At 31.4% G+C, this 72,089-nt stretch overlaps 5 protein-coding genes across 8 annotated transcripts; 3 read left to right on the forward strand and 2 right to left on the reverse strand.

The window, feature by feature from the left end:
• The first annotated feature begins 16,055 nt into the window (after positions 1-16,055).
• LOC133689809 (E3 ubiquitin-protein ligase SINAT2) lies at positions 16,056-20,528 on the forward strand. Of its 3 annotated transcripts, XM_062109865.1 has the most exons (5): positions 16,056-16,231; positions 16,982-17,146; positions 17,562-17,860; positions 18,694-19,080; positions 19,796-20,528. In XM_062109865.1, exons 3-5 carry the CDS (start codon positions 17,645-17,647, stop codon positions 20,114-20,116), a joined length of 924 nt encoding a protein of 307 aa, XP_061965849.1. In that variant the 5' UTR covers positions 16,056-16,231; positions 16,982-17,146; positions 17,562-17,644; the 3' UTR covers positions 20,117-20,528. The 3 variants fall into 3 exon arrangements, with proteins under 3 accessions (XP_061965849.1, XP_061965847.1, XP_061965848.1); XM_062109863.1 differs by lacking the exon at positions 16,982-17,146 and having other exon boundaries at positions 16,057-16,231; XM_062109864.1 differs by lacking the exons at positions 16,056-16,231; positions 16,982-17,146 and adding an exon at positions 17,169-17,406.
• Positions 20,529-21,498: 970 nt separating this feature from the next.
• LOC133690217 (probable protein kinase At2g41970) lies at positions 21,499-24,594 on the forward strand. 2 transcript variants are annotated; one of them, XM_062110442.1, is made up of 8 exons: positions 21,499-21,742; positions 22,130-22,258; positions 22,490-22,746; positions 22,832-22,958; positions 23,036-23,309; positions 23,655-23,787; positions 23,873-23,959; positions 24,165-24,594. In XM_062110442.1, exons 2-8 carry the CDS (start codon positions 22,165-22,167, stop codon positions 24,300-24,302), a joined length of 1,110 nt encoding a protein of 369 aa, XP_061966426.1. In that variant the 5' UTR covers positions 21,499-21,742; positions 22,130-22,164; the 3' UTR covers positions 24,303-24,594. The 2 variants fall into 2 exon arrangements, with proteins under 2 accessions (XP_061966426.1, XP_061966427.1); XM_062110443.1 differs by lacking the exon at positions 21,499-21,742 and having other exon boundaries at positions 22,053-22,258.
• A 7,143-nt stretch (positions 24,595-31,737) lies between these two features.
• Positions 31,738-35,137, forward strand: LOC133689388 (protein trichome birefringence-like). Its single transcript, XM_062109237.1, has 5 exons — positions 31,738-32,965; positions 33,322-33,514; positions 33,618-33,811; positions 33,900-34,058; positions 34,370-35,137. Exons 1-5 carry the CDS (start codon positions 31,959-31,961, stop codon positions 34,725-34,727), a joined length of 1,911 nt encoding a protein of 636 aa, XP_061965221.1. The 5' UTR covers positions 31,738-31,958; the 3' UTR covers positions 34,728-35,137.
• Positions 35,138-40,506: 5,369 nt separating this feature from the next.
• On the reverse strand, positions 40,507-42,673 carry LOC133689811 (F-box/kelch-repeat protein At1g30090). The gene is made up of 2 exons (XM_062109868.1): positions 42,510-42,673; positions 40,507-41,878 (listed from the first exon to the last, which is right to left on the reverse strand). Exon 2 carries the CDS (start codon positions 41,836-41,838, stop codon positions 40,627-40,629), a length of 1,212 nt encoding a protein of 403 aa, XP_061965852.1. The 5' UTR covers positions 41,839-41,878; positions 42,510-42,673; the 3' UTR covers positions 40,507-40,626.
• Positions 42,674-52,121: 9,448 nt separating this feature from the next.
• On the reverse strand, positions 52,122-53,927 carry LOC133689105 (homeobox-leucine zipper protein HAT14-like). Its single transcript, XM_062108846.1, has 4 exons — positions 53,420-53,927; positions 53,004-53,302; positions 52,774-52,853; positions 52,122-52,668 (listed from the first exon to the last, which is right to left on the reverse strand). Exons 1-4 carry the CDS (start codon positions 53,706-53,708, stop codon positions 52,356-52,358), a joined length of 981 nt encoding a protein of 326 aa, XP_061964830.1. The 5' UTR covers positions 53,709-53,927; the 3' UTR covers positions 52,122-52,355.
• Between the last annotated feature and the right edge of the window lie 18,162 nt (positions 53,928-72,089).

Genomic DNA, 72,089 nt, shown 5'->3' on the forward strand with positions numbered 1-72,089 from the left:
AAAGAAATAACTAATGTTGGTTGAATTGCAGCACTAAGTTGAGCTTAAAGATTTGGTTTATATGGCCATAAAAATAAAGAGGCGGATGAAGAGAAAGGGCATTAGACATCAATGAGGTAATTCAGGTTCCCTTTTTTGCTTCGAGGTTGAATTATAGAAGAAAAGAAGTTGCCACATCAAAGCTAAATATTATAGGCAACAAAGCCACATCATCTAAGACTTGGAGTAAAGATTCAACCATTAAATAAATGATAAAATCGAGATCCCGTCTAATCATAACTGTGATATGAAGTGTTCCAGGTGTTTGAAAAGTGTACACATAGCTTTACAATATCCAAACAAAAGGATTATGGTTATAAATGAGCATAAAGATATTGAATCTAAAAGTGACAAATCCGAAGAGGATAAGATGTCACAACTTAAGGATTGTAGTGATGTTGAGTATCTAATTGATGAAAAGACTTTGGTTATTAGGAATTCACTTAATGTTCAGATTAACAAGGATGATATAAAGCAACAAAAAGAGAACATATTCCATATAAATAATGAGGTGTCATGACGTGCACGACATCGAATGATGAAGTTGCCTCCTAGATTGAAAGTGTTTTAAGATTAATCATAAAGTTATAATTAGAGGAAGTCGCCACCTAGTATCATGGTCACTAGAAAACTTATAGTCTGCGAGAGCCTAGGTAAAGGGACTAGTTGTGCAAAGAAAAGACGCATTACTTCCAGCACATCTTACTTATGGTAAACTATATTGTTTATTGATTGTTATTCCAAGTTATTTTTCTATTTGTTGGTCTCATCTAATGGTTCAATATAGATCTCCCTTCATGAAGAAGTTTTTACCTTATCAAGTTAAAATCCTAATCGTTATGAGGTCCACATTCTAGCATCACATTTATTTTTTATTTTCTATCTTTAATACCTAAGGTTATATTTTACAGTATAATTGTATACCTTTAAATATTAACATTTACAGTTAAATCCTAACACTCTGAATTTTAATTAAACAATTAATTGTTGCGGGATTTTTGATATTCTGGATAAACCCTAATGGATAATCATAAACTGGTTATGATATTCATTTTGTATTTTTAAAACATGATAAAAATATGATTTTGTATTTTTAGAAGATATGTATGGAAAAACTGTTAGGATTTGACCATGTGCAATTTAAACATTTGGTTAATTAAATTTTTTTTATCTTCTCCATTTTTAACCATTTATTTAACACAAAATAAAAAAAGTATTAAAAAGAAAATGCAACGTATACACATTCTCTTTTTTTGCTATATTTTTACTCATATGCTCCATAATTATATGTTTGTAAACAACAAAAATTTAAAATTTAACAATAATTTAAAATACACACTAAAAATTTAAAAATTTACAACATGGTTCTTCTAGAGGTTGGAAACAGGTTGGAGAGATTGTTGGGAACTCAAGAAGCACAATGAAAGATTTTAGGACCGTTGGAGTAGTGGTAATGCGTACAGGTGACGCTCCGGTGTATAAGGAGGCATGTGATGGCATGGATCAAATAGTTTTTCCTCCCCTCTCCACTCCTATACTAGCTGTGTCACAAAAAAGGAACTTGTAAAAGAAAAACAAAACACAACAAACTTTGGTTCTTTCTTTCTTTTATTTTTTTAGATCTACTTCTCTTTATCTCTATAAAGCCTTAGCTACAGCTACCACAAGTGGAGAGTCATTCGAGGAGAAGGCCAGTTCGGTGGTTGTTGATGGGTTGTTAGTTCATGGCTGGAAAGAGAGGAAAACCGTGTGTGACAGCTAGCAGTTGGTAGAGTTTGTGGTCGTTAATGGTGGTGATGTAAATTGATGTATCAACCATAGACGGGTGAGGGCCTATCACGATTCTTTCCTTCAGACTCGATAATGTTTATTATGGGTTGGAAAAGTAGTGATGGTGGTTGCGGAGTGATAGTTCAATGGTGAAAAGGGTTAGCAGACATTTAATGAGTTGATTGAAAAGTGGTTTTAAGGTTGTTTCAAGGTTGTTTCTGGTCTGATTTGGAGACATTTGGAGTCGATTATGGTTGGAAAATTAGTGGAGATAGGCATTTAGCAGTGATAGTAGAAAGAGAGAGAGGAGGTTGTCTTGTGTTAATAGTGGTGTAGAGGTCGAGAGATGATGGAATCAGGTCTTTAGGTGTGTAGTGGTTGACAACTTTAAGAGCAATGTTGGGGTTTTTCGTTATTTTAGGAGAGATGTTAAAGATGATGGGTCTAAGTGATAGGGTTTTGCTATTGGTTCTTTTAGGAGAGACCTGTTGATAATGGGGGTTTGAAGATGATGGTTCTCTCCTTTTTTTTATGGACAAAGGCTAGGTTTAGGATTATTAAGGGTTAGGTTTTTTTTTTTTGGGAGATTTGAAGAGAAAAGTGTGAAAAAATTGCTTATTTTGGCTTTTTTTTTTCTTCCTTTTTTTTGTATGAGATAACCACTTATTTATAGGTGAAAAAGTTTATCTTTTTTCCCTTAATTGCTTAGTCCAACAAGCAACCTAAATTTACTTTAGTCCCTTGTTTTCTTCCTTTTCATTTTTTATCCTTTTTCCTATTTATTATATTTTTTTTATATTTTTAAAAAGGAAAATATTAATGTCGACTCGATGAGAAAAATCAACAATTTTAAAAATGGCGCGTTAAAAGTTAAATGCGTTGAGAAGTAATTTGAATTTTGAATTCTTTTTAGAAGATGCTGAAATTGCTAAAAATGATGCAAATACATCAAGAACATATTTTTTTATTTTTATTTTTGTTGTATTTTGAAAATATTTGAAAAAAACGGGGGGTCAAAATTTGAGTTATGACATAAGGTATGTTATGATTATTAATAGTGAGAGTTGTGCTAATGTTGTTAGAACTACACTTTTTTTAAAAAATTGAATATGAACATTATTGAACATGAAAAAACTAATAAACTTTGATGGTTGAATGGTTGAGGAGAAGTAAGAGTAATTAGGCAAGTTCCGATAAAAACTTATTTATACCTCAAAGAACAAGCCTAAATTTAGTTTTTTTTTTTTTGGGAATGGTCAATTTGACTTTAGTTTTTTGGATCTTTATATCCATAGGGTTCACATCAATTGGTATCAGAGCAAGGCTCTAAATCAAGTTATATCCTTTTTATTTTTAAGTTTTCACATACTCTATAATTATAGAGTTTGTTATCTTCTCTAAGAACTAGTCGTGGTATCAAGTTAAAAAAAATTATTTGTGATTTTAATTGAATAAAACCTTATAAAAAAATCACAATAATTTTTTTTAGGGTTTGCCACAAATCTTGTTTCAAAGAAACATAAATTTCATCCATTTGCTTTAAATCTAAAGAAAAACTTAATTCTTGTGGTTTCTTAAAGATAAGTCTTGATTTGGGATATTTTAGGTTTACTTGATTGAGTTTTCTTGAAAATTAAAAAAAAAAAAAAAAACAGGTAGTTTTTATGTCATTGTCTTTTATTTTTAGTTCCAACCACCATATATATATATAAATTAATAAGAGATCATGACATCTTTTATACTTCTTGTTCATATCTCGATTATAGGTGTTGGGTAAGGGCTGCTTATTTATTGTCTTGGTGCCTCGGTATATGTTATCGTTGTATCAAGCTCAATTACAAGCCTGAATTTATCTTTCTTAAGAAGGGTCAATTGTATTGTGGGTTTTTGGATCTTCATATCCACAAGGTTCGTATCAGAGAATATGTTAATTAATAAAAAAAAAACAATGTAGTAATAAAAGGGAGTGTAAAAGTAAGTAATATGATCTGTGTATATATTCATGATGCATTGAAGAATTTCATGAGTAGTCACAAAGAGTGAAAAATCATTTGGAGACGTTGGAGATATGGAGAAAAATCTTTTTTTTCTGAAAATAAAAAAATTGAGATACAATTTTTAAAAATAATCTAGAGATTATTTGATCTCAAGTAGCTCATTATGGAATATGTAAACTTGTTTCCTTTCTTGTTCTGGTCATCTTTTTTTTTTACAATTTGTTAAAAATATCTTTGGGTAATCAGTCTTTTTTTAAGGCATGACATTCTTCAATGTTGTGCCTATAATTATGGTGAAAGATATAACTTGTTAGAGTTCCTTATGTTTGGGCCTCTTTTTATACAAGATAGATATTACACAAAGTCTTTTCCCTTGATAACGATTAACATCTTAATATATATGGTTGTGAGAAGTGTGGTTAGGAACTCAAGAAACTTCAGGTGATCGTCAATGTGCCCATTGGTGTTCATTTTTTATGATATAGCATATTAGTGGTGTTGTGATGATTCTACTATTTAAAAACATAGGTGTCATTACCTAATCACACTGCTTTCTTTACTCGAATATGGTTCATCATTACTTATTTCACATTAAGAAGAGTTATTTGATAAAGAGCCCATAATAAGTAAATTTTAGACTCCACTAATTAGTGTTTCTGGTGATATGTTCAAGCAGATCCTTCATATTGAGCATTTTCTTGTTAAATCTTTAGATATGCTTTAGTTATTTCATCTCCTCGTTTGGTGATGACAAAGAGTTTTTCCATTTTTTTTTTTTACCAGGATGATAGTGCTAAAATGAGAGATGAATTTAATATAAAGGTTGTAAAGGCTAAGGACAAAGCCAACTTTAAGGCTATGATACCACACCCTAGCAGATCCACGAAAAAGTTGTTAAATAGATTTTGCACATGACATTACTTTTTTATGTCACAAGATCTAGGATGCTTATAACATTTTATATAACTCCCTATGATCTTTAAGGTCATCATAGTTATCCATATTAGGCTTTACAACGACACATTCTTTGGAAAGATGATTATATAACACCTTTGTGATAAAATGGAGAGTCCCTTTCTTAGTAGAGCTAATATTCATTCTTAGGAGTTGATCTCATCTTATATCTAAGTCTTTTTCATTAAGGAGTATGTGAGTGAAAGTCAGAAAAGGATTGACCACGTATGTAGTTAGGATTTGTGAAAGAGTGCTCTTCATAGTAAGAGCAGCTCAAAGAGTCAGAGTTTTATGCATGCTTTACATATCATTTTGTCATGTTCCTTCTTGTGCATGTAATGGACTTTGTGTTGAATTTCCTGTTGATAAAATGAAAGGGTGCAACGTTGTTCTTGTATGGTTAGAATAACATTGTTGAGCACTTGCACTTGCTAAGAGAGTTGTTAAAGAACTAGAGGGGATGAAGTTTTTGTGGTAGGGAGATCAATTATTCTCCCTTATTCTAAAGTCTTGTCAGTCATGAAAAGAGTTTTTAGAGGGGAATAAAAGAGAATGAACTAGTTTTTTGTTCAGGTCTTTAGAAATAGCACCACTAATAAAGTCATGAAAAAACTTCACATAAAAATTAAGTTTTTCACAAGCTGTGATCATGGGCTAAGATATGTGAGCTTGATTATGGGCTTGATCGTTTCTGAAAAAAATAAGTCTCTCATAGAACGAGACTCTCTGATGTTTAAGTGAATAGATATAAAGAAATAATATATGAGAAAATTGAGGAAAAAAAATGTAAGTATAAAGAAGTGTTGAGTTTGAGAGGATTGTCTATTTTTAGTTTACCTAATGATCCAATATATTTATAGACCTTAATTACGCTCGTCTCAAGATATGAAGAGTTTCATTATTGGTGGAAATGTTGGTGTTCATCATTGGTTGTATTGTCTTTCACTCTATTGGTAGAGAAGTGGGTGATTATCGGTGATATATTGGTTAAAAATAATCATTGATCAAGAAAAAAAACACTTGATTTGCATAGAAAATGATATGGGTTTGCATTGTCGGCCATTGGCTAGAAAAAATAATGTCAACTCTGCATAAAAACGGATGCTTGTAAAGAATATGTCAAAGTATGTTAGTTAATCATAAAACGTATTTTGTTTGAGCAAAGTGTGACATCGCTTTTTAACTTCTTATAACTTAATAAATAGACATGGAGGTGTGTGCCGGGAGGTAAGAATTTTTTGTTGTACTAGTTCAAGACCAAATGATTTTCAAAGTTAAAACCAAAAAAAAATAAAATTGTTGTTTGAGCCAAACACCATTAGCCTACAAGCAAATTCATAATTTTATTTGTTTTTTATACATATAATATATTAGCGAGTAGTATTTTCATAAAACTTTGTATTGATATCATGTTTATTTTCTAATATCAGCAAAAAATTATAAAAATACTAAAATTAATTCTAAATAAATAAATAAAATACTATTTAGGAATAAAATTTGAATAAAACTATATCACACATCAGATACAAATTGAATAAAAGTATTATTAAATGCCTTCACTAAATTTTTTAGTTCTTATAAATTATTTTGTTTTAAATTAATACATATTTTTTAAATATATGTGAGAAAAATATTAAATATATAGATACAAATAAAAAGTTTAATATACTTTTCAGTATTAGCAGATTTATAAATAATTATGAATTATTTTCTCTAAAATATTCATAGATAACATAAAAAGAATAACCAAGAGTCCTTTACAAAACAAACAGTAAATGTTCAATTTAAAATTTTATTAAATTTTGTTGTACTTTTATTATTATTTTTTGGATTATAACTACATGCGATATGTATAAAACTTAAAAATATAGACATAGATATAAATTGTATGAGTTGTTTTGTTTTAAGGTGTGTTTTAAATATTAGTAACGATGGTAAAAATGAATGATAAAAATTTTATGAATTTTTTTCATTTAAAGGCTTAAATGATGATGCAAAACAATAAAAGAGGATTATCATATATAAAAAAAATTAAGGATTTAATTTAATATATTTTTATATTTTAATTATTAGTTTTGTTGACCTATTTTTAGAGTTTTAATAGTCAAAATAAAGTGGTAATAAAATACTATACAATTTATTAGTTATTTAACAAGTTATTTTTATATTATTTAAGGTTTTATGCTATGTATAAACAGACATATAATGGAAAAAAAACTAAATTAACTTATTTGCTAAGAATTATATTACTGTTTTAGTCTTTTTCTTAATTAGAGATAGAAGTGAACTTATATATTAGTATTGGTATATATTTTGTACTATGATATAAAAGAAGAATAAATAATTTCCTTTTATATGGAGTAGAAGTTTTTTTTTTCTGACATGTAGAATTTTTCTAAGAAAATACTATATATTTGATATTTATCAACAAAAATCTTTTAGTATATGTGATGATTTTTATTGAACCAAACGTGTAAGATAATATATTTGATATTTATTAATAAGGTTCTTTTTTTTAATACATGATATGATTCTATAATTGAATCAAATTGTTGAAAAAAAAATTATATTTTATGAATCCGTGTGTATGCACACCCTATGCGGCCATCGTTTTGATTTCTACAGGACATGACATGCATACAGTCTCCATCATTATTTTATCTATCACTTGATATATTTATTGCTGGGTCAACTAAGCATCCGGCTTAACTAGAGATAAACATCCAACTATTTAGTAGTGTCAAAGAACCATCTCAACCCAATAACTTAAGTTATTAGATGAGGTCCCAGGATATAATTTATATTATTCTTTAATATACCTCCTCAAGTGAAAGCCTTTTGAGCTTGAAACTTGCACAGACTCACATTACCTTGTGTTTAATTTTTATCAAATAAATGGGGATGGTGATATATTTATTGCTTGGTCAACTAAGCATCCGGTTTAACTAAGGATAAAAATTCAATCATAAAGTAGGTAGTTCAATGATAAAAACTTGAAACCACGAGATTTGTTGCTCTTATAGTTTCAAATTCGAGTTCTATGATTGCTAATATGATGGCCACTGGAGACTTATATGGTCGTTAACTTCGAGGCCCGTGAGATTAGTCGAGGTGCGTGCAAGTTGGCCGGACACCCATGTTAATAAAAAAAAAATCAAAACTCAAATATGAATAATACAGGAAAGAAAAAAAAAAGAAAAAAGAAATCGAAGAAGGATAATAAATGGACGATGTCTAATCTTTCACAAATGTTATTAACATACTCTGTTATGAGCTAGGAATGTCTTTGCATGAGAAACTAAGGGATTAGATTCTAACAAATGCAAAATATTAGGTGTTAAGATAGCGATGTAAACCAAATTGCTGCCATCAGCATTATTCTTTTCTTCGCTACCCATTTCACTAAAAAATAAGTAATGAATTGTAAAGTAGCAAGTGGAATTTTCATTAAACACTTATCTATAAAATTTCAAATCACATTTATTATACTCTATAGTTGATGGCAAATCTGCATCCTCACACATATCGTATATATCATAAAACAAAACCTTTAAGTATTGATCCTCGTATAGGTGGGATGAGAATCCTCATTAATAATGTAGTGTTTGGTATGTTGAATAAAAATGAATTGCACATGATAATTTTTTTATGAAATTGTTTGTGCATCTTCAGATTGTACAAAAAATTAATTTTAGTCATGTCTAAAGCTATTCTAGAAGTGAAAATTTTTGTTTTATTAAAAAGGGTGAGATAAGCTTGTTCAATTATCTGTACAAGAGTTAATCTAGATCAATATAAGAATAAAAATAATTATTATTATAGTTTTAAAACTCGACTAGAGGGTCAATCTAGAGTAAGGCCCAGGTTATGGATCGAGTTAATAGTTTACTTGGGTCAATATAAGAATAAAAATGATTATTATCATAATTTTAAAACTCGACTCAGGGTAAGACTTAAGTCACAAGTTGAGTTGACCATTGACTCGAGTCAATATAAGGATAGAAATGATTTTTATCATATTTCAAAACCTGACTCGAAGGTTGATCCAGGACCAAGCCTGGATCAGGTTGGCCCCCGAATCAATATAAGGATAAAAATAATCATTATCATAGTTTTAAAACCTCATTCAGAGATCTACTGGGGACAAGGTCTGAGAAACGAGTTGGGTTGACCATTAACCCGAGTCAATATAAGGATAAAAATTGTTTGTAAAACCCCAATTAAAATTTCTAGAATATTAAAATATTAACCTGAAGATGAAAAGTGTTAAATTAAATCAAAGATATAGAGTTAAATGACAAGGGATAAAATTAAAAGAAACAAAAGAGTATATAACATAAGTTGTTAAAAAAGAGAAAAGATGGGGACAAAAATAAAATAATTAAACTATTAGGGTCAATGTGTAATTACCTAAAGTTTTGACTATAAAACCTTTAAAGTCTTTCTCAAATGGTCGGCAATAAAATAAAAAAGAAAAGATGAAGGATTTTCAAGCCTTTTTCATTAAAAATATTAAGAGAAAATACAACAAAATTGAAGGGGTTTGAGTAAGATTTAGCCTAAATAGTGATGGAATAATTTCTAGATAATGATTAAGGGAGAAAAAGGTGAAAGAAATTGGGGAAATTATGTGGAGAAGGGCCGGTAAAGTGGGGTGAAGAGGGAGTGTCGGAAAAGTTTTAACTGACTGAGGATCAAAGCTCACTTTATCACCAGGTAAGAGGTTGAAAACTTAACTACAAAAGTTAGATTGACTACGGTTAGAAATTGATGTGTAAATTGTAAATTTTAGGTTAGGGTTCATCGGCAAAATTAGGGGAAATGAGAAACTGGCTTTGTTTAATGTAATTGGAATGAAAATGAATGAAAACAACTCAAAATAATGAGCTATCGAGGAAAAAAATAAATCCTAAGGTTTGAAAGGGTGTTAGTGTCGACCATAAAGGGGTTAAATTGAATAAAATTCAAAATAATGCATGAATGTTGTTTGAGTATGTCTACCTTAGCATGTGTTAAATGTGAAGAATGAATGGAAATCAAATAGAAATTTTGTTTTTTGAATTTTAATGGAAAGTTGCTTATACTCTGTTTGTTAAGAACATTTCAAAGTTTTTAGGAGTAATGGAGTTTTTTATGTGATATTGAATATTTTATAAATGAAGTAATGTAAAGAAAGTAGATGTGTTGTAATAAGAGGATTTTGATTGTATATAGAAGGAAGTGAGAAAATTTATTGATTAGTAGGATGATAGGGTAAATGGTGTTATAAATTTCGTAGAAAAGAAACAATTGCATTGAATGGCGAGAAAAACAAATGAAAATACTACGTTATATGTCAAAAGAAAGAAATTGAAAAACTGAATAACTTTATCGTCTCACTTCCAGACAGATTTAGAACTCGAAAATGACAAAAAAAATTTGAATAAGTTATCATGAAAGTCGAAGTAAGGGATAATATATTTCCAACAAAACTGACATCCCTTAAATTTGAATTATAAAACTCTAGATACAAATTAAAAATCGAGAGAAGGTCGAACTAAATTTGGCCAAATAGTTTTGATGTTGCAATGAGAATAGTCTTGGATGTGTCAAGGAAAAAATTGAGTTTTCTTCCATTTAGTAAGTTGTAACCTATAATTTAGCTTTTAGAAGAAACAAACTATCCATGATACCAATTTTTTTGTTCAGTTATGTTTCAAATAAGGATTAGCATGAAGATAGGAAATTTAATTATGTTTTTACTAAGGATTAGCTTCTAGAATAAAATGATGGTCTATTGAGTTAAAATGTGAAGCAGTCGAGGATTTGAATAGTAAATGATATCATTCCTGTTGGTATAAGAGAAACTACAAGACCCACCCAGTAGCAGAGGATCGATTCACGTGCCTAGACTTTAAATAGGTGCTCGGCACCTTAAAACTAGAGCATTATTTAACTACGTTTGTAATTATTCTTTAAATGTATAACAATCTTATTTGATAAACGATAAATTATTGAAGAAAATAATTATTAAATGAAACTAGGACCTTAATTAATATGCAATTAAAAAACTAGCTATCTTGGTTAATAATACTTGTGCCCTGGTAAATGGGCAGATGAAGATATTGATTCCCTAGTTAGCGGGATTAATACCCTGGTTAATGGACAGATGAAGATTTTAATTTCCTGGTTAGTGGGATTAGTGCCCTAGTTAATGGATAGAAGGAGATTTTGGTTCCCGGTAAATGAGATAATTTCTTGATTAATGGAAAATTGAAGAACTAGTACCTGAGATTACTGGGACTAGTGTCCTAATTAATGAACAATTTGAGAGATTTGTAATTTAGAAATTGAACAACTACTAGTTTGGCAAGAGAAGTTATTACATTCTTAAATCATATGAATTGGAAATAATTATATATAAAAGTAATAATAGTAAATATTCTTTGTGTCTAAACTAATTATACCGAGTGTTATATAAATTTTAGGTATTTCATAGCATCGTGGCAAGTAGTAGATATCACATTTATAATTTTGTGAAATCAATTCATATTTTGTTATGTAATATAATTTTGTAACTAAATAGTGTATGAATTTAAATAAGTATGAATGATGCATCTTAATTATTTTCTTTGAAACCATATGACTATAATTATATAGACTAATTTTTAGGTTCAATTAGCATTAATATGAATGTGTTGTTTTTATTTTGTAACTAAGTTAATCATCTTGTTACTTTAAATATTTTAAAATAATATAATAATTGATTTGGTTGAGGAAATATAGAAGGAAAAAAAAAAGGTTGTCCTTAAATTGATGGTAATATATGATGAGAATATGTTGAAATTTTATTTGCAATTTGTGAAAATTGATTGAATTGATAATTTGATATAAATAAAATATAAAGGAAACTCAACTGGAATTTTGATAGAAAAACAAATTTATGTACTTTAAATGATAATACTATATGTTTCTATAAATATTATAAAATAAGATTTGGGGTTATTACATTGTTGTTGTTGTTGTTATTATTATAGTTTTAAAAATTAACTTGGTGATTGAATCAGGACTAGGCCCGGGTCACAGGTTAAGTTGACCATTGACCCCAATCAACATAAAAATAAAAATGATTATTATCATAGTTTTTAAATCCAATTTGAAGGTAGATTTGGGGCTATGCCTAGGTCACATGTCGGGTTGACCATTGATCTTAGTCAATTTAAGGATAAAAATGGTTATTATTATAATTTTAAAACCCAACTCGGGAGGTCAATTTAGTCAACTCAGGTTGACCCATGTTGACTTGTAGTCAACCTAGGACAAGGCCTAGGTCATAGGTTGGAAGGATCAACCCTGGTTTATAATGTATGGATAAAAGTGGTATTATCATATTTGCAAAACTTGAATCGAAGGTCAACACAAGATAAGGCCCAAGTCACGGATTGAAAGGGTCAACCCACATTGATTTAGGTCAACATAAGGATAAAAATGATTATTATCATAGTCTTAAAACCCTACTTGAGGGTCAACCTATTGCAAGGCTTAGGTCATAGGTCGGTAAGGTCAACCCGGTTTGACTCAATTCAACGTATGTATAAAAATAATAATTATTATAGTTTTAAAACTTAACTTGAGTGTCGACCTAGGCAAGACTGGGTCACAAGTCAGGAAAGTCAACACAGATTAACCCAGATTAAAAAAATAATCAAAGCAACATCATTTTGACCAAAAACAATTAAAAAAACTCAATGGATTTTTTATCCATGTTTTATCTCGAGTCGACCAAGTTGCAGGTCGACCCATGTTTTTTTACTATGTTAGGTCGGATCAATCCTTCCTCTTTTTTTCTTAAACTTGGATTAATTCAGGCCTTGGGTAGGCCGGGTCCCGTTCAATGTCTACCAAATTAAAATAAGACAAATTATCCAATTCAGTCCAAAGCATACCAAACATAAGACAAGACAATTACTTATCTAGTCTTGTTTGATCCGATCAATATTGTACAACATACAAGACACTATCTAAAAAAATATTGTAATGTGGCACCATTTTTTCAACTAAAGAATATGGAATAACCTATTTACATTTTTATTTTATTTTTTTAGAGAGAGGAAGAGAGAGTAGGACATAAGAAGTTAACTTGGTAAAGAAGACTTAATAAGTAACATGTTTTATCTTTTAATTCCCTTATTAGTTTTTTAACTAAATATGTGACTCGTGCTTTGTTACAGGTAAAATATATTTGTTTCAATACAACAACATTTTTTACTTGTTTTTTAACATAAAAATATTAATTATAAATAAAAGAGTTCATGTATGCATTTAACTAAATAAACTGATAACTATTTATGCAACCGGAAAAAAATTATAAAACTCAATTCATAACCATTTGAAGTTAAACATGTCAAACCAATGATTTGGGTCATGGACTTAATTAGGTTAAACAATTTTTTTTCCAATAAAAGTTTTTGTTTGTCTAAAATACAAACTAATAAAATTGAGAACCAACCAAATACTAAGGCAGCCAAATAAAAATATCAAATCAAAACAAATCATGTTGCTCAATTAAAAATCAATAAAATATTAAATGATGAAATAAAAAAATAAAAAAAAAATCCAATTGTGATGGGTAAGATTTGAGGAATAAAAAAAGAATAAATAGAATAAAAAGAGCCTAGGCTCTCAGGCCACAAGTAGCCCACGCGCCTGACCTTTTTTTTTGTCTTGAAGGGTGAAGAACCAACCAAATACTAAGGCAATTTTTTTTAATTCATAAAAAGAACCTTTAAATTTTCAATGCATGTTTGATTTAAATGCTTGATTGCTCTCATATTTTAAGAGAAATACTACTACAAATTATATCACATATAATTTAATAACTTTATTAAGAAATGACCTCCTTTGAGGATGTAAACGATATATAATTCAAATGATACATTAACAATTTTAACAACATTGATAAGTACCAATCTCATATCAAGGATAATTTATTTTTTATTTTTTTATATTAAATGTAAATAAACACATTTAATATAAATCTCAAATTAAAACTTGTAATACGAGTTCTTGACTGGTTTAGGTAAAAATGAACAAGTTACTAGGAAACCCACATGGATTATTTCTATGATCTTGATTATCTATAATTAGTATGTGAAATGTAATATAAGTCGGTCGTTAAATTGTAGCCAAGATTTCTTGCGGTGCCAAACCAAGAGGTGGTCCAGCAATCTTGTTGAGAAAAGGCTGTACGCATCCTCCGAATATAGCATTGGTTGGTCCATGTTTCGAATATTGTCCACTGCAAAAATTTATTCTGTTTTTAATGTTAAAGATATTCTCCATTCATTTTTTTGCTAATTATATTAACGTTTTTCTTAATAAAATCTCAATGGGATCATCCCCACTTAAATATTTTTTTTATTTATCAAAGTTTAAGTAGATTTCTTGCATCAAAAAATATTATTTAGATATATTTTCGAGAAAAAAACATTTTAAAAAACAACTGTTACTACACTCCTAAATATCTTAGTGTTTCAGTTACGATTTGATATTGTAATAATGATTATTTTTTAAAGTATTTCTTACTTAAAAATGTATCAAGATAATATTTTTTATTTTTTATTTTTATTTTTAATATTAGCATATTAAAACGATTTAAAAACACTAAAAATAATTTAAAACAAAAATAAATTAAAAATTTGTTAATTTTTTTTTAATATTTTAAAAATACAAAAACAAACACATTATTCTGAATATAGTATTGAAACATCAACGCTTATATACGTTGATGTTATGGTTATGATTATTTGCGATTTCTTCATTTTCACTTGCAAGTAGGATTCCATATCCTAATGTATTAAAAGTCAAATGCCAAGGTCGAATGAAAAATCACAAGTCGAGACAGCAACATTACAATGAACATTCAATCTTTCTAACCAACTATTGTAAAAATGTCGACACTTCACTCCATTGAGGGAAGGAAAAATAAATGGCAAAAAATAAAATAAATCAAAAAGTAATTTTTATAGTATTTTTTTGATTTTTTCTTATATTAAAATCCTTTTCTTCATTTTAAATTCTAAAGAAAATAGACTAAGATGTAAAGTAAATTGATGATTAAGGTAGTGTTGTTTTTAAAGTAAAATCATGTTTAAATTTTTATATTTTTTTAATCTACTAATAAAAAAATAAAATTTAAAAATAAAGAATTATTATTTTAATATATTTTCAAAAATATTATAAAAAGTAAACATAAATAGTTATAAAGAAGAAAGTTGGAATACATTCGAGAGTACAGAATCAGGTTGTTCCTCCTGTAGAGAGTAAACGTCAACTCCAACTGATCATAAAAAGGGTAAAGGGATCATCAAAAATTTCAAACCTTGCGTGCGCGTATAGTCGTTGGGCGTATGAAAAAAAAACTTGACTTCAAATCAGTCCCCAAGCTTTTAGTTTCCAGCAAATCAGTCTCTACCTTTACTTTTAGTCACATTTATTATCATATCAATGGTCGATATCGTCATCCTCATCTAGTGGCTTCAAGTTGTATGGTGGCTTCGAGTTCGGATAGTTACAAGTCTATAGTTATTAAAAGTTGGAATGGTCGATATCGTCATTGTCGTCGTCATCTAGTGGCTTCAAGTTGGATGACGGTTTCGAATTGAGATAGTTACAAGTTCATAGTTATTAAGAGTTGGACTAGGCTCGTGTTTAAGTTTATATAAAGATATTTGAAGGTCAACTATGTTACAAGATGCATGAGAATGTTTGAAAAGATTTAAAGATCAAGTAATTTGAGAAATTTAAGAATTAATTTGATATACAAGTGAATTTATTATAAATGAAAATAATTTAATGATGCTATTATACTATTCAAACAAATTTAGAGCACAATGGCTAATTGAATAAATTTAAAGAACATAAGGACTAATTGATAAAATAAAAAACGTAAGGATAGATTTAGGGTTTCTCCTTGAAAATATAATCCTTTCCAAAGAGAACTTGAAATATAATATATAACTGTATTATTACAAATGTGAATAAATAGATTATATTGTATTAATTTTTATTATTTTATAGAAACAAATTGACGGGGAATTCAAACATGTTAAACCGAGCAAAGGTTCCAGTGTTCGCAAGATTTTGAAGATTAGTGTCTGATCTGTTAGTAGCTGTATAATTTGGGGACTGATCTATAGTTACCCAAAAAACAAAACCAATATATATATATATATATATATATATATATATATATATATATAGAGAGAGAGAGAGAGAGAGAGACTTGTATAATTATTATTTCTTAACTAGATCAATTATTTTTATTTTTATTTTTATCTAGAGAAAGAACAATAGCTCAATTATTTTCAAAACTCACTAAAAACAAGAAAATATGGTGAAGTCACCAATATAAATAGAGAAAACCGATACCATTTATGCTTTACACCGATGCGAACAAGGCTCCTCCTTTTCTCCTCGTTTTCCAAATCCGGGTAATCCGGAGTCCTCGTGTGTCAATGTTTTTTGTTTAAATTTATTTACTTTTTTGCTTTCTGTCTCCAATTCATGGTCTCAATGTTTTGCCTGAATTTGATTACATATGTAAAGACACAACAAAAAGCTTAGAAATTCTCAACTGGGTATCTCTTGTTATATTTGATGTGTTTTTGCTTTTGCGATTTGTCTTTGGGTTATTTGTTGGAAACCTGAAATGGGGTTTGCTTGTTTGTTTTCATTGTTGCTTGTGTTTGATTGGGTTGCTTTGATGGTTATTAAGCCAAATGGGAAGATTAGATTTTTTTGGGTTGATATTTGGATTGAATATCTATGTTTAATATGGAAAGCGGGTTTCTTTCCTTTTCATATTTTTATTTCATCTCATGGTTCCTTTGAGGATAATAATATTAAAGGTAATTCCTGGCAGAACCTGATTTGAGTTTTGTTAAAAGGGATTGATTAATTTTGAATTGGGTTTTATTTTTATTTGCTATTTCCGTCTCTTGTTTCGATTCCTTGCTCGCTGGTGTGTATAAAATGGGCATTTTTAGGCAGAATTCAGGTTTAAACTTGATTGAGAATAGAAATGAGGCTCATTTCTCACGCCCTTTTCTCTGATCAATTTTTAATTGCTTTGATGGATACAAGTGTGGGTGGGTGGGTGTTGGGTGTTTGGGGGGGTGGGTGGGGGGGTCTTGCGAAACGATGATTATTATTATTTTCTCATTTTCACGTATATTACTTAGAATGGAGATTCATTCACATTGATGATTGTGGAGGAATTGGTGTAGATGCATTCTATTTTGGGCAATTTATTGAGTTTCGCCCTTCCTTTTTCTTCTGGCTGCCAAAGATGCCTGATGGTTGGCAAGCCACTTCCTAAAAGCATAGCGGGGCAACAAGTTTGAAAGGTGTTCTATGTCTTATTTGTGCTTTTATATAGTTTTTATTTTGCGACAAGAAAGGTCTCTTGCTTTCTCTAATCATGTGTGATTTTGAAGGGGCAGGGTGAAAATAAAATGATGTGTTAAGCTGAAATCTATCGTAATATGCATCAATAAGACAGTCATGAATTCACACACACTGAGTTTAGTTCATGGCCAGTGGCCTCTGCATACAGAAGGCAACTGCAGATTCCCTGAAAACCCCAAATCCACCAAAATTCCTTCCAGTATGTTTACAGTTTAAAACTTATAACACAACAACTTCTTTCTATTAAAGTGTTATGTTCAGTTGCTGCACTGGATGTCAGTCGAATCTAGACAATTTGCATTTGGTATATTGTGCATAAGATATAGCTTCCCTATTAATGATTTTTTTTTACAGGCCAATGGAGTGTGAATCCTTTTGAGAGGCGATAGTGGTGCTATTTTTAGTTATTGGAAAATATTATCAAGTTTGGAATAGCAATGGCTCCTGGAGGAAGTGCTTTTAAAGAAGTTCTTGAATTTCATTCCACAGTTGCAGATTGTGACGTTGCAAATTCAAAATCCGAAAATAACATTACATCAACAAAAGGTACTGTTGTTCTGGGTGGAAAGCATGGGGTTTATTCAAACAATGGTGTGCATGAGCTCCTTGAGTGTCCTGTCTGTACAAATTTAATGTACCCTCCAATTCACCAGGTTTGCTCTTAATTATCATGGATTGTTCTCCTTTAGTCTGGTTTCTTCCTTGAAGCAACATGCAAACTCCCCCTCTCTCTTTTAAGTAGAATTTTGTTTCTGACCAATCACATACCACTTGAGACTTCTTCCCAAAAATATAATTAAAGCAGAGCAAGCAACTCAGGATCACAATAGTTGAAATTAAGATCACCTTGTCAAGGTTATAATGAAGGAAACTGCCTATGATATCTCATACAGTTAAGGGAGATTAATTGTAGCTTGCCATACTAAGGTATTTATCACGTCAATGACTGGCAAGTACTCATTTTAGTGAACCTGGCGATGTGGAGTACTTCTAGGGGAATTGCTTAAATTGAAAGTTAATCAATTCTGCTATCCTGTTTATGGATTATTTAATGAAGTAAAGTGTATTCAATAAAGTTACTGATTGGTAGATATGGTCACGATTAGCTTAATAAAATATATTATTAGCACAAGTTGTAAAATACTATAATGCCTGTGGTAGGGGCATGGAAAAGGAATTGAGAACAGAGTTTGAATTCATTAGGGGGAAAAGGTGGCATTATTGATGCCAGATGTAGACTTATGTATGGAGCTTAACAAATTACTCTCTTGCATTTGGTTCATTGAATATTTAGGACAGAAATGCCTCATGAGTAGTTTACTATATAACTTGCTGCTGCTTTACATGGTCAATTAGGTTTGGAGATTCAGTTTATTGTTTCAAATCTGTAACTTAAAAGTCTTTTCCCTCTTTCATTTTTTTTATCTTTTCAAATTGCTTAATATTGCAATTAATTTTCTTAACCCCCCCTCCTTGGTTGTTACAGTGCCCAAATGGACACACTTTATGTTCGAACTGCAAGCTTAGAGTACATAACTGTTGCCCTACTTGCCGCTATGATCTTGGAAATATACGCTGTTTGGCTTTGGAGAAAGTTGCAGAATCATTGGAGCTGCCCTGCAAATTCCAGAGCTTAGGATGCCTTGATATTTTCCCATACTACAGCAAGCTCAAGCATGAGCAACACTGTCGATTCCGTCCATATAGCTGTCCTTATGCTGGGTCTGAGTGCTCTGTAACCGGTGACATCCCTGCCCTTGTTTCCCATCTTAAGGATGATCACAAGGTTGACATGCATGATGGGTGTACCTTTAATCATCGTTATGTTAAGTCAAATCCACATGAAGTTGAAAATGCCACATGGATGCTTACAGTAAGTTCCTCGTATGATGTATGATAAAGTTGGATTGTTCAACTCATTCTTTATGGGGTTTTTCTTGTGTATGTATGTGTGTCCGTGCATGCATGGATAAATCCACATGAAGTTGAAAATGCCACATGGATGCTTACAGTAAGTTCCTCGTATGATGTATGATAAAGTTGGATTGTTCAACTCATTCTTTATGGGGTTTTTCTTGTGTATGTATGTGTGTCCGTGCATGCATGGATGCAGTCTGCTAGACTTATTTTTATGTGTAAGATGTTGCCATCCTTTTTAATTTTCCCTTCTTTTTTGAGTTTTTTCTTCTCGGGATTGGGATTTGATGTTGACTCGATCTTTATTAGAAAAATGCCTTGCAGGAAAGTGAAAAGCAATATTTGAAACAGATTTTGACGTAATTCATGCATGCTTCCTGCTGGGCTGTTTTGGAATATTTGTCAACTCTTTCTTATGGTTCTTGTGTTTTTAGCTCCTGCTGTTAGAATTATGGTGCTGTGGATGCTATTAGAAATGTAAATGCACTGGTGTACATGCTGCTTTGATGTCCATTTGACATAGTTGCATCACTACTTATTGTTACAATAAATTTTTCTTAGAAAGGTGTTTTTGGAATCTCATTAATCATGCTTTATTTACTAGTTAGTTGTTACTTGTGTTGCTGGGCAGTGTTGATCGCTTTTCATCTGAATTACATGATCCTCTGCAGGTTTTTAACTGTTTTGGAAGACAGTTCTGCTTACATTTTGAGGCTTTCCAGCTGGGCATGGCACCTGTCTATATGGCCTTCTTAAGGTTTATGGGTGATGATAACGAAGCTAAGAAATTCAGTTACAGCTTAGAAGTTGGTGGGAATGGTCGTAAACTGGTATGGCAAGGAATTCCCAGGAGCATCCGTGACAGTCACAGGAAAGTCCGTGACAGCCAGGATGGGCTTATTATTCAAAGGAATTTGGCTCTCTACTTCTCTGGTGGGGATAGGCAAGAGCTGAAATTGAGGGTTACTGGTCGTGTATGGAAAGAAGAATGAGATGGAAAGTTGATGCTAAGGCTATTGTACAGTTAACTAAATTCACGAGGATGCTAGGGTTTCTCAATGTGCCAAAGATGTAGCTTTAGTTATTCTGATTGGGGTTTTTCAGTTGTCTTGGTGTTTATGATTGAGACTGGTCTTTGGCATCTATTTGATCAGCTCACTGTTCTATGGAACAGATTCCTGTTGACAGTGTAAGAACTGGATATTCGGTGTTAAACCGGTGGCTGAGGGATCTGGGCAGCACATGCATGTGCAGTTAACACATTCTGGATATCACCGAACCTACTGTAATCTGTTTTGTTATGTTATTGTACCACATGCCCACATTAAGACAAGAAGAGGGAAAGATCAACTCTGTCTCCTTGTATGTCTTACAGATATCAATTGATGATACTTTATTTGGAAACCTGCAAGGTTGACCACTACCTATCTTCTTTGTCCTTGGCATTCATACTCTTTCAGGTGTCTCTCCAGTAAAATGAAGAGTGGAGGTCAATTCGACATCACTGTCTGAAGGGAACAATAAAATCAGCTGGTGACAGTATTTGGTTTCTAGAAGATTATAGTATGAATAAAAAGATAAGCATGTTATATAGCATGAAAAAAAAAAAAACAATCCCCTTGCTTACCAAAGCACATATCTGGGTCAAACCCAACTTAATTCTTAACCTTAACCAGTTAATTTCAGACCAAAATCAGAAAAAATTAAGTTAAATTTCATCAACTCAACTCATGGAGTTGATTCAATAGCTTGTACAATCTAGCTCGAGCTAGGTTTCATTTTAAACCGATTTAGAAATTAATATAGTTAAATTCAAGTTAATTCGAGAAACTGTGAGCCAGGTATAATAATTATGGTTAATCACCGAGCTGTTCAAGGGCTGAAAGAATTGATAAGATAATGGTTGAATGTATTGATAAACAAAATCTCAAACGCAAAAGAAAACGGGGTTGAAGAACAATTATCTCATGCAGCTAGAAAGAAAAAGAGAACACACATGCTATCTTTTCTGTTCCAATTCGTTTGAAGCAGGATTTGTTGGTGCAATCATATTCCAGAGAGAGAGAGAGAGAGAGGCCAAATGCAGTCAAATCATTGACCTTTGACCTTAACCAAGGGCATCCACCATGCAAACCATGAAGTCTAAGACCGTGGCCCACTAATGTGAGGTCACCCATGAAGACGGTGATCATCATATATATATATATATATATATATATATATATATATATATATATATATATATATATATATATATATATATATATGTCGATGATCAGGTGAAGATGCACCGTAAGATTAGCATTGGATAAAACTAAGAAAGAAAGAGGACATGGGACATGCAGATGAATGCAAAACGTGAAGGCAAGTCCGTAGGATGGAGTAGGTTAGTTATAGCGGTTAAACTCTTTTCTAAACCGAATTTCCCGCGACACAAAAAGGACCTGGGTGCCTCTCTGTCCCAAAAACAGAGAGCCATTGCAGAAGAGCAACCATCTCCTTTCTCTCTTTAGTTTCCACAATTTTTGTCTATCCCCAGCTCTCTTTCTCTTTGTCTCTACCAGTCTGTCTATCAATTTCTACTCCTTTTTGACAGGGTCATCTATCACAGGCTTTGGGTATGTTCATTTTATTGATGGTTGACCGATCAATGATGACCATTTAATGCTGCTCTTTTGAATCACCTTTTCTTTTATTTTCTTTTCCTTTTTTTTTTGTTTTGAGATTAGATTATGAGGTTTTAACATTGAGAAACATGTACATTAACAATTTAATCATGAATTAAACTTCGACAACATCATTGGTGTTCCCCAATGTGCATAAATTGATATGATTTGATGGAATCAAGTATTTCAACAGGTGTAATTTATTTGAAAGATATATTTAGTTTCAACCCCAGATAGTTTTTGGGTTTTTAATTCGATAAAAAGTACCTTCATTTGTTTTTGTTGTGTTGATAACATATTTCTATATGGTTTGTTTTTATTTTTTTCCTGGGATTGCAGGATATTGTTTGTATTAGATTTATCCAAGAATTCATATGTTCTGTTGTGGAGATAAAGAGGAGGAACCCCATGGCCCGCCTGCTAATCAATACACAGCCCCGCCTCGAGGAGGGAATCCATATGGTGGTGGTAATTCATTCTATTCTTTGTTTCCAATCTTGGATTTTAATTTTCTTGTGTTCTTGGCCTCCATTGTTGACATAATTTCATGCCATTTTGTCAATTTATCCTGTCCGATGAATGATGATAGTTTTAAGGGAAATAGAATAGCAGCCAAGAAGAATAAACATTTAATGTTTCCTGGTGAATGGCCTGGGTTTCTTAAGTTTCTGATGTGATAATTCCTACTGTGTATTATAGGCAGCGGGAGAGGAGAGCCGAGAAGCGCCAATCCGGCCAGAAATGGAGCTCCACAGAAGGTGTTACCTATTGAAATTCCGGCAATACCATTGGATGAGTTAAATAGGATGACAGGAAACTTTGGTACAAAGGCTTTGATTGGAGAAGGTTCTTATGGCCGAGTTTTCTATGCCAAGTTAAGTGATGGCATGCGTGCTGCAATTAAGAAGCTAGACACCAGCAGCTCACAGGAACCAGATTCTGATTTTGCAGCACAGGTTAGATACTGGGAGCGTTCCTTTTGGTAAATGCTATTTTTGGTCACAAAGTTTTGATTCGATGTTTGAATCTGGGGTCATACAGCTGTCTGTAGTTTCAAGACTTAAGCATGAACACTTTGTGGAGTTGACGGGGTATTGTTTGGAGGCAAACAACCGAATCTTGGTTTATCAGTTTGCAGTAATGGGTTCTTTACATGATGTACTACATGGTAAATCCAGTTATGATGTTTCTTAGTTTCATTTGTTTCTTGGAATTTGTTCATATTTAGTTAATTTTATACTGCAGGGAGGAAAGGTGTACAAGGGGCTGAACCAGGTCCAGTTCTGAACTGGAACCAGAGAGTTAAAATTGCATATGGGGCAGCAAAAGGCCTCGAGTATCTGCACGAAAAGGTTCAGCCTCCTATAGTTCACCGCGATGTCAGATCAAGCAATGTCCTACTCTTTGACGACTTCATGTCCAGAATTGCCGATTTCAACTTGTCAAATGCCCATTCTGACACTGCTGCTCGACTGCATTCAACCAGGGTCTTGGGAACATTTGGCTACCATGCTCCAGAGTAAGCCTCATATCTTCTCTAATACTAGCCTGTTGTCTGAAATTGCAGTCTTGGCTTACTCTAATCGTCAACATTCATTCTCTCATCTATTAAGAAAGCATTGAGTATCTAAATGTAGTAAAGTGAAGTATATATTCTGTGTCCTAAACCAAAATGGAGCCGCTTTTCCTGCATACCTTTCGCCTTAGAGATGCTAAGAACATGCGTGAACTTTTTTAGCCTTCCTAGCAGCTAGTAGTAACTCTTAATTATGCAATAACATTTCTGCCATCTTCCTTATTGTCTTGCATTGCAAATTCTAAGATTTTATTGCATTCTCTTTTCTAATCCATGGTTTGTTTTCAGGTACGCCATGACTGGACAGATAACTCAGAAAAGTGATGTTTACAGTTTTGGAGTTGTTCTTCTAGAGTTGTTGACAGGAAGAAAGCCAGTAGACCATACAATGCCTAAAGGGCAACAGAGTCTTGTTACTTGGGTATGTTTCAGTTTATACTTGGGCCTCCCTTTCCTCTGCAATTCTCCATTTGTGCGTTTACCCAGAAGAGATGTAATTGCTGCAGGCAACACCAAGATTGAGTGAGGATAAAGTGAAGCAATGTGTGGATCCGAAGCTAAACAATGATTACCCTCCAAAGGCAGTTGCCAAGGTGCTTTCTATTATCCCTTGTTTTTCCTCAACACAAATTATCAAGCATTCGGTTAGTCTCTGCTAGTGATTCTGATGGAAAGGAAATAGCTTCAAGTACATGTTGGGATTAGGCAATTTGAAGTTCTGGTGAATGCTTGAAAGCACTTGTTTTTTTTCCCCCTGTATGTTGTCCTCATTTCTGTGTTTTTCAATTGGTATATCAGTTAGCAGCAGTTGCAGCACTTTGTGTTCAATATGAAGCAGACTTTAGGCCAAACATGACTATTGTTGTGAAGGCTCTTCAGCCACTTCTCAACTCAAAACCAGCAGGGCCAGACGCTCATGCATCAGTCACAACTTGATCTAAAATCAGCACCAGCAGGACCAGACTTACGTATATGTAAACTTTCCCTCAGTCCTTCCAAAATGGCTTTGATATAGACATTGTCAACGTGAAATAACATTGTTAGTAGTTTTCAAGGGTTCTATTTTTCGTTTTACTTTGACAAACAAGGAAGGGAGATTTCCATCATGTATCAGTATGTTGCTGTAGTGTTCAACTATTTGTTATTGGCTCCCACATTGTGGAATACCTTGGGAATAACATCTTTTCATTTTGGAAGGATATAAAAGTGTCACATAAACCTTTTTTTTTTTTTTTTTTTGATGTTATGGATAAAATTTTTGATTTGACATGATTATTTTAAAGAGTTAAATTGTATTAGAGAGCCATAAGAACCTTCTCCAATCAAAGCCTTTGTACCATTCAATTGTATATTTTTTTTTTTTATAATATGATTAAATAAAAAATTGTCTAACAAAAAATTGAAAACTCAATAAAATCCACGACTCGATTCGCGGGTTTGACAAATTAAAACATGAAACCCAAATCGATCCAATTGCTAATCCTCTTAATATTTTTTTTAAAAAAATTATATGTCATCTTGAAATTTATATTTAAACTGAGACCACTTTACTTCTAGTCATTTGGCTTATTTTTTAATTCACCAAGCTAATTGTGTCATGTCAGAACAACTCCAAAAAAATTTAATTTGAAACACGCGTTAAATAAAAAGATGAGTCGAGAGATTTCAGTACCGATCCATTGGCCATCAAAAAACATTTTGTGACCTGGATAGCTTTTTTTAGTGCAGAAAGAATTTGAAAAATATATATTAAAAATTGTTATATGAATATAATGGAAAATTTAATGATACTTAGTAATATTTTATTAGTTATTTTTATGAATTATCACACACACACACAGAGACAGATAGGAAAGACTAAGAAGATGCGAGGACATATCCATTGAAATCATATCATAGGAAAAGAAAATCTAGTTAACCGTACAAAATAACTTTTTTTTAAAAAAAATCCCATCCATTAAAAAAATAAATAAATAAAAAATAGTGAATATGAGTTTGGAACCACAAACACCAGGTACTCACCGCCGAATATTTTACTGAATTGGATATTCCGATGTTGTTTCCTCGTTTTGAAAGCTGTAATCCGCAAATCGGGCTGTTAGATGACGGTGAAAGATACTCCTAATACATTGTGTTGATTGAGGCCTTCTTATACAAATTATGAGATCAAGATGAAAAGAAAAGGCAGCTTCCTCACTAGGTTTGTTTATTTTAATATTTGATTAAGTAATTCTCTGACGAGTCAAAATAATATTAGTATTTAATATTGGTTGTGTGATTAAGGCCATGTTTGTTTCTCGGAATTCATTTTTCAAAAAATCACTTTCCAAACTTTCTTGTGTTTGTTTACCACTAGAAAAGTTGGTCAACGAAAAACACTTTCCGGTCAACGGAAACACTTTTCGGTTAACGGAAAACACTTTCCAGTCAAAGAAAAATTTGGTTTGGTTTCTAGGAAAGTATTTTCTCTTTTGGCTGTGTTTGTTTTCCGGAAAGTGGTTTCCGGGAAACCACTTTCCAAACTTTCATGTGTTTGTTTGCCATTGAAAAAGTTGGTCAACGGAAAACACTTTCCAGTCAAAGGAAAATTTGGCTTGGTTTTCAGGAAAGTGTTTTCCTGAAAAATTTGGGCGGAAAACACTTTCCGGAAGTTGTGAAAAATTTAGAAATGTCATTATTTGCTGATTATATCAAATTTGATCCTCAAACTTTTGATTGCTATATATAATTTGTTTTGAATATTTATTTTTCAATTTCATCTCTTAAAATTTAATTTTTATATTAATTTTGGTCCTTATTTTTATAATTGCTATTTGCTTTTTCCTTATCATTTTTTATTGAAATTTTTTATCTATCAAATTTGGTCCTCATTCTTTTGATTTTTACTTATTTTATTTGAAATAATTTATGAAATGTTAATTATTATTATTTTAATTTCTTCACCTTTTATTTTTTTTAATTTTTTAGATTTGATCTCTATTATTTATTTTATTTGAGATAATTTATGAAATTATATATTTTTTTTCAATTTCATTCTCATTCAACTTTTTAATTTATAAGATTTGTTCCTTATTATTTTAATAAACTTGAAAAAATAAAATATTAATAAGTTATTTTTCAGCTCATTTTCCATAACATAACCAAACACTGGAAAATGTTTTCCAACTTATTTTCCATTACACTACCAAACATCGGAAAATACTTTCCTGGAATTCACTTTTCAAAAGGAAACTACTTTCCTGCAAACAAACGGGGCTAATATGCATAAGTTAGTACTTAATATTCTTTTGCATTAATAATAATAATAATAATAATAATAATAATAATAATAAATGATCCTTAGCTTTCTATTATTTTGAGTTGATCGCTTTCTATTATTATTATTATTATTTGAAAAAAAAATCTTACTTAATACCCTCCCTGTTTTTAATGTATTGTTTACATTGCATTGATTTTTTTATTTAAATTTTAATTAATACCCTCTCTCTAATCTTTTTTTATTAACCTTTTTTAAATATTTGTTATTGACTTTAATTATTTATATTTTTATAATATTTCAAAGAGATTATTCTATTTTATCTTTTATATTTGATATAAATAGAATTTATTTGCATGATGTATTTATAAAAATAAAAATGATTTACTCTTGATAAGAAAAAAATAACCTTTAATATAAAAACACATAAATTTAAAACAGAATTTGGGATGAGAATGATTTTTGTTATAGAAAATAATTAGTTTTTCATTTAAATACTTAATTAGCTTTAATAATTATTTCATATTTAAGCGAGAAATATATATTTTCCAATTAAAAAATTATGATATAATAAAATGTATATGTAATATTGACATATTTTTTACTATGTTAGAAATTGAATTTAATTGTACCCGCATCATATGTCAAATAATTATTTTAACTCAATAGCTTAAGCTGTTAGGTAAGATCTCAAGATATGATATATATTATTTTTTAATGTATCCCTTCAAGTGAAAGTCCTTTAAACTTAAAACTTATACAAGCTCACACTATATTCTGTTTAATTTCTATCAAACAAATAAGGATGGTAAGATTCAAACTTGTGACTACTTGATATCAAGCTGTTAGGTAACATTTGAAGATATGATTTATATTATTTTTTAAAATCATAAACATGTTTACTAAATAACTAAATAACTAATTTGCATTTCTAAATTAAAATGTTCTGGATATTTTAATATTGGTAAGATTTAAACTTGAAAGGACCATGTACCTGAAAACGTTAAAACAAAAAAAAGGAAAGGAAAACGTATGGGCACCTCAGCACCCGGCCCGATTATGCTGATGCATGCTCGTAACGTAACATTGTTCTCCACTACCAAGGAAAAAACACAGGACTAAGAAACGTCCAACCCTTTCATAAAGAAAATTAAAGGAGATCAGCCACTATTTTAAGCACCGACAGCTTAGTGGGCCCCTCTTTATATATATATATATAAAAGAGGATGACGCGTTTAAATGAATGCTGATGCATACAAGTCCAGCCAAGTCCACGCTAATATGTACGGATCTTCTCTCCATCTTATAAATTAACTCATTCATAACTCATTAAGCTGTTAATATATTCAAATTTGGTAGACTCCCCTTGTTGATAGATTAATATTGTAGCCTAGTCCGGTAAGTAAATATATATATATAAAAGAACTATTATTTTAATATATTTTTAAATAAAAATATTAAAAAATAATTATCGTTTTAAAAAACTGAAAAGAAAAGAAGCTCACAAATAAAGTAGTTTTCAATTTTAAGAGGCTTCTCCTCTTCAACTACTCCATTCTTGTAAGCATTAAATTGAAGAGTGGCTGCATCATGTGACGTTTATTCAACCACTAGTTCCAATCTTCTTAATTATATGATGGTTGATTTATGGATATTTGTATTCCAATCCCTTCCGTTCAAACTATTTGGGTTGAAGATCCATTCCGAGTAAAGAAGGATCTTTTGCCAAAAAAACAAGGACACTTCTATTAAATTAATTTAAATGGAAAGAAATGTTAAATTAATTACATATATTTTTAATATAAAGATATCAAGACGCGGTTTTTTTCTTTTTTTAAAAAACACTCATGCACTGTCGTACCGAAAACAGCTAAGCATGTCTATCCATATAAACTGTGGCCACTAACTGGAGATCGCGTTAACAAGAATTCGCGTCGGTTTTCAACAGAGATTCCATTTCAGTCATACCAATCTTTTTTTCTTTTCTTTTAGCCTTTTAGGAATACTACTCGATGGTTAGAAGACAAAGAAATGGAAATGGCCGATGCAAGAAATTGTTTGTTTTTGTATTTAAAAAATATAAAAATATAAGTTTTTAGTATTATTTATATTATTTTGATAGGTTGATGTTAAAAATAATTTTTTAAAAATAAAAAAATATTATTTTAATATATTTCTGAGTAAAATACATTTTAAAAAATAATCGCAACTACACTCTCAAACTCCCCTGAAAAATTTAATGAGCTTACAATGACCATGATGGTTTAAACCATTTATAATCCATGAGTTTTTGGGTCTATTTAGGAGTGTAGTTGTGGTTGCTTTTCAAAGTACTTTTCATGCCGAAATACATCAAAATGATATTTTTTATTTTTTAAAAATTATTTTTGAGATCAGCGCATCAAAATAATATAAAACATAAAAAAAAATTTAAATTTTTTTTAAAAAATGAATTTTTTTGGAACACGAGCGTTCCTAAACAGTGCTGAATGCTCTATCACCCTTCCTGTTATAAGGGATAAAAAATAAATATTTTCCGAGGCAATACCGTTAGGAAATTGTTTGAAATATATTGTAATGATATTTGAGATAAAATTAAAAATAGAGTTTTAGGGTTAAGAGAGTGTTAAAGCAGAGTTCAAATTAAAGGTGGATTACACCCAATCCCTTTCTGCACACCGTTTTCTTCTTCTCTTAGATGCTCCCTTCTCTCTCTCTCTCTCTCTCATCTATTACTTTGGTGCTTTACTCTCTCCTTTTTCTAGCAATGTGGTGATTTGAAGGGGGGGAAATGTGGCGAAGAACCATGCAGAGAGAAAAAAAATATTTAGTTTTTTTTTTTTTTCTGGAAATCCTAGAATAGGACAACAATGCAAAGAAAAGAAAGCTGCAACGGAAAATTACAAAAATGCCATTACCATTACCAATCCACCCAAATCCCCAACATTATTTTCAAATCACCACGTGTACAAATCCAAAATCCTTCACGTAATTTTCAAATGGCCATTTCTACGATGTCAAATCACAATATGTACAAACCTAAAATCCCACTTATAATTTTTAAATTGTCATTTTTATAGTGAAAGAGCATTTCCTTTTATTTTTTTTGCATAATTTTATTGAATCTACCTGAAATAATTATACACAGTTTCACATAAAATATATATAAAAAAGAAATGAATTTATTCATTCTTAGATAAAAAAAAATATCCTTAGATGTTGGCCGATCAATGAATTTACTTCATAACCTACCAACTTATATTGTTTAAATTTTAGGAAATACAATAGTAATTATATTTTTTTAATAGAAAACATGCAGAAAAAACAGAAAAGATGAACTTTCTATTTTTCTTTTCTTTTCAGACCAGCTTGTATGCAACTTGATTAATTCTATAGATCCTGAAGTTAATGATCATGTAATCCTCTGGTGGCCATCATATTAGCAATCATAGGACTCAAACTTGAAACTACAGGGAGAACAAACCCCTTAGTTTTATACTCTTACTATTTTGCCCCTACTTGATGGTTTAAATCTACTCTTTATCATGCAACTTATTGTAAGAAATAGTTACAGATTTCATAGCAACTATTCAAAACGACACATATGGCATGACTAGAAACAGGGTATACTACATAACAGCAGTACCAAAACGACAATGACATGAGATACATCTAGTGGCGGTGCGCGCTGGCTCCAGCACAATTATAGTTACAGTTGGATTCTCCGCTTGGTGGGTCCATCCAATCACATAACGCCACAGCCACACAGCCGCTCACCGACGACTCCCTAGTAAAATTATCGAGTTGGCACTGCTTAAATATTGACCGTTGATTTTGAATCTCACGTACAGACTTTTGGGTACTTCAGAAAAAGGACACAAGGGAGATAAAACTGAATGATTGAAGTGGAATTACAAGGGTATCCCTAATTCAGGAGGTGGGAATCATATCTGCCACTTCCCGCTATTGATAAGCTGCTCCTAAATTCCCAGGAGATTTAAATGTTTTTTTAGTAGGTTTAGTTTGTTTTTTTAAAGTGTTTGAAAATGTGATTTGAATCATGTTATTTTAAAAAAAAATTAATTTTTTTTAATGTTTTTATATCATTTTAATATGTTGATATCAAAAATAATTTTTAAAAAATAAAAAAAATTTTATTTTGATATATTTTTAAACAAAAATCACTTTGAACAGATACTATTACCACGATTTCAAACAGACTCTAATTCAATGAAACTTAGAAAAAAAACATTTGGTATAAATATTTTTTTTTATAATAATTACAGATTAAATGATTTTTTAACAACTAAAAAAAGAAATTTTTTCTAGAGGGTCAAATTTAAATTTTAATAGTTGTAACTCTAAAATTCTAAATTGTTAAAAGAAGAAAATGGATTTTTTTATTATTTTTTTCCGGAAGCCCGGCTCTGCCAATCTCCCTTAGCTGCGCCCCTAATTACGAAATTGGATTGATGGTATTTTAGATTGAAAAACCAAATTTAAAGATTATTTAGTTTTTATAAATCCAGGGAATTATGGAAGTATGAGATATTGTCGGCATGGAAATGCGATAAAAAAATAAATGCACCTAATTTATTAATGTACAGAAACGGTTAAAATGATTTGGAAAGAAATATGCAGTATCCCCAGCCCATTAATAAGTTTTCTTAGATGATTGCGAAATGTTCTTATGAAGTGTGTGTGTGTCTATATATATATATATATATATATATATATATATATATATATATATAAATCATTACCATATTTTTCAAGTACTATTTAATAAGCATGACATCTTTACACTGACATTAAAAAAAAAATAATAGTACAAATATGTTTTTGATTATAGTATAGTAACGGTGACAGTTTAAAATATTTTTAAATATTAAAATAATTTTTTTTTAATTTTTAAAATTATTTTTGATATTTACACATCAAAATAATCTATATATATATAATTTATTTTATATAAAAAAATAAAAATAAATTGTGAGTATTATTCCTCAAAACAATGTCTATCACGGTAAAAAAATCTTTCCTTTCCTTTCCTAAACTACATAGTTTTTGACGAATGACAACTATAGTCTATCGTCTCTTCCTCGTCCACCCATAGTAAAACAAACTTCATCTCTCTAGACGCTGTCGTATAGAAGACTGTCTCTCCACTGCTCTCTCTCTCTCTCTCTAAGACACCATCAACTTTCACTTTAGACTTCTAAACACCACACAACTCTCTCTTTCTCACTCTTAAACAACAGTACCATTTCCTCCTCCCTCCCTCTCTCTTTTTTCAGAGATAGAAACCAGAGAAGAAGATAAAGTGTTCAGTTTCCATGGCTGACACAACAGCCAGCAAACACCTCTCTTCCATCAGTGGAGGTAACATCATTACAGATATGAAGAACCTTTCTTCTCTCCTTAAAACAAGGAGAACTGTGACTTTCGCTTATGGCTTCATGTTTGCTTTTGTTGCTTTCACTATCTTCTTGGCATTCAGTCCTTCTCCAAACTCATCGTCTCCCTGGTTTACTAATATTTTTAGTACCAGCACTAGTACTGCTTCTTCTGATTCTCATAGATCTCAATTTTCTTCGATTTTCTCTTACTTCTTGCCCAACAACACATCAGCAGCCACCTCACAAGAGCAAAGCCGTGGTTTCTCTTCAATGCCTTCACAAAACACTACTAGATCTAATGACACCTTATCACCCAATTCTAGAACAGAAGTTAAAGACCCAATAAGTGTAAAAAACCTCACTCAAATCACAGTTTTGCAACCAAACCGGACCTCTAATTCTTCAGTTGTCATTAAAGAGCCAGCCTTTGCAAATAATCAAACTCAAACTGCAGTGAATTCTGATAAAGGTCAAGTTTTAAAGCCAAATCAAACCACAGTTGCTAACCCAACTACAATCCAGGTAGCAGCAAATCAAAGTGAAAACACACGCACGAAGTCAGGTTCTTTGGTAAAGGAAGGTTCTGGAAATCAAGATAAAGGTGATGCAGGTAAGACTGTGTCATCAAATTTTACAGGTGATGCAGGTAAGACAGTGTCATCAAATTTTACTGCTTCACTTGTGAAGAAACAAAGTAATGCGACAAAACAGAGCAATGAAACCAATTCAGGGAAGGAAGTGAAGCAGGGATTTGATAATCGGGTTCAGAATTTGGCAAATTGCGATTTTTTTGATGGAGAATGGGTCAAGGATGATTCGTATCCGCTTTACAAACCCGGGTCTTGTTCATTGATTGATGAGCAGTTTAATTGTATAATTAATGGTAGGCCTGATAAAGACTACCAGAAATATAAATGGAAGCCTAAAGGATGCACTTTACCAAGGTATGTAGTTTCTTTTTTAAGTTTTTCTGCTATTTTTTATGGGGAAACTTTTCTGTTTTGGGACGGGGCTTTGGTTCGTAGAAAATCACACCAATTTATCAATTTATATTTTGGATTTCATGCTTGTTTTGAGATTAGTGAGGATTTGGACGTACAATTATAAGCGATCCAATTATTTTTGGCCTGTCAGTTATCCTCTGCTACCTGATTTAGAAAGTTTCTTTTCCTGTTCATTGGATGCATCAATCAACTTCGTGTTGTGGTGTATGATTCGTACAACACTTCAATTGAAAAGGGTTAATCAAATAAATTTATTTTTAATTCCAAGGTTTGTTAATCTGAATTGTTTTGCTCAGGTTGAATCCTCGTCATATGTTGGATATGTTGAGAGGAAAGCGACTTGTTTTCGTTGGCGATTCCCTGAACAGGAATATGTGGGAGTCTCTGGTTTGTATTCTAAAAGGATCAGTGAAAGATCAAAGCAAGGTTTTTGAAGTGAATGGAAGACATCATTTTCGAGGGGAAGCTTCATACTCCTTTTTATTCAAAGTAGGTTATCAATTCCATCTGCTCAATCTTTGTAACTGAATTTCTTGTATTTTCGATTTGTTTTCTCCTAACTTTATGAAATCTGTCGTTGCATGATTGGCAGGATTATAACTGCACAATTGATTTCTTTGTATCGCCTTTCTTAGTTCAAGAATGGGAAATGCACGAAAAGGATGGATCGATGAAGGAGACACTTAGGCTTGATTTAGTTGGGAGGTCTTCCAGTCAATATAAAAGTGCAGATATCATTGTCTTCAATACTGGACACTGGTGGACTCATGACAAAACTTCCAAAGGGTGAGTTCATAATTTACCTCTACGGTTCTATTGTTTTTCGGTTTCTCTGTTTTCTGGAGGAAACTAAACCACCTGCTGGTATTTGCAGGAAAGATTATTACCAAGAAGGGAATCATGTGTATAATGAGTTGAATGTTCTAGAGGCCTTTCGAAAAGCTTTGACAACATGGGCCAGATGGGTTGATGCAAATGTAGATCCAATGAAATCTCTGGTCTTCTTCAGAGGATATTCTGCTTCCCATTTCAGGTGAAGTGCTATCAATTAATATTTTAATTGTTAATGATAGATTTCCCTGTAATCTTCTCCCATATCATTTGATTTGATTCCACTTTTGACTTGCGAGGGAGTAATGGTAAAAGTAATATTTGTTTTCACGCTCAAGATCTTGTTAGTTTCATGGCATCAAGACTTTAAAATAAGAAACTATAGATTGATCTTGGAATTCTCAGATAGGAATGGTGCTGAATGTCGTTCTCTTGATATTTTTGTTTAAATTTCAGCACCATTGTAGCTCTGGAGCAGGTAATTTAATATTTGTTGCTTCTGTCTTTATGCAGCGGTGGACAGTGGAATTCTGGTGGGCAATGTGACAGTGAGGCTGAACCCATAAAAAACGTCACATACCTAAGGCAGTATCCACCGAAGATGCTGGTTCTTGAGAAAGTGTTGAGAAACATGAAAACACATGTCACATACCTAAATGTTACACAAATGACTGATTATCGGAAGGATGGGCACCCTTCAGTCTATAGGAAGCAAAACCTGTCTCCGGAGGAAAGGAAATCACCGTTACATTTCCAAGACTGCAGCCATTGGTGTCTTCCCGGTGTGCCGGATGCGTGGAATGAGATTCTCTATGCTAATCTTCTAGTCAATGAAAAACAGAAGCAGCAAGCGCAGAAGAGGCATAGGTAAAGTAAGAAGAGGCCACACAAAGTTAGAGAGACTGCAGTTAAAATATGGAGTCGAAACTGCACGTACATGCAGTATAGTTTTTCTTTTCTTTCAATTTTGGGTTATAGAAACACAGAAACAACATGGGGAAAGATCCAAGAAATAGTGAGACATGTTTTCTCCAAAAAATATGAGAGAACCAAGGCAAGAGAGGAGTGAATGTGCTTATAGTAATATAAATCTATTTGTTTATATAAATGTTAGAGAAGAAAGAGGAGAGAAGGGATTGAAGGTGAAGTTTATAGGCGGGAATCTCTCCCCACTTGTTTCTTTAATTATTATTCTTCTGGCCTCAAATTAAGGCTCTGAGGATTGTAAATTTAAATTTATTTACCTTGAATAATACATTGTGTTGTAATTATTTTTCCTCATCCTTTCACTATTGCATTTTTCAGCTCAATCGGCAACCATTTAATATTTTTTTGTCAAACATGTGATCATGTTGATTAAGCCTTTTTGTGTCATTTTCCCCTTGTAAATTAGCTGTGGTCAATGTTTTCGGTCTGTGAAGCTGAAATTTCCAGCAACGAAGACGACCGGCTGTTTTCTACTTTAGATGACTTTTGCACAACAAAATTGTTTAGGTTCGCACTTTTGTCTTTGCCTCACATGCAATGTTTAATGTTTGAACTTTGAATATGTAATATTTTTACATAATTGACAAAGACAGCCTAGGTTTGAAGAAACATGTGCCTTTGGTGTTGAAACGGCGAGGGATTGCCAAGTTTAATTGATTGAACAGTAGCGGTATTTCTAGAGAACTGTGAAGCAGGACACTACGCTGCCATTGTTCACCCAAATTCATTACCATCTCCATTCCACTTTTTATGGCCATTTTTTTTTGGTCCAAGGAGTTTTTTATATTTTGTACTGTGGCCATTCAACCTTGGTTTATATATATATATATATAGTTTTCTTCTTGCAAATTATGTTAGTTCTATTTAATGTTTTGTCGCTCTAGCGTATGCTTTATTACAAAGATTATTTCTAAGATTTAAATAGAGAGCTATTACGATTTACAATTATAGGGTTATGTTAAAAAAACAAAAAAAAAAAACAGGGACTAAAATTAAAAAAAGAAAGGAATGGTTGTTTTTATGTTTATATTGTATAATAGAAGTATCTTTCTGCACTATGGTTAATGTTAATGTTAATGGATTCTTCTTGATGACAAGAGTTCAATAAAGACAGTTTTTGTCTAACCATGTTGAAAAAATAGATAAAAATTTGAAAATTATGATTTGGTTTTTAATTTTTAGGCAACTTAAAATGTGTTTTGTACTTGAAAATAAGGTTAGTGAGGTTCTAAGAATATTTCTTTTTTATATTTAGTTTTAGGGTGTCTTTTAGACAAAAAAATGTTGAAAACTGGGTTTTAGATCTAAAAACTTGGAACTTGATTTCTCGATAATCAGAGGACAATAAAAAATCTTTGTAGCAGACACACATCATCTACATCGGTGGATGACATGTCATTTGCTTTTTAGAAAAAGATGCACCTTTGCTTCTTTCTAATAGTCTAGGTTTGTGAGCTTGCCCTACAAGAGTTAGACATATCATTCTCTTTTCTTTTTAAGACCAGACACACGAGCCTAAGGCTTGATGCTCGTGGCCTTCATCTTCATCTTCTGTGTGTGTATGTATATAAAATTTAAAACAAAATTTTGTTAAAATAAATAATTACAATGATAGTTAAAAAATTATTTAATTATCCCATAATGTTTTCATAAGATCGGAGCTTTCTCTAGTAATATTTACAATTATTTTTCAATAATTACATATGACAACTATATGAATATTTTTTTTTAAAAAAAAGGTTGCACTGGAAAGTATACATCTATATATCACACTCCTTCTAATTCATTAAGACAGGATAGAACCATGCATTTGAAGTTGAGCTTTAATTCTGCTAACAGATTACAAAAACAACTTTAGTCTTATTTAAATTAGTTGAGTTATTATTTTATTTATATTTTAGTTATTATTAACCCTTTTGGATATAGTAGAGCCTTTATTATCCATATTCATTAGGGATATCCTATTAGACTTAGAATTCTTTCTATTATAAATACTCTTTTGTAGAGACTTTTTAAGATTAGACAAAAAGACTATTTTTAATAAAGGAATCAGCATTCTTGATATCTCTCTTGTGTAGTTGAGTTATTCTCATACTAATTTCTTGATTGACCTTACAAACTATTTGAAGAATCGATCAACTTTGTCGTGATTTTATACCACTCGTTCGTGTGTCTTTACATGGGTAGGGTGGGGGTGATCATTGTGTATTATTTTAGTCAACCAAGGCAGGTTATTGCTGGTCAGGTTGCAAAAACATTCAAATATGATTTTAGTATATATTGAAAGGTGTCTACATCACAACATGGATTGGAAAAAAGGAAAAACAATCATTACTAAATGGTTTAGTAAAAACATCCACTAATGGATCATTAGTGGCTATAAACCAAACTTGTACTTTTTTTTTGCAACCATATCATAAACAAAATGAAAATCATTTTCAATATATTTCATATTAGCTATGAATAAAATGCTCAAATATTATCACACCATAAGATAGGAGAAGAAGATGATGGATAACTAAGTTTAGATATAAAAAACCTACATTAGTAATAGTCTTATATTTAGCCTTTGTAAAAGATTGAGAAATCATTTTCTTCTTACTAGACTTTCAAGAGATAAGGTTACCACTAAGATAGATAACATAAGCACCTATAGATTTTCAATCACTAATAATATCAGCTCAATTAGAGTCATTGAAGCCATGTAGTAAGAGATCAAAAGACATAGCATGATTATAATTATCATAAATTTTGTGTTGGGATTGGGTGTCTTGTCATGGTTGATTCCATCCTGATTCGTTTTCTCAGCTAAAGTTTATTTTATTTTGAAAACCTCACTAATTTCTTTCACCCTTTTTATTTAAAAAACAATTTCGACCAAAAAAGATCCTAAAGTTGAAATTGTCACCTCTATCAGTAAAAATGGATTGCTAGCAATATTGGCTAAATGGGCTATCATGTCATTAACAAACATGAATGCAAGGGAGAGCAAATGAAAGTCATTTGTGTGTAATGGTTAATGACTCAATAATAAACTAGTAATTTCAAGAACATAATAGGTTTAGATAGAGCGATTAAGGTGGTCACTACATCTTTAAACTCTAATAATCATTATTTAAAAATATACAAGTTAAAATCAATGAGAATGAAAGGCTTATTAACTATTATGAATTCATCATTATATATTTTCTCATGATAAAAATAAGCCAAAACTGGTTCTTTAAAGAGCTGCTATATTTCAAAAAGACTTAAGTGAAGAGATAAAATTAAGGTTATCGACAGAGAAACCAAAGCTGATTTTAAAATTCTCTAAATAGAATAAGATGTCTAAAAATCAATCACCTGAGAAAATACATTAGCAAATAAAGATGCAATTAAAGTGCTCATTACTACTTGATCTTGTTGAACCCAATATATTCAATATAATTCTGATATAGAAGGAGATACGTTCTTTATGGTATAGAGAGTTGGATGATATGGTTTTGATCCATCAATAAAGCCATATAAGCCTTGCTCAATAAGCAAATCTTTATTTTGAACCTTAAATCATGAAGAAAAATAATATTGGAATCTAAAAATTATATTTTAATAACTGGTTTTGAGTCTTTAGAATAATTGGAGTATGTTTTGGGGTTAGAAATTGGGTTATCATGTTCTAGGATTTTTTTAAATGTTTTTTTAGATGAAAACAAGTCGAATTTGAGTTTTATAACCCAAAACACATTTTTCAATCAACTCATAGTAAAAAATTGTTTTAAAGGATGACACATTATTTACCTAGGCATGTTATCCACTATGCAAAAAAAAAAAGAAGCTAAGCGAACCTAGGTGTTTTTTTAAAGGTCATGAATACGAGCTTGACCTTCCAACCCAAACATATCTAATCCATCCTTTCAAATCCATACACTCTTGGGCTTAACTCTCTGTCTTTTTATTTTATTTTTGTTTTATTTTTTGATATTTTAAAATAATAAGTATTTCAATAAAATTATTATAATAATATTTTAATAATAACATAGCATTCTTTTCAAATTAGATTAGAACTTTTTATGTTAGTATTATTAATTATTTTAAAAATAATTATATATGAGCTTAATTTCCAAAACAAATTTAAACATTTCTCATGAATATTCAATGAGCATAAAATATTATTTTTTTATCATATATTTTTATAGAATTTTCTTAAATGAATTATTCCTTTTTTTCCACATATAATCATATAAAATTATGAAGATATATTTTTTTAATTAAAACTTATTTTTCATATCACGATAAGTTTTTATTTAAAAAATATGTTATTAATAAAAAGACATTTTTTTGTAAAAACAAAAATATAAATAAGATAAAAGAGTTTTAACGAAAAACATTTTGACAAAAATTCAAAAAACTAAAGCAAAAAACTGTTTGCTCAACAAAATGGTGTCTGGATTCCTTGCATGAAGAAAAAAAAGAAGATATTTTACATGTTAAAAATTTGTTCCCTACTTTATCATGAAAATAATTTGATTTTCATATATTGTCGTGATGAATTTACTATCTAAATAAAATAAAATGGACTGTGCACATATTTTTATTTTTTGATTAAAAAAAATCTCAATTAAAAAAAAAATACTATCAGTTCTTTCTATCTGCTCTTTCAACGAATTCATAGCATAAAGTAGCAACCCGCATTAACATAATTCATAGCACAGGCGATGACAGTTGCTTTCTCACTAAATCATTAGCAACTCGTAAATCCACGCCTGCCCTGCCTCCTTCCATCGCTTTGCAGCTTCTCTGCTGAAACTAATTTTTCCTTCTTAACATTCCTCATCCCTCTTTAAGGTTTCATTCTCTCTAAAATCTCATTTCCCATCTCCAAAAGTTCCCTCTCTTTCTTGAAAATCTCATTCTCATCAACATTGCTGTCTGGTGTGAGCATATCATCCTCATACCATCTTGATGACATTGACTGTATCGAAACCAGACAGATTTTTGCATCATCTTGTGCTTAACCCAAAAATTTAGATGAACTCCCAAGTGTAAAGATTTTTCGGCATATGTAATATATTATAACACTCGAATAAATAATTTCCGTGCGATTAATCATAGGCTATAAAGTTACATTCAGATCATCCAATTTTGCTTCTCTTCAGATAAAGCAGTGGAAATGTTGTAGTAGTACTATCTCCTACGCTGCAGCTGAATACAGATGTCTTCTGCTTCTTCTATTTTGTCAAAAAGATGGCCCCAAGATCCCGGCCTTGCAGACTCGAGCCTTTTGTATCGCATCATTTTCTGATTGCTACAAGTATACATGTGACAGAACTCCACTTTGGAATCCTGTGCAGTAGCTGGAGAGATCTGATCATTGCCGCATCTGGAATTCAAGAAGAATTCAATCGTTGTTTCCGTTACAGCACTTGTTTGGAGAATTCAAGAAGAATCATTGAAGCACGCTCCAAAATGTAACATGGTAATAGCTATTTATATGTTTTGTTTACTGAAAATACCAAAATACTGGTATTAAAGAAGTTGAAAAAGAACTTGGAAAAAGACAAGAGCTTATATCCAAGGTAATCACTAACGTTTACGGGCTCTCATGGACCTGTTTTTCAGTAAGATAACAACAATTACACAAAATACAACGACATCCCAGTGCGAGAATTAGAAGAGAAAAAACATCAAACAACAGTATAGTTGATGGATTGGTTCTGCAGCAGCCAATTATTACCATTGTACATTTTAAATAATTACAGCTTATTCAGTCCAATACAAGACAAGATACAAATAAAGCTGGAAAGCTATGCAAAAAGAACCTGAGAGCTTGAAGGTGTCAAGTCACAGAAACTATCTGGCGGATCCACCACATGCCATCTAACACTGAAGCCCCATTTCTTCTCACAAATGCCCTTTTGCTGCAGCCTAGAGATATGACCCACAACAACATGAAGATTCCTACCCACAACATAGATTTTGCAATCCCAAGCATTGACAGCAAATGGTTTAGAAATTTGTTCTGGTAAGGGAGGCCCTTCTATTGTTTCCCAAGAATCACTTTCTGCATCATAAACCTTGAGCTTCATCCGTTCAAGGTCTGAAACCACAAACAAGCGCCCGTAGACCACCACACTGGAACCAGTCCAACCTTCTCTCAATCCAAAAGCCATATTCTCCCATTTATCAGTCCTTGGATCATAAATTTGACCCCTGGGAGAGAAAAAGAATGGCCACAACCACCCTTCTGTCACAAGAAGTTTCCCATCAAGAACTGCTGCATCATAAGATGCCATGTTTGTTCCCATGTTTGCAATTCTACGCCAATTCCCTTTTACAGGATCCAAAACCTCCGCTGAGTCTAGCTCAAAAAGGTCAGAGCTGTTGCCTCCTGCTACATATATCATCCCTTCAATTACCCCGCTAGCAAAAAATGATCTAGCTGTTATCATCCGATTCATCACAGTCCAACGATTCTTTTGCATCTCATACTTCAAAACCAAGTCAAGGGGAAAATCAACATCAGAGACCATACCACCACAAACAAAGAGTGTACCATCATGAGCTACTGAAACACATCTAAATCCATGAGGGCAGACCTTGTGTTTACAAGGCATTGCTGGGATAGTGTGCCAAGAAAAGTTGATAAGGTCTAAAACCTGCCACTGGATCTTTCCAGTGCACTTGTGGAAAGAAAAGACAAAGAGCCAAGGATCCTTGAACCCCAATTCCTTTCTACGGGTGAAGAACCGCTCCTTATTACCAAGCAATAAATGCCATCTCTTACAAACAGCTTTGCAGGCTGCATGGCTCTGGACTGGAACCCGGAGAAGACAATTGAGTGCAATATCATCAGGAAGCCCAGGAATAAGGGGCTCACATTGCAGAGATGACTCAAACTCTGGGTTTAACAAAGAAGATTGGATCACACCCACTCTAAATTTGGGGGATAATGTAATCTGGGAGTCCCCTAGTTTATGTACCGGTGCCTGTTGAGACGATAATCGAACTCTTTGCATCTTTCTGTCTGAAGACAAAATACAAAAAAAAAAAAAAACCCTTCCAAATAACACCCGATCAGGCCCTTGTTGAACTACGAGATTCCCTATCTGTGCTATCTCACCAAATTGATAACCATACAGCAGAATAACGATAAACAGCGCAAGGATTTTTCTTTCTCCGATTCTTATTCCTTTACAATTGTATCACAATAGAAAGGAACTCCCCAATTTATGAAATTTTAAAAAGTAAACCAAAAATTCCTCCTTGACAAATTCCTTGTTATAATAATGAAAGATGATACATACCACACCCTAAACCCTCCAAGAAAAAAGTCCAAATTCAAACTCATATACAACAAAGCTTGTTACTTTAGAAAGTCTACCAAACCCACTGTTTTTTTCCTATCACCACTTCCATCAATTAAGATACCAAATAGCACTCTAAAAGTCATGTCTCTTGAAAGACAATTACCAAAATTCAATACCCCAGAACAAGAAAAGCTCAATTCACTAAGCTAACACCTAACACGACACAAAAACTAATAGCCAACAAAAAACCAGCTGAGAAATCAACTAGAATTGGGAGCTGTAACAATAATCAAACAATACAAACCAAAAACAGCAGAAATCTCAACTTAAACAGAGAAAAAGAACAAACCAAAGATTAAAAAACTCAAAAATGAACTTACCAATAAGAAATAATTGCTTTGGGTAACTCTTTTGTTAAGAAGATAGTGACTTTTGACGGAACTTATTTAGCTTCAGCTCTTTGCAACGTAAGACTTCTCTTCTTCTCAAAGAAAAGATTATATAAAATTCTGTGGGCAAAGATCCTTGAGTCTTGAGGCAGACAAGTCCACGCGCAAATGGACTTTGTTTAACACTTCTAAAGTCGGGTAAATTACATTAGAGGTCCCCACATTTTAGATTTTAGCTAGTTGAACCTCGAATCATTCTATAACTTTGGCAGAGCCACTCTACTGCCAAAACCCTCCGTTAAAAGTTTTTGCCTAGCCGAATACAAACCAAAGGTAGAGGCACTACCTCTACCTAGTTTAACCTTTTTGACTTATTTATGAATGGGGTCAAATATATAAAATTTCACTATATGTTATAACCTATTTTGATTCCGTGTTATTTTTAATAAATAACCAAAAAATCTTTTAAAAGCATCTCAAGACAAGAAAATCTAACTAAAATATTTTGAGTTAACTGAACAATTTTTTTTTTCAGGCTTTGGTTGGATAAGATAATAATTCAAAAGATATAATTGAAGGATCAAGGACTAGATTTGACAAATTGATATAATTTAAGAGGTTCTATTAATTCAATCAAGACTTAATTGGTTAAATATCTAACTTTTATAATTGATTGTGATTTCAATTGAAAGTTTTGTAGAGCCAATTATCACTTTGAAAAAACAAAGAAAATAAAAGAGTTCACTTAATTTCATTTAGGCCCAATTGAAAGATTTTATTTTGTTTAACTTAAATTTGGTTGTATATTGTGAAATATCAATTATGGGAGGATGAAAATTGAAAAGATGCTAGTCTTTAAGTACTGCTTTGAACTTTCACCACGCCCAACATTTTCATTTCAAAGGCACAATATAAATACTTGGAGCAACCTCCTTTATCCTTTTTCCTCAATAAAAAAGTTAGAATAAAACCCAAGTCATCGCTTTCCAAAGCCAAATACTCAACCTTGTTCTACCTCTAACTCGTACAAGACCCTAGCAAATAACTCCTTTCATATACTCCTAGCCCCCACACTCTTAAATTGGAGGCAATATATATAAGTATAGAAGAAATCTTAGTAAAATAGATGAATTCTTGAAAAATATAAACCTATTTAATACTTATTTTTAGCAAAAATATAAACCTATTTAACATAAGTATTGGAGGCAACATACTAAATCCTCAAATGGACTGATATCAATCTATGTGAAATCATAAAGTTTCTCACTAGCTAGATAAAGGCCATTTATTATGGTGAAAATCATTTTAAGTTATGGTTTGCATTCCCTACCTAAATACAAAGATGTTGTTAGACTTCTATTAGACTAGAGAAAGGGCAATCAAAAGCTCTTTATTGAGTTTTTAATTAACCTTGAATAATTAAATTATGTTAAAAATCTTTTGAAGCCTCCATTATTTTTCAAAGTGGTGTTGTAGTCTTTCCATCTATCTAATGTAATCAGCATAAGCAATACTCGGCTATAATGGAATGAATTTCTTAAAAGTATTTTGAGTAGCATAGTTGTTTTGAAGGGGAAGTATTTCTTGTTTAATATTCAAAGTAAAGGGATGAACTTCCTTTTTATTAGATACCTTCTTAAAGAATGGACTAAAGTGTTCCCTTTATATATTCTTTGTAACACTAATAATAAACAAGTTAAAATGAGATAAACAATCTATGAAATTTTATAACAAGTTATGGACATAGGTTTTATCATAATAAAGTTTAAGGCTGCTGTTTTAGTAATTTTTAAAAAGAAAAGGTATTTAAATTTAAAAGTGGAAATGGAGATTTATTTTATACAAGAGATAAAGGATCAAGTACAATTTATAAAGCCCACGTATCGTACCTAAAACTTGTTGTTTTAATTTGAATTAATTGGCTAAAACGATTGACATGTCATGTATATTTTGTAACATCATAGATCATTTTAGATGAATAGTGTCACTTTCCACATCATATTTGGTTAATAAATCAATTTTAGTACAATTATAATGAGAAAATATTCATTCTTTTTAAAAATAAATGAATATAAGAGCATTGTTTACATAAATAAAAATATACATTCACATATCAATCATAAAAGAACCATGATTGTTCAAGACAAAACAGGAGGATAAGGCTAAAATCCATCAATTATAGTGGAATTAATTGTGTTAGAAGAGTCATTATTAACCATGAGAATTAAAGAAATGACTACAATCAGGAGTCATAATTGATCAAGAAAAAATGATTAATCATAAGAGTTTGATCAGAAGTCATAATTAGCTTAGGACTCATATAAGTATAAATAACGGAGAAGTCTAGTTTGTATTAGGATTTAGTAAAGCCTTGATGCAAAATTTGGATTGCAAGTATACTAATTACTTCAAGTAATATAATGGAAGTAAGTGTTTTGTTACCACGAGGACTATCTACCTATTAGCTACTAAAATTATTCCATTCTTAAGTTGTTTGAAAGAATAAAATAGATTATTATGTGTAATAAAATTAACAAATTATTAAATAGAAAAAAAAGCATAATAGTAAAATAAATTCACTAATGGATAGAATACTCATTGTTGTCCTTAGTCCTCTTAGAACTTTTATAGTTGGTTGCATTCTATTAGCCTTTGAAACTTGATAATATACTTATTAACATATCTATTTCTTTGTCAATAGTCCTGATATTGCTAAAACAAAAACAAATATTGTTTGTAATTAAAAGAAACAACTCTATCATATATCATCTGTCACATACTTTCTGAGGATGTAATATGTTGTTTGTCCTCCCTTAAACATAGATTTGTCTAACACTTCCACTAGGAAAAAGCTTTGTCCTTATGATGCAATCATAGCTTCAACACTAATAGATTTATTAGAGGTTCCAATAGGTCCAATCACAAGATTTAGAGTAAAGAGGTTTAAGTAGTCAATTAATGGACTTCTTTATGATATATGAGCTAAGATGGAGTTCTATAAGATATCAAAAAATGAAGAATAAACCTTGATTAATTTTATTCATGTTCAAGAAAGGCTTGTAGGAGAGCATCCAAACATTAAAGAAAGATTGGAATAAGAAGATTCAAATTTTCCAGTTTTGACCTTTCTTTACTATTTTGGCCATAACTAGAGCTAAAGAATGAATTCTGATGCGATTCTAGTTGCATTGGAAATTAGATATCCATAATTTTCCAGTGATATATGGTACATCTTATAATTCATCAAGACGAGGAAAAATCATTCATTTAAAGTTGAGATGTGATCCTACTAGCATATTATAAAATTTAACTTTGGCCTTGTTTTAATTAGTTAGGTTATTGTTTATTTATTTTTTAGTTTATTTTAGGGCCTGTGGTATATATGCATTTATTTGTGTTAGGTTTTATTTTATTATTTTAGTTATTTTGAGCTTTTAATATGAAAAGGTCTATCTATTAAGTTTGAGTTTCACTAAGTTAAATTAAGGTTAACTTTCTACCATATAAACTAATTGTTATATTATCTTTGAGTTTATGAAATTTTCTCTAAAGTTGCAGCATTTAATGTGTTTTGTTTATTTTTGTATAGTTGAGTGATTTTTATATTAAGTTCTTGATTGAATTTGCTTGAATGATTGATCAATTTCATTGTGATTTATATTTTTTATTTACATAAGATATAGGTAATCAATTGCATATAAGTTCTTAAGTTTCGCTATGGTAATCTTATTCATAAACGAATGTATAAGACGTTTGATATCATGATCAAAACAAACTAATTACAAGCTGTTTTCCAATCTATTGCTTTATCCTGCGGAAGTGGAAATTTAGTGCAAGGAAAAGCTATGATGTCAAAAGAAAGTGATAATGAATTGAACATAATGGAATCATACCCTTTCTTATGTCTATTATTTCGAGATGATCTGCCTTCGTTGCTCTTAGAACATCTTCTACATATTCCAATGTCTTGTCCAGATAGTCCTCGGCTATCTTCTTGCTCTCTTCAATTGCCACAGTTTCAGTAATGACATTTAAAGTTTTGTGCATAAGCAAAGTCACTCTGTCGTTTCGTCTTGTTAGCCATCTCCTGTTCATATTCATATGGCATGCCATATTTTGCAGATTTTATCCACCTCTTTAATATGTATTTAAGGGCATATGAAAGAGATTTCTTGCATTCAGTACCTTAAGGCGTGGACACAAAAAATGCCAAAAGACTCGTATTTCTTGCAACTGCAAGCGACACTATAATCTAAACAATTGAATTCCACAACGCTCTCCTTATGGCCTTCCTGTCAACTTGAATATTGTGGTGATTGTTTCATTCTTGGCAGTTTCTTCTATTGTCACTGATAAACATTTGGGAAACTCTTCCTGAAATGTTTTGAACAATGGGAAGTGTATATATCGGCTGCGTGTCTTTCTATTGCACTACTATTTTGAATTTCACCTGGGCAGCTTCATTGCAACAAAAATCTTCATATAGCTCTTCTAAACGCCATCTCTCCGCCATTTCTAGATATTTTTGGATGAACTATGATAGACCCGTGTTCTGATTCTTCGGAATTTCGAAAATATTTTTGATGTCCTCACCATGTTGTAGTCCTGCATGGAAGTTTTTCTTGACGAGCACACAAGCCCATCTTTCTCTTGACTTGTCTAGACTACTAAGCCATGGGTTTTCACAAAAGATACCCACCTTGACTCAAATTCCTCCTCTGTTCGGCAATAAAAAATGCATTTGTAGAAGAGACTCTCAAAACCAGGTTGCATATACAATGCGGATAGGTGTTTTAAGGCATTTTGGCGGATATACGAAATGCCAATATATATGATCCTCTGCATCTGGCAACACTGCCTTTATTGCATTAACTATCAGTTTGTTCTTGTCAGTGATAATTATTTTGGGTTGATGCCTGCCCATCACTTCCATAAAAGACTCAAACAGCTAAATAAATGAGTCGGTGTTTTCATCAAGCAAGAAAGCACATCCAGATAGGACTTGTTACCGATGATGAATCAGTCTCAAAAGAGAAGCACAAATGATGTCATATTCCTCAATCCTAAATAAGATCACCAAAGCAGTCATAGTCTACCTTGGACCTGCCATCCCTCCAGAAGAAATTTGTCATGCGACCATTAGAATCAAGTTGAACTTCATAGAAGAAGGATAGATCCGGGAACTGCGAATGCCTTCGATAATTTAATAAGCATTGAGCAGCTTGAGGTTGCAAACTATTTATTCTTTTATCAGGTACACAAAGAGTGCAGCCCATATTGGATGATTGTACACCTTTTTCTCCCCATCTCAGCTTCATATCCGGTGCAAACCATCTCAACTTCGTACACAGAGGTTTTGGTGTGTGATACTATCACATGCCTTCGATCTTCAAGGAGATGATTGTGCTCCAGAGAAACTTGGGAGATCACCTATTTCCCATTTTCCAGCATGCAATGGATCTTGGCATTGCATCCTGTTCTGGTTGCTTTCCTCCTATACTTCGTAATCTTGGAGAATTTCTTCTTTGATCGAACCCTTCTTTTGAACAGAAAAGGTACCGTTTTCTAATGGTTTTGGTAGTCAACTGCTGTACCTTTCTTTTTCTTACGTTGAACCAATTTCATTAGCATAATTTTTGTAATATTCATAAGCCTATTCCTCAGAAGAGAAGATCATCCCGATTTCTGACACCTGAGAATTATTTTCCCGTGTTTCTTGTCTTGCTTTCAGAAGTCCATGAAGCTGGTATGTCTTTGTCATCTTCATTGTTGTCTGATGGCAACACAACATCCTCATATTGCTCTGTGATAACAATGATTGAATTGCAAAATCGATAAGTTTTTTTTATTGAATTTCCATCATTTGAATAGAACAAAAAAGCATAATCTACATCATACGTTGAAAAACAACCTAAGAAATCTCTTGACACTAAAGTTTATAGCTAGTGGCACACATGAAAAAAGAATGAATGGTCTCCATTTGCATTACTCGGATATCTCTTCAATTAGAGTTAACATAAGAGGGATGCAACAACAATTTCAAATCAAATTTGACTACTATGAGGGAAACAAAATATACTTCTATATGAAGAACTTAGTGCTCAGATGCGAGGTCACGTAGGCTTGGTATTTAGTAGCTACAATAGACAATTCACACTATCAATGTACGGGGCGATGTTTGCTACCTCATCTTGAAGATTTTCAATATCTATCCTAATCAATCCAGCCCCTTCCTTCTCCTTTTGATCTTTTTTGCCAGAAGATGGAGAAGAAGATAAACTTCATAGAACTGCAAAAACAGTAGACAGCCTCTGTGAGATCACCAGCGTTACAAGTCCTCTAAGAAAAAGAGATAGAGGATGGACACAAAAGCGATACTAGACCTAATTGAATTATGGTTGACGGAGCACAAAAATTAAAACAAAAAATGAAGAAGAAGAAGATGGCATGCGCCAGCATTCCAGCTGTTTAGGCGTGAAGATGGCCGAACAGCTAGAAATCAATGTTCTTTGCCGCCGGATAGCTAGAATTCATGTATTTCAGGCCCCGAGTTGTTCAAATAAATATTATCTCGGTACACTTTTTCAGGTCCCCGTGCACACACTTTCTATACCAATATTTTTTTTCTTTGCGCAAAAACTTTATAATGAGGAGGCATTCTTTTCTACACTAATTTCTATAAATATCACCACCATTTTCATAACATCAGCTAACATGCAATTTGCTACCACCATGTTCTTCAACCGTTTCCATCCCGGATTCGATCTTCTATGTGCACGTCTGTCACCTCCGCGGTGCCTAACCTGTCCCTAGACTTGCAGGATGTTCAATGGGCCGTGGAGAATAGTCGTGGTGCGCACAAGCTGGCCCGGACACCCCACGTAAATCAAAATATATATATTACCAACAACCATTCAGTGACTCCTAAAACCACCAACAATCACACAATAATTCTAAGAGTATAAACAATAACTCGATAATTCTTAGAAACATACAATTTATCTTACAGTTTCCTATTATCTTTTCATTTATTATATATTTTTTCTTCTTCTATATTTTACTAATTTATACATCGAAGTGTCAAATGCATTCAAATGGAACTCACAACTAGCCTCGACCCTGGAAAGCCAATTTCTTGTCTAAATGTTTTGATTACTTTATTAATGTTGAGGTCCAGAATCAAGACCAGATGTTTTAACCATTGATGAAAAAGGTGTTGCAAAGTTCTCGATCCAGCCTAGGGTTTGACTAATCCCTACATAAATTAGTTTTATTTTTATAGTAGAAAAGAATGTGAAAGGAAAAGGTACGTACCCATAAGATAGCCAAAGAAAAACTTGGGGAAGTTGATAGAAGAAAGTTTGTTGTAGGAGTTTTTTAGAAAAAATAAATATTTTTTTATTTTTTTTTATTATGATGTTTTTCTAGCTTTTTTCTATTTTAAGGGAATATTTTTCCTAATTTATCTCTTTCTATTCGGTATTATTAGGGCTTTTTATTTTTTTTCTATATAACAGTTGTGATATCCTTTTAATAAATGAAGACGTAATTGAATAAAAATCAAATATTTTAATTGTCTCCCCATATTTATGGTGTTTATGGTTTTTAAGGGTTTTAACTTGTAACAAATTCTATTATCTCTCGCTTTTTTCTACTTCAATTAGTATCAAAGTACAACGATCCTTAGTGGTTATTTTGTTTAACTATGTGTTGCGGAACAACCATGGCTAAAAAGTCAATGATCCTTGGTGGTTATTTTACTTTATTGTCTGTTACTAAATAATCATGACTCCAAAAGGTTGTAGAATAAAACATGCTTACCTAGAAGGGGATAAGGAGATTGTTCTTCGAAAAAAAAAAAAGGTTTGAGAACTAGTGTGTTGTTTTCATCTGCATCAATTGTTGTCATTCAAAACCTTGGTAGTGGGATCCACAATGAAAAGGCTCACATAAAGGTGTTGTGTTAGGGATCCACGATGAAGTAGGTCATACAAAAGTGTTGTGTTAAGAATTTACAATGACGTTGGACCCATAAAGATGTTGGGGAACCATAATGTGATGTCTCGTGCACAAAAAAATATTCTTGATGAATGACAGTTTTTAACTAAAGATTGAACTCAAGGACGAGTTCCTTCCAACCCTAAGAGACTAATACAGAAGTTTTTTTTAGAAAAATAAATATTTTTTATTATTCTTTGGTTTTTTGTTATGATTCTTTTCTAGTTCTTTTCCTATTTTAAGTGAATACATATATATACACACACACACGCTCTAAAAGCATTTTTGTATTTTTATTATTCATAAAAAAATAAAAAGATTTTATTATCCCCATTTACTAAGCCAAATGTTATTTAATTAAGGGACAAAATCATCATTTTACTCTTGCAATCCATTAAAAAAAATGAATATGTTAATACAGTCTGAATTACACTTTGAATTCATAATTTAAAAAATAATGTTTTGAGTCCTTTAGTTTGATACACGAATAACACTTCGTCTTCGAGGGTGCTTGACAGTGTGGTAACGGTTACTTTTCAAATAATTTTTTGTGTCAAAATACATGCCAATGATTTTTTTTATTTTTTAAAAATTATTTTTGACACCAACACATTAAAACAATCCAAAACGTACAAACTATATTAAATTTTAGCAAAAAAAAAATTATATTTTTTGGGAACATGTTGTCATTGTTTAAAAAATTATACTTCATCTCCTATAGTTTGATACCTGAATAACATTTTGACTCTATAGTTTAAAAAGTTATACTTCGTCTCGTGGAATTTGATGCCTAGATAACATTTTGCTTCTCTAATTTTAAAAATTACATTTCCCTGCTTGTAATTTGATACCAGAGCACCACTTTAGATGCTCTTAAAAGAAAAGTCAACAAAAGTCGATGGAAAAGAAGATCAAGACCGGTCATCAATTATAGAACATCTCAAATCTGCATTACTGCTTATTAGTCTTTGGTCACTGCAAAATGAACTCCCCAGGCAACTAGCTAGTATGTACCATGGGTCAATGGGTCCATGCTTTGAACATTAAGTCAGACATTCTTCGGTTCAATTTCACGAGTTTGAAGACGATAAATAATTCCAGTAGGAGTAGTTTGTTGACTTAACTCGATAGGAGACCATGAACTTTCAAGAAATTGTAATGCTCATGGAGTTTTCTAACCTTAACACCAGGAAAATGACCGCTCCAATCAATTTTAGGAGCTAAAGGAGAGGATAATCATACAAATGATTAAGAGCACTTCTCCAATTTCCTTTCTTTGAACAAGGCAATGGCTTACCCCAACACGATCATTTGCAGTGAGCAAACTCGTCATCAACGAATGAAAAAATGATTTGCAAGCACGACCTTCGAGCTTCCTTCATTCATCATATTGTTGCTTGTTAATAACATTCTTAATTTATATACAATTTATTTTGTTTCGCCAAGAATGGACAACGGAGAGCCCAAAATCCAGCCTCGTTTCTGACCTATCTGATCCCATGGCAGGCAAGAGGCAGGGAATTTAAGAGAGGGAGAGAGAGAGATGTAGCAATAAAGCATAGGAATACTACCAAACAAGTAGAGATAAATGGTCCAAGAGAATGATAAATAAATAAACCTCCAAACTGTATTCAATACAAAAATCAATTAAATACATCAGGTGGTAAAATTAACTTCTCACAAAATTGAGGTCTAGTTCCTAACCAAATCTCAGATGATCAGTCAACAAAATTTATCAGCCAAAACCACCAAAGAAAAGCTATTTACAAATGGGAAGGGAGATCACTGTTCCTCCTGTCTTTCATTTTGTGTTTTTTTTTTTTTACTAGTCATGGTGAGTCATGAAGCAGCTTGATGAGCTTGGACTTGGCCATGTGACGAAGGAAATAACCTAGGTTTAGCAGGCAGTGACAATGTTTTAGAGGTGGTGGTGCTAGTGGATGGATTGGTGGTGGTTGTGGTGGTGGCCACGCGCTCACAAGAAGGGCACATGGTGAGAGTGGTGGCAGGAAGCTGCATGTAGAAGGGTTGCGAAGTTTTCAAAGCTCTTAATTCTTGCAGTTCCTTTTGTAACCTCCTGTTCTCTTTTGTCAGTGTCTCGCAGCATCTCTTTAAATACTCACAATCTACCTCTGTCTGCTTCAATTTTGTCCTGTATATCATTCAATTCAAAACAAAAACAAAATCCCAAATTCATTCTAAATCTTTTTTTAAAAAAATCAATTCTCAAAAGATAGTACAAGTAAAGAAAAAGTACCTTGCCCTTCTGTTTTGAAACCACACTTCCACTTGGCGAGGACGAAGATTCAACTGCTTTGCTAAAGCTAGCTTTTGCTTCTGCATGATTTAAAAAAAAGAGAAACCCCATTGAGTACTAAAAGCTTTAATCAAATAAGTTCCATAAAATTAATAAACACTTGGTAGTTTTGGGATTTGGTGAGAAATAAAATCAAGAAATCACTTAATTTTATTCAAGTTATAACTTACAGGATTAAGGGTACTGTGTTCTTTGAAACTCTCTTCAAGAAAAGCTGATTGATCTTTAGAGAGCCTTAGTTTCTTCCTTGTCAAACCGTTCTCATCATCATCACTTGCTCTTGAAGCCTCTATGGCCTCTAAATCTCTCTTATTGGCTCTCCCACTTCTAATCCCAAAATCCATTTGAAAGGACGAGGCCGCGCTATTTGGCGACGAAAGCGCCGCTCCTTCATCAGCGTCATCCATGGACAAACGGTTCACATCAAACCCTCTCCCTGATCCTTCAGTTGAACCCGGTTCAGACACCACTGAAAATTCAAAACCAAGCCACGAGACTCAACACATGAGAAAAATAAACAAAACCAAAATTCTAAAAACTGCTACAGAATTGAAAAAAAAAAATAGTTCAAAGAAAGTGGCGTTACAGTTATCTGTCAGCCATGGAAAGCGATTCTTTGAAGGAGGCTGATGCCTGCGAGGAACAGGAGAGAAAGGTAAAAGAACAAGTTGAAGTGGCGGATCTGAAGAGACTCTTCGCTCATCTTCTTGATGATTATTTTCATGGCTACCTAGTTTGTCGTGCGATCTTGTTGATGCAGTAAAACCACTCCCTAAGCCCATGCAAAACCCGAGATCTTTGCTTGACAACTTTGGAGTTTTGTCAAGAAACTTGAAAGGCTTGGAAGTATCACCTAAACTCAAAGCTAGCTCCATATCTTGGAACACAGATGGGGTTGCAACGGTTTTCAAAGAAGGAAGTAAAAAAAACAATCAAATGCGCTTCTGAAAGGAAAACGAACACAGAATGACAGATCTCCCTCTCCAAACCTTGTGCCTTTATATTTCTTTTGCCTTGTGGGTATAAAGATTGACCGACAAATCCAGGTTGACAAACACACGTGAATCTATATAAATACACAACGGTTCACACGAGAGAGAGAGAGATTTTCTATATATATATATATATATATATATATGGCAATCAAGCTTAAGCATATGCTTGATTATTTTAAGGAGAAACGAAATGGAAATATGTTGTATTATGACGTTATTGAGAAACAAAGATATGATTGGTAGTATATTATATTTAATATCTAAATCATTGGCATTTAAAAAAAAAATGTAGTGGGGTAGGTACAAGGCAACATAATTCTTTCTTTTTCTTTTTCTTTTCCTGTTTTCCTCTTTGGTGCACTTATATATATATTTTTTTTTTAACAACGTGAGGCAGAGATTATCTTGATGTTAGTAAATCCTATTGAAGCTAAATCGATACAAGTTCTTATGTGTTAAAATTTCACGCTTAAATAATTCGATTATTACCTCCTAATCTTTCAAATAATTGAGTTTTCAGCAATAAAGAACCACCACACCTGCAATAATTATACGATCGAGGAAATAATTAAGAAGTAATCCAAGGGTTGTGATCATGCAGCCATGCTGTTTTTTCTTGACTAAATAAACAGTTTCTTGACTAAATTACCATGCACAATTTTAGATAAGAAAGCACTATTGTGTTGTTTGTTTTCTAATTATAATAACCCACCAATGAGTTATTTCATAACTTTGCATCTCTCAGTTATATGGTTGGTTCTGGATGACACTAATAATCTTTTTATAAAGTATTTTTTATTGAAAATATATTAAAATAATTTATTTTTAATTTTAAAATTTATTTTTGATATTAATATATGAAAACAGTCTAAATACTTAAAAATTCAAAAATCTTTAAAAATATGAGTTGATCGTAAAAGCAAATATAGTGTTAGATAACACTCCCAAATAACATTTCATAAAAATTTAAAAATTTTATTTTGCTTAAAATTATTTTTTATATTTTTTATATACTAATGTAAAAAAATAAATTAAAAAAATTAAAAAACAATATTAAAAAAAACTTCAAAAAAATAAACATCTTATTTCCTTACTAGAGTACTGCCACTGGTCCTAGTAATCGTGAAATAAAATGACTTCCTGGTGGCTTGAGACCGCTGACTCACCAACCAAAACAGTGCATCTTTACCAGCTTTTTAAATATATATATAAAAATTGCTACACTTGTGAACAAGTAATTGGGCAAGCTAGAAAACCTAAGAAATAAATAAGTAATAAGCGTGATGTGTGAACAGAGAGGGAAAGACATCGGGAAGATATTAGTCAGATTAGCACGAGATTTGACCAAGAACTGCCCCTTCCTTTTTCTGTACTGAAGCAGACAAAGAGACCACTCTTTTACTTCTCCGAGAAAGGTTTGGTTGCATAATTTTAAAAGGGCCAATGTTCCTCTGTGTCTTTTAAGTACCTAAAGCAGGCATTAGATTAAGAAAGAAGGGGGGGGCCACATGAGACATAGGTATCCAATGAGAGTCCGTCACTCTGTTTTGACAAATAAATGTATAGGGAAAGAGCTAGGAGGAGTTAAGAGCTTAGGGGCGGTGGTCCCCTGCGCGTGGGGTGGCTTTTGCACAAGGTCGTAATTGAGATGTACAGCCAGAGGGTGTGAGCAGGTCAGACATGTCATGCTTTTCGGGTCATTGCAATAATTGAAGTCATGCAGGCTTTAATGATAAGTTAGAGGGAGATATGCGTGAATTATTGGATGATGGGCTCCCACCTCATCTATGTATTGGGGAGCACAGCCACCTACTCCTCCGGCGCCACCACCCCCTCCGCTTTGCCACCCACACTAATCTCAAGTCAAAGATCAACCATTCTGACTATGCTTAGGAAGTCAAGGCTGGGGATAGCCATGAAACTAGATATGTATAAATCTTGTTATTTAAAATATTTTTACGACAACACCCGGCCATTAACTAGTAAAAGCTTGTTTCACTGTGATAGAGTGAATCTTCAATGAATCTCTGAGTTCTCTCATCTATGAAGTGGATTTGGGCTTGTATTTTTGTGGTTGGGACTACCTACGAAAACAAAAACTTCAGTGTCTAAGTAAGTTTGAAGTTTTGTGTTAAATTATGAAGTTGGTTAGAAAAATAAATAAGATAAATTGTGTCTTTTGGGTATGGATTTCAAATGCCTCTCCGTCGCTCTGTTCCTTGAGTCTTTATAAAGAAAAAGATCACATTCACCTTTGGAGGCTAGATGTACAGCAGCACAACCATTCATAACCCGCCGTGTGAAAAAATTCTTCTAAAATAATAGTAGATAATATTGGTTGGTTTAGAGGACGGTACCTGATTGTTCATGTAAGGTTGCCCGATATAATATTAGCATGAAGACATCTAGAATTTATGGAATTGTGTTTAAAAAAAGTGAAAAAATCTATGAGATTGCATATAGGAAATATAAAATTATTTGAACAATATAAGAAAGAGTACGAGAAAATATATGTAAAAATAAGTAAAATAAAATAAAGTATGCAAACAAAAATCTAGATTTTCCCCATAGTCTAGTTGTGCTCGAGGGCATGCCCAAATGCTTGGGTTGTTCCTTTAGGGTAGCGCAGCTCACCTAGGTTGAGATTAGGTGAGCTGGATCAGGCTTTTTGACCTCTTTTTTATTTCTTGGAACATTATTTTCCTACCAAATCTTGTAAACTCATGTTTATAAGACTTTAACCAAGTAAACAAGGGAAAGAAAAAAAAAGCAGTTACACGGTAAAAATTTATCTTTATGGTCATGTATTTGAATGTTTAATTTCATGAAAAAATTTATAAATAGTTTAGGGAGAAAGATCTATGTTTTGGAGATAAGTGATCATAGAGACTTTGAAACACGTGGTCACATGGACTTAGAGAAAATAGAGACACTATGTCGCATGAACCTGAAGACAATTGGTCGTATGGACCTAAAGATTAATGGAGACTTGGCCATGTAAATTTCATGGTGACTTAGTTTTGGAGATACATATTTATAGACACACTTTTTGAAAACTTAAAATACAATAAAGATACACTTATAAGATTCATTTTATCTTATCTCAAGTAGTAAATCACAAGTATTATTTCTTGTTTGTTCATGCTGTTCCTCATCCTTCATAAATTCTTGAAGGTACACTTTGAAAATTAATCTTTCTATCTCTGTTATAAGTGTATGATATTCTTTTATGTCATATCCATGATCTTGATGAAAGAGACATAACTTATTTGGGTTTCTTGTGTGTTGCATTGCTTTTCATGGGAAGAGGATATTGAAAAAAATTATTTTCTTTTAACCGTAGTAAACACCTCTATCCTTGTGGCAGTGAGGGGTGTCATCATGAGCTCAAGAAAGAGCTTCTGGATGTTTTTGTTGGAGACTGATGGTGTGGTGGAAACCCTACCCGTATATGGTAGTGTGGGTGATCTTATCTAGTCACGCTAGTTTCATCCATCCTAATATAATTTTCTATAGCATGTTTGGCATCGAGAAGATTTTTTTTTTCCAGTGAGTGTATCTAACCTTTCCTATAACAAACAGTTGTAGATTCCATTTATCAGGGCTTTAGTGGCGATAAGTTCAATTAAATTCTCCACACTTAACATTTCCTCATTGAATCTTTAAAGATATGCACTTGTGCTTTCATCATCTCGTTGTGTAATGACAAAGAGCTTTATGATACTTTTTTTAGCAAAGATGTTAGAGCTGAAAGGAGAGATGAGTTTAACATAGAGATCATTCTCCATACTCACCTTGGAGCTTGTGACACAAACTTTGCACATGGCGTGACTTTTTATTGTCACAAGCTCCAAGGTGCTCCTAACATTGTGTGTGTGCTCCATAGAGTTTGTAAGACCATGATAGTTGTCAAGAGTGGCCTTTGCAACGACATAATCTTTGAAGAGGTGAGTGTGGAACACTCTGTTACAAAGTGAAAATTCTTTTACTTGGTTGGAGTTGTGTGCAGGAGTTGGTGCACTCTTGTCGTGGTGTCTTGGTTTTTTATGATAGGGATCATATAAACTAGAAGACTCAAAATAAGTATATAAAAAAAAAGCCACGCTTATGGCTTGGATTTATTGGGGAGTGCTTACTCATTTGGTGAGTTGGAATGTATTGTCTATTTGGCAAGTTATTTTGTTCAATTTCATCTTGAAATTGAAATTGTCTTTTAGCACCCAGTGTTGTAGATTGATTGTTCTATTGATTGTATTGGAGAGAATGAAGTTGTGTTTTGTATGTCTAAAATAACGTTATTGAGAACTTGAGCTATGAAAGAGTTACTGGATTCCTATGGGGATTTGAGTTCCTGTGGTAGGGAGACCGCGACCAAACCATGATGGAAACCTACTATGATTTCTCTGTTAGTGATGTCATACCAATAACATTTGAATAAAAATACTCTATTTTGTTCGCTTTGATATTGCAATTCAATTATCTCTTCTAACTTCTCATAATCGTCAACTTCAAACTCATTAGAAGTCGATCCCTTAACACAAACCCATTATTATATGTCTTTTTACCATGCATATATTTTTCAGTATGAAACACATGTTCATTGATGAAATACTCATTGTAGCACTTCATCTTTCTTTTAGGATCTAGACTAGCATTCCTTCCCAATTGATAAACTTAGTACATGAAGTACAACCATGACTAGTTAACGAGAAATATGTATTGAAATTAAGTATCCTGAGATATAAGAATAATTAAACTCATACATGTGTTTTGAATCATGTGGAAAATTATTTATCTTGTAATCGAAAGTTTTGGGATTCAGTCAGCCGTGAGTAATAGAACAGTAAATATTGACGATGTTGCCTTCGAGAAATTCAATAATGTATTAGTTTATGATATTATAAGAGATAAATTATTCGAAAATAATGACATATTAAGTAGTATACTTATGTGTTTGTCTAAATTCTATTTCAGACAAATATCTTTCTCTCACAATATTTTTGTGGTACAAATTTTTTTATTGTATTATTAAATATGATCAAGTGGATTAATTTTAAAATCTCTCGATTTAGTTTTTTTGTCTAACTCTAATTAAACCGCATTGGAGCTAACTCGACTTAAATCGATTGATTTCATAGGTTTAAATGCAACATTGATTATTGGTAAAAACATAATTTAGATTTTAAAAGAACTTTAAGAAGACAACTTAAAAAAAAATTGAAATAATGATAGATTGGATCGACCTTAGGGGTAATAAACTTTATTGAGTTTAATAATTTTATTTAACTTTTTTTTTATCAAACACCAACCCAAAATCGAGATGAATTTTTTAGACCACGGTTACCTCATAAAAGGAGAAACAAAAAAAATTATTAAACTGAATTCTCAATTAACTAAATATCTAAGGATAAAATAAAAAAATAGTTAAAAAGAAAAGTTAAACTTGCTAGACCCGCGAACTAGTGAATAGATTCATGAACTTTATAAAGTTTAATAACATGGTTTTTCTCTAAAACTAATTTTTTTATAACTATATGAGAAAACAAAATAGACTATAGAAAAAGTTAAGTTCAAATGAAAAAAAGGAAAAAAAAACATCTCATCAAACCCATAAACCAGGACAACTTAGGTTACATTGACAAACTTACAAACCACGCTTATCTTATAAAAAACAAGTTAATAAAAACAAATTACAAAGTTAAATTCTTTATCATCCCAATATTAAAAAAATAAAATCAACAAAAATAATTTTTTTAAAAAATCAAAACAAAAAAAAAACAAAAGGAAGGAAAAAAAACCATGTGTTCAAGCAACACACAAAAAAGAACAATTCATATTATTTTATGAAAAGAAAATACAATGCTTTTCTACGTATTTTAATTTTTGTTATAATTTATATTGGAACTATTTTATCCTCCCAATCATGTATGGCAATGGATTAGAAAAATGCATAGGCCGCTATTCATTTTATGTTGTGTTGCAGATAACTTGATACGGAAAAATATATGTATCCAACAATAGAATTTATGCGCGGCTTGGGAACAAGGTTTAAAGGGCATTTCATATAAAAAATAAATTTTATATTTATATATATATATATATATATTTGAATTATTTTAATGTATTAATATAAAAAAATTATAAAATAAAAAAAATTATTTCAATATATTTACAATACATCATGCAATTAATGGTAGTTGACTGACTTGTGAATATTAAGGAATCAAATCATTTCTGGCGAAGATTATATATGCAAATAATGTCAAGGCATACCTAAAGGAGTTACCTAAAGGAGTTTCGAGGCCAAAGGAGGAGTTCCTAAGTCATGGCGAGTATAGAATTTAGATTTCATCGTACAGAATGTGTATATTTATCAATTAATGGAATTAAATAAAAGTAACCAAAACCCATCAATCAAGGGAATCTCATATACGATAGAGTTGAAGATATACTCTGAAATCAGGTTGAAGACTAATAATTATATCTATCGTAGATTCTGGACGGCCCTGTTTTCCAGAAAGGGGCCATGATTCAGGGAGGCCGTTCTCTTGATCATTTGATTTTCATATCTGTCTTGTATAGGCACAATAACAGCTGCCATGGATACGTGGTCAAGGAATATCCTCTATCTTGTCGCCCCTCGTAACAAAACACTTGAGCGCAAGGTAAATTTATCCCGGTTATATGCACGTTTTACTATTTAGTGCTACAGGCTAATTACTATTTTTTTCATTTTTAAAAAAAATTCAAATACCTTGGCGTTGGGGTTGTTTTGATCCTTCCGCACAACTCAGTAATTATTAAAGTATTGATAGGGGTATAGGGTGGGGGTGAGAAAAAAACTAAAAACCCAATTAAATCAAGAAAACCAGAAAAAATAATTGAAAAAACCAAACCGTAAAAAAAACCGATTAAAATTTTGAAAAAACTAACCGGTTCGGTTCGGTTTTGGTTTTATAAGCCTGAAACCGAAAAAATCAAACCTAAAAAACCGGAAAAAAATCGAGCCAAACCGGAAAAAAACCGAGTCAAACCAAAAAAACCAAGCAAAACCGGTTTGAACCGGTTTTTTTCTAAAAAACAAAACCGAACCGAACTCAAACCGGTCGGTTTGAATCGGTTTCAGTTTTTTTAAAAAAAATATTTCAGTTTGGTTACTTTTTTATATAAAAACTGAACTGAATCGAAAATGATCACCCTTGGATACATGTATCTTTTTCAGTTTTTTAAGCACATTAAAGTGACCTAATTACCTTCAAGTCAATTTTAAAAATGACATAGGGGTATTTATGTCATTTTATTTTTTTAAATACAATAAAATAACAAGTTTGCCTTTTAAAAAAAATTAAATTATGCTATGTTGTCCTTTTATTCTTTTCACTCTAGTTTTTTATTATTATCAAGTTCATCAAGGGCCACTTCGATTTTTAATAAGAATTAATTACTATTTAAATAAGAAAAGTATTAATTACTATTTAAAAAAAGAATTAATTATTATTTAAATGAGAAAAGTTGTTGGCGCACGTTCCAGCAGGTGAGAGGCGTTTGCTTGCTTTGTACAACATGTGAAATGCCTTTTAGTGGCCACATATACCCTTTTATCATGTTGTTAAAAGCATCACCGTGTTCTTTTATTGTTGGTACGGTGCATGTTGGTGGAGATAAGGCGGTTTATCATCGATGGAGCTTTCGTTTTCTTTTCCTTCTTTCTCTCCCCTTGAAAATTATAAGTTAGTCATATTTGTTGTTGATACTTCAACTTCAGTTCCTTTTTTTTCTTTTGATTTTTGTTCTTGGTCTTTTTTTAAATGTTTTTTTTTTCAATTTCATCATTCAATCCAATTTGCAACATATTATTTTTTCTAATTTGATCCTTATTCTTCGTATTTTTAATTTTTTTATTGACCATTTGTAAAAGTTTTATTGATTTTCAATTTCATCATTCAATCCAAATTTATGGTATATTATTTGTTTTCTAATTTTTTCTTCATTCTTTTGATTTTTTTCTTTTTGATTTTGTCCTTTAATTTATTTTAAATTTTAATTTTTATCTTCATTCTTTTAATTGTTATTTATGTTTTGTATCCTTTTGTTTAATTTAATTTTTTTTTCTCAATTTCATCCTTCAACATAAGTTTATTTGGGGATTGGGCTTCACAGTTTTTTCATTTATGGTGGTTCTGGTCTAATAACCTAGGTCACAGGTTTGACAGTTAAAACGAGTTGACATCCTTATTTTTTCTTACTTATTTTATATTTTGATTCATCATGCAACATTTTTTTTTAAATGAGCTTTGTAGTTTCTTTGATTTATTTTCTATCGGGTTATCTCAATCTCATATCCTAAGCTATGGGTTTAAAAGGTTAAACCGGATTGACTCGCCTCTTATTATACAGATTTATGTTTGTCATATTAACTCAGGTTGACTCAAACTTTTCTTTTACCTTTTATTACCCAATTTCATCCTATATTTAATAGGCTGAAAACTAAAGTGTATATTTGTTTTTTAAAAAAAGTTTTTTTCCTCAAATTATCTCGATCATTTTTTTTAATTTTGGCTTGTTTTATATAATTATCAATTTTTTTCATCTAATTAAAATAAAATCAATTTATTTCAGATGATCATCTATAATCATCTATAACTCAAATCATAAATTTTATTTTTCTTTCTCTAGAACATGTTAACGGCATCTAATTAAATATTATTCTTCAATCATGGCTTTCTTTAACCCTGCAGCGCAGCACGTCTGCACATCCAGTTGAGCACCAAACTGTGATAAAACTAGGCAAAAGTACGTGATGCTTGTTTGGAGGGAGGGCGTCGCTCATGGGCGCACGGATGCCTTGACCTTTACAGCTTGTCGATGAGCCCTGATTACTGACCAGAACCACCATGTGTATTGGACTGCAAAGGCTCCCTTTGGGCGGTCAAATATCCGTTTTCACGAAGATATGAAACTTTATTGAACATCTGGCTAGCTATAATTGTGGTGGTCAAATAAACATATAATTACTTCTTCAATACTCCATGAAGTGGAGATATTGAAGGTTAAAGTTTTAGATATTGTTCTTAGATTTGCCATCAAATATTAATTTGAATACTGTTTACGGAGTACCAAAGGACATATATAAATAATATTGAGTACTGTTTACCATGGAAACAAATGTTTGTGTTGACAAGACGATATGTACTCAATTCTCAATCAATCAAATGTTAAATTATAAAATTAAAAATTAAATTTTAATTATATAAAAGAATTAAAAATAATAATTAAAAGAACGAGAATTAAGATTAGAATTCAAAATAAATTTTATATTTGATTGAATGGTGAGATTGAAAAGAAAAATCAATTTAGTAAAAGAACAAAAAAAAATCAAAAGAAAAAGGATCAAAATTAATATAAAAATAAAATTTTGATTGAATGGTGAAATTGAAAAAATAAATAACTAACAAAAAGCAAAAAAAAATAAAAATAATGAAGACCAAATTAGTAAAAATAATATACCACAAATTTAGACTGAAGAATGATATTATAAACAAATAAGAATTTTACGAAAAAGCTCATAAAAAATTTTTAAATCAAAATAATAAGGACCAAATAAAAAAATAATACTATAAATCTAGATTTAAAAATGAAATTAAAAAATAATAAAACTTTTTCAAACAGGCCAAAGAAAAAAATCAGAAATAAAAAAAATAAGAACTGAAGTTTAAATACCAACAACAAAATGAACTAAATTGTAAATTTCAAAGGCGGAGAGAGAAAAAAAAAAAAACTCACCATCGACAAAATGCCTCACCACCACGAACACGTGTCACACCTATAGGAAAAGGATGTGGTAACTTCCAACGACATGGTGGAAATATATTTTTAACAATTAAAAGACGTTATCCAAAGTGTGTTGGCGCTGCCCATGTGCCAACAAGCTCTTCACATGTGCCCGTTACCTTTTATTAATATATTTAAAAATCAAATCACAATTAATAAAACTAGGCTATTATTCTTATTTTTTAAAAAATCTCATTTTATGAAAACTTAATTTAATCATATTGAATATTCAAGTAGAGCACATCCAGAAGAATAAAAACTAAATATAAGCAGGTAAAAAAAACAAAAGTACATAATAGAAGGCAGTAACAAAACATGAAGTATTATTATTTTTTCCTCGAGTACAAGCATTAATGACACCATTATGTGTAACAGCTAACACATTCCATGCTTGCTGAATTGCATAAGAATGTAAGAAGAGGCAGGAAAGTCACGTGAGTGGAGGGGACAAATTAATAACGTGAGTGAGGAGAGAGAGAGATTATGTAATAACAGATAGCAAGAAAAATACTAAAATAGTGATGAGAGGAGGAGGAGGGAGGAGGGAGGATGGGGGAGGGGGGAGGGGGGAGGAGGAGAGAGGGCCAATCATGGTGGATAAATTTGATGGGTCACAGTGCGTCGTCTGAAGGAGACAATCTTCACAGCAGCAATCATTTGTACATCGGATCTTATGAGTTTTTTTTTTTTTTTATCTTTATTGGTGGGCGACGACTGCCCATGTTGTGGGGTCTTTCAATTTGTATGGCAGCCCCGACTGAAATTATCATGAGGTGATTGTAATTGTGTGCGTGCGCTTCTCTCCCTCCCCACCGTTGGTTGTGTCCCTTCTCCAACAGCGTTGATTTTTCCGTGCTTCTACAATTGTCCTCCAAAACTATTCCCTCGAAAAAAAAAAAAAAACCCTCCAAAACTATAATCCACCGGCTTGGGGTAGAAATTTCCTTCTTCGAGGCACATATAGTCAGTTGTACTTTCGAGGGGAATTATTAAACAAACATTATAACATACTTATTAAACTTTGCAAGGGATGGACAAGGTTAAAGCGCTGAGTTTGAAGTCACATGAATTTACTCGAGTTAATTGAAAATTAAAAAAATATATATTTAAAATTTTAATATTTTACATAGAAAAATTAAAAAATAATTCTTGAAAATGTAAATTATATATATTTTAAATAATAAAGTTCAAAATATTATTTTATTTTTTTTTGTTCTACATTAGAAAGATATTTTTTTTAAGTTGAAACATTTAAATCAAAAATTTTTTTATCTCACATCGAAAAAGTATAACTTTTTTCTTTTGAACATAAAGTATATATACTAATAAGTTTCTAATCTCACATTAAAAAAATAAAATTTTATTCAAGTGTTTATTTAATGAATTTTTATATGAGCTATTAACCAATAAGACAAAAGTAGTAGGCTCTCCTGTATAGGGTTGAGCCGAGCAAGAGAAAAACCTATAATTCCGCCCCCCCGGAACGCACGCAAGGCAATGCCTCCCTTCTGTCTTCAATAATAATTCATTTTTTACCTTTAAAATGAAACCACTATATTTTAAATGCTTTGTTTCGGGGAGCACCCACCAAAATGTGTGAGGCTAGGTGCTAGGTGTTTATACATTAATTTCTTGGCTTGGTATAAAAATCAAATAGGTATTTTAAAACTAATGTTTTTGTTAATTAAAAAAAATATCGGGTTTATGTCGGGTTGCGGTGGGTCACCCGGGTCTCTACGGGTCAACTGCAACCCAAACCTTCATTTATGGATTGCTAACTATACCCTTTCTAAAACTACTATCACCCATAACCTAGGGAAAAAAAAAAGGAACTCAAGATTTTACAGATAACAAGAAGAAAGGTAAAATGGAGAAACTTAAAACTGTAATGCAAAGCTAATTCTCCTAATAAGTATTGCTGCTCTCACTGCTCACCATGACCTTTATTATTGCTCCTCATACTACTAGTGATACCTTTGCTGCTACTAATTTAATTAAATCCAGCCTCCTTCATCATTATCATCTAAAATGTCTTAAGTCCAAACCCCAAAAGAAGCCCAAAAGAGTTTCATATAGAGAGATAATTTATATCTATAGAAAGATTCATGTAATAATTATATAATTGATCCTTATACTTGGAATCACTAAGTTATCTTATATAAGAAATGTTATGTTTTGAACATGACCACATGTTTTAATCAATGGTAACAAACGGATAAATATTAAGTATAACATAAACTATATGAAAATAAATAAGTAATCAATAGAGGATTTATCACTCTAAGTGAATTAGTAAAAATATTTCATCTGTTCTCAAATAGTATTGATTATGAAATCTTTGACAAATATGAAATGGGTTTTGAAAAGAGTTTCGAAATCTTATTCAAAGTTGTCATAATCAATGATAACAAAAGAATAAATATTGAGTATGCTATAAACTATATAAAAATATTTAAATAATCAAGAGATGATTCATCACCCTATGTGAATTAGAGAAACTGTTTCATTTGTTCTCAAATAGTATTAATTGTGAAATCCTTGACCAATGTGGAATGAGTTTTGAAAAGAGTTTTAAATATTATTCAAAGAATTAATGACTATAATGATGAGAAGCAACAAGATTTAACAAAGCATACATATTCGATGGTATAATGTCTAAATCGAAACATTCATGATGAATGAATAATAATTACACCGAGAAACTGGTCAATTAAATGTTAAAGCAAATCACTGATGACTTTTTTTAATATTTAGGGGATTATGACAGATTGCTAGATATTATACTTAACATTCAAATATAAGTCAATCAATTGTTAAATTGATAATAAATTTAAAATTTAAATTTATTTAGAATTATGATTTATATTTAAGCAAACTTATTAGGGAATTTAATTGGTCATACATATAAGAATCATTGATCAGAAATTAAAATGAGATGATTAATTAAATGCAACTTGATTCTAAATAAATTTTAGAAATTGACTAGAATGTAATTAATACAAGAGATTATAATTCTAGACTTAGAAAAAATCAAGAAGGGGTCTGGTTGAATAAATTTCTAGAACTATTCTAAAATAATATATTTGATATTATTTAAGAGAAAATTGATATTTTGCCATTTATAGGGTTTTTAGGTTTTTCTATTAATAGAATATTTTGCATCTTATTTTTTAAGGTGAGTAGAATACAATACAAAAACACCTAAAACCGAAGAGAAAAAAGTCAGCACTCTAAGATATAAAAATTTATTTATCCTAAAAGGGTTTAAGAGATTTTTTATTAGTGATTCATGTGGATTACTGTTAGAGGCCAGACATCTGGACGACTTGTGATTTGCAACAACCCAGCCTTAAATAATTATTCAAAACCGAAAAGAATATACATCTAATTTTCAGGTAATATTTACGTAAACCTTAAACAATTTTAAATCTATCTAATGAGATCCTTGAGATTCCTAAAATTTTTTAAATTTACTATTTCCATCATAAAATATGTATTTTAAAAAACCCAACAATGCACTCAACCTCAACACTGCCTTCTACCACCACTCTTAACCCCACATACTGTTTACCATCACCATTACCATAAGGTTGCATAAAAAACTTCACGATTTAACAGGACTAATGATAAACATGCTGCCACTAGACAAGTTCCTTGTCTGTCCCAAAAATATAAATTGTGAAGAATGTTTAACATTCATTCTGTTAAATTGTATAATATTACACAATATTATAAATTAAACATAAGAAGGATTTTTTGGGCTAGCTCGAACACCAAAAAAAAAAAAACTAAATAATATTGAAAGTGCCTTTGCATCCAAAGATTAAAAAACGTTTGATTTTGAGAGCTATTTAAATCATTGCACTATAAAAAATAATTAAAAAGCCAAAAATGCTCCTTGATCGAAGCATAATTTTTTTTTTAATTCTTTTAAGGATGGTTTAGTAATTATACTAAGCAACAAAGAAAAATTGATTAACCTCGTTTGTTTATTAATGTAATGGCTAATGGATTTTGTGGAAAAGACCTTCCACCTCTAAAATCAAAGCTACATGAGTTTGCTATTCAAAAACAAATTAATAATTTTACTGTGTGAATCTATGGTGAAATGCATCGCCATATTAGTTTTTTTTTTTTTTAAATAAAGCTTCATTCTTAATAATATAAATAACCCAAATAAAAGATTTTATAATGTACTGTAAAATTAACTAGGATTTCTACTGGGAGTGGATAGTTCCTGCGCTCTCTTTGGCCATGCATGGTTTCGTCACTTTGACCGATCAAACAATGTTATTAACGATATTGCAATTCCGAGAGCAGAGCGGAGACGAGTGCGTGCTGTCTACTGGATAGATTTGAGCGGAGAGATCAAGGATTGAAAGGGAAGGGTGGCCAGAAAGGGTCCCCTACTTGCCAGTGACGGTCCTAGCGGTCGCGGTCTTATAGGAGTCGGAGCCATTTGTGGCCATTAAATCCACGCGGTCAAAGTTTTTCAATGATGATTTTTCTGAGCCTCCTTCGTCAGCCTTGTAATTGTGTGGGGTTGTGTAATATATAGTCTTTCTTTTTATGCAAGTCAGAATAACCATTTCGTCGAATTTTTTGTGATTTTTTTAAAAAATTAGCAATATTAGTTAAAAATATTGTAAGAACAGCATAGTTCAAAAAAGTTTTTTTTTTTTTTTTTTTTGAAATAGCAAGGTTTATATATATTATGATTGGAAAACGTGATGTTGCTATTCAGAATTTAATTAAAAATATAGTCTTTCTGTTTCTGTTTATGCAAGTTACTATGTGGGTGTTTGTTATTGTGGTTGTGAATGAACCTCACCTGCAACCACAACTTTTAGTGTTTGGTAAAATTAAAACAACAGCTTTTTTTCATGAGACCCACTTATAATTGTGGTGTGATACAGGTTTTTGAGTTGCTGCTTCTCGTTTAGACATTAACACCAACAGTGGAGCATGGCTCCACTGTAGCACTGTTCACTAACGTGAACATGAGTTTTTTTTTTTAATTTTGAAAAACAATGCAATTGAATTAAATTAATTCACTCGCATTGTTCACATGAAAACTTTTTTTTTTAAAAAAGACTAATGCAATTAATTGATTTCACTCGTATTATTCACGTGAACGTGAACAATATTTTTTTTTGTTTGTTAAAAGAAATAGTTTAAGGTGAATTAAATTTACTCGTACTGTAATCTCAATTTTATTCATGATAATATTTTACCTAATTTTATTGCACGCTCAAAAAATCATGAAAACTATAGTTCTTGTCGAATGAATTTTGTATGTAATGAAATTGTAAATTTTTTTTAAAAAAATTGAGTTTTACTCGAAAAACTAGTATTTAATATTATTTATAACACTACATAAATTAGAAGGATATCGCATGATGACGTAACATTTGTGAAATTTGATCGCAATTCCAATTATATTCTTGTCGGGTCCGACACAGTTAAAAAAATTCAGTTTTTATTTTTATTTTAATTGTGTTTTATTCAAAAAATTAGAAGGATATCGTTTGATGACGTAACAAAAAATTCAGTTTTTGTTATTGCATGCTTAAAAAACCATGAAAAATATAGTCATTGTTGGATAGATTTTGTATGTGATGACATTGCATATAATCTTTCTTTTTATGCAAGTCAGAATAATCATTTCGTCAAATTTTTTGTGATTTTTAAAAAAATTTAGCAATATTAGTTAAAAATATTGTAAGAACAGCATAGTTCAAAAAAGTTTTTTTTTTTTTTGAAATAGCAAGGTTTATATATATTATGATTGGAAAAAGTGATGTTGCTATTCAGAATTTAATTAAAAATATAGTGTTTCTGTTTATGCAAGTTACTATGTGGGTGTTTGTTATTGTGGTTGCGGGTGAAGTTCATCCGCAACCACAACTTTTAGTGTTTGGTAAAATTAAAACAGCAGTTTTTTTTTCTTGGGACTCACTTATAATTGTGGTGTGACACAAGTTTTTGAGAAGCAGCATTTGCTGCTTCTCGTCTAGACATTAACACCAACAGTGGAGCATGGCTCCACTGTTCACTGAACAGTGGAGCCATGCTCCACTGTTGCACTGTTCACGTTACATTGTTCACTAACATGAACAATAGTTTTTTTTTTAATTTTGAAAAACAATGCAATTGAATTAAATTAATTCACTCGCATTGTTCACATGAAATTTTTTTTTTTAAAAAAAAGACTAATGCAATTAATTGATTTCACTCGTATTATTCACGTGAACGTGAACAATATATTTTTTTTGTTTGTTAAAAGAAATAGTTTAAGGTGAATTAAATTTACTCGTACTGTAATCTCAATTTTATTCATGATAATATTTTACCTAATTTTATTGCATGCTCAAAAAATCATGAAAACTATAGTTCTTGTCGAATGAATTTTGTATGTAATGAAATTGTAAATTTTTTTTTAAAAAATTGAGTTTTACTCGAAAAACTAGTATTTAATATTATTTATAACACTACATAAATTAGAAGGATATCGCATGATGACGTAGCATTTGTGAAATTTGATCGCAATTCCAATTATATTCTTGCCGGGTCCGACCCAGTTAAAAAAATTCAGTTTTTATTTTTATTTTAATTGTGTTTTATTCAAAAAATTAGAAGGATATCGTTTGATGACGTAACAAAAAATTCAGTTTTTGTTGTTGCATGCTTAAGAAACTATGAAAAATATAGTCATTGTTGGATAGATTTTGTATGTGATGACATTGCATATAGTTTAATGGAATAATAAAAAATATTTGATATCAATATTATTTATTTCATGATGTAATAATAGTAGTTAAATCTTCAATATTTAAATTAAAAATATTTTTTAATTATTTTATAACCTCAATTTGAAAAGCATTTTTTTAACCAAACACATTAAGAAGTTGTTTGTCTACGCGGCTGCGGCTGCGTTTTATTTAAAACGCAGTCCGCAGCCGGTAAATGATTGACCGTTCTTTACTGTGCATGGAGTCCACATTTTTTTTGCGTTTAAAACGCTGGAAAGAAGAAGCAAAGAAAACCTGCTTTGCATGCACTGTAGAAACCTGCGGACAATGCAATTCACTGCTGTTCGCGAGTGAATTGCACTGTTCACGTGAACAGTGCAATTCACTTGCACTGTTCGCGTTTTTTTTTTAGTGTGTTAATTGTATTAATTTTTTTTCAAAAAAACTAGTTTAGAGAATTAAATTCATTCGCGATGTGAACAATATTTTTTTTCCGAAAAACTAGTATAGAGTGAATTAAATTTACGCGCATAGTAATATCAATTTTATATCTGATAATATTTTATCTAATTTTATTACACGCTCAAAAAGTTATGAAAACTGTAGTTCTTATCGGATGAATTTTGGACGTAATGGAATTATAAATAGTTTAATGGAATAATAAAAAATATTTTATATAAAGTATTATTTTTTTCATGATGTAATAAGAGTAATTAATTTTACAATATTTAAATTTAAAACCATCAATATTAATATATTTTTTAAAAAATTATTTTATAACCTCAATTTCAAAAATATTCTTAACCAAACACATTAAACTACTTTTTCTTAAACCTCAATTTCAAACACAGTTTTAACCAAACATCTATTTTTTCAAACCAACCTCAACTAAAAGTACTTTTTATAAAACAACTTTTTTAAAACCACAACCACAACAGCTACCGCAATACCAAACACGCTCTAAACTACTTTTTGTTCAACCTCAATTTCAACCATAGTTTTAACCAAACACCTATTTTTTCAAACCAACCTCAATTAAAAGTATTTTTTATAAAACAACTTTTTTCAAACCACAACCACAACAGCAACCGCAATACCAAACACACTCTTAGAATAATCATTTCGTGGAATTTTTTTTGTGATTTTTTTTAAATTAGCAAAGTTAATTAAAAATATTGTAACAATAGCATAACTCATAATATAATGGGTGAAATAGTAAGGTTTATACATGTAAAGATTAGAAAATGTGATTTTTATAACGTGTTGCTAATAAGAATAAAACAAATTGCAGAATAACAACATTCAATAAAAATTATTAAATGAACAAGAAAGAGGAAACATGATAGAAAGAGAAAAAAAGAAGAAAATATCTTGATACTATAAATATCTTTAGAAATATTTTGATGAGACGAATCTAACAATATCAAAAAAAGTTCTCAATGGTGTCCCAAATGGACCACACTTGTTGTTCAAAGATGGAGATGACTCACTTGTTTTTGGTGACAAGTGTAACCCACCCAGGTTTATGTTGGTGACTTTTTTTGATGTCGTTGAATTTATCTCGTTGATATTTTTCTGATAATACTGGTGGTGTCGTAATCGGAGTTTTGAGGTCTTTTTTTTTAACTTTTCTCTCTCTTCTCTATTTAATAGTTTTTTATTGGAAGTTGTTATTATA

The sequence above is a fragment of the Populus nigra genome, chromosome 3 (genome assembly GCF_951802175.1).
Source record: "Populus nigra chromosome 3, ddPopNigr1.1, whole genome shotgun sequence".
NCBI classification, from domain to species: domain Eukaryota; kingdom Viridiplantae; phylum Streptophyta; class Magnoliopsida; order Malpighiales; family Salicaceae; genus Populus; species Populus nigra.

Coding starts and splice junctions, on each gene's coding strand:
- LOC133689809 (XM_062109865.1), top strand. CDS start 17,645: ATGGCTCCTGGAGGAAGTGCTTTTAAAGAAGTTCTTGAATTTCATTCC. Junction 17,861..18,693: donor TGTACCCTCCAATTCACCAG/GTTTGCTCTTAA, acceptor TGGTTGTTACAG/TGCCCAAATGGACACACTTT. Junction 19,081..19,795: donor ATGCCACATGGATGCTTACA/GTAAGTTCCTCG, acceptor GATCCTCTGCAG/GTTTTTAACTGTTTTGGAAG.
- LOC133690217 (XM_062110442.1), top strand. CDS start 22,165: ATGTTCTGTTGTGGAGATAAAGAGGAGGAACCCCATGGCCCGCCTGCT. Junction 22,747..22,831: donor ATTCTGATTTTGCAGCACAG/GTTAGATACTGG, acceptor GGGGTCATACAG/CTGTCTGTAGTTTCAAGACT. Junction 23,788..23,872: donor AACAGAGTCTTGTTACTTGG/GTATGTTTCAGT, acceptor TAATTGCTGCAG/GCAACACCAAGATTGAGTGA.
- LOC133689388 (XM_062109237.1), top strand. CDS start 31,959: ATGGCTGACACAACAGCCAGCAAACACCTCTCTTCCATCAGTGGAGGT. Junction 33,515..33,617: donor CATACTCCTTTTTATTCAAA/GTAGGTTATCAA, acceptor CATGATTGGCAG/GATTATAACTGCACAATTGA. Junction 34,059..34,369: donor TATTCTGCTTCCCATTTCAG/GTGAAGTGCTAT, acceptor GTCTTTATGCAG/CGGTGGACAGTGGAATTCTG.
- LOC133689811 (XM_062109868.1), bottom strand. CDS start 41,838: ATGCAAAGAGTTCGATTATCGTCTCAACAGGCACCGGTACATAAACTA.
- LOC133689105 (XM_062108846.1), bottom strand. CDS start 53,708: ATGGAGCTAGCTTTGAGTTTAGGTGATACTTCCAAGCCTTTCAAGTTT. Junction 52,854..53,003: donor AACACAGTACCCTTAATCCT/GTAAGTTATAAC, acceptor TAAATCATGCAG/AAGCAAAAGCTAGCTTTAGC. Junction 52,669..52,773: donor TTTCAAAACAGAAGGGCAAG/GTACTTTTTCTT, acceptor AATGATATACAG/GACAAAATTGAAGCAGACAG.